At 41.1% G+C, this 72,089-nt stretch overlaps 1 protein-coding gene across 1 annotated transcript; it reads left to right on the forward strand.

The window, feature by feature from the left end:
* Positions 1–13,749: 13,749 nt before the first annotated feature.
* Positions 13,750–39,518, forward strand: hp (haptoglobin). Its single transcript, XM_034192073.1, has 4 exons — positions 13,750–13,854; positions 14,092–14,177; positions 33,078–33,361; positions 38,861–39,518. The coding sequence occupies exons 1-4, from the start codon at positions 13,850–13,852 to the stop codon at positions 39,422–39,424; spliced, it is 939 nt and encodes a 312-aa protein (XP_034047964.1). The 5' UTR covers positions 13,750–13,849; the 3' UTR covers positions 39,425–39,518.
* Positions 39,519–72,089: the final 32,571 nt, after the last annotated feature.

Below are 72,089 nucleotides of genomic sequence, written 5' to 3' on the forward strand. Positions count from 1 at the left end.
AAATCCTTCATGTTTTAATGGGAGCGTTTGTCACATTGAAATAATGGCCTAACACCTGCTTAGGGTTCACTAGAGGACACTTCCAATAGAAAACCATGTCTTAGGAATGAAATAAATAAAAAAGTTGAAGGAGGAGCGATGCCCGCGGGTCTCCAATAAATAGACGAGCGCGGTTGTCATATTCAGTCTCTCTAGAGGACTCAGTTTGTCTAAGCTTTGTGTCGAAGGCTTAAATAAACTTAAAAACTCTGTGCATTTTATCTTGCTTAAGGCTGAATTATTCTAAAGTGTTGTGTCATTTTCTAGCATATCACTTGCAATTAGTTTGTGTTATCTAAAAGACGACATCCTGAGAAGACTAAAGACGAGCCGCGACATTATCTATCGTCCACCTGGTCGTTACTGTGAGTTTCTCTGTGAATTTTCAGACCTTTTGTCTGACTTAGTGCTTAGCTCAGATAAGATAATTATAGTGGGCGATTTTAACATCCACACAGATGCTGAGAATGACAGCCTCAACACTGCATTTAATCTATTATTAGACTCTATTGGCTTTGCTCAAAAAGTAAATGAGTCCACCCACCACTTTAATCATATCTTAGATCTTGTTCTGACTTATGGTATGGAAATAGAAGACTTAACAGTATTCCCTGAAAACTCCCTTCTGTCTGATCATTTCTTAATAACATTTACATTTACTCTGATGGACTACCCAGCAGTGGGGAATAAGTTTCATTACACTAGAAGTCTTTCAGAAAGCGCTGTAACTAGGTTTAAGGATATGATTCCTTCTTTATGTTCTCTAATGCCATATACCAACACAGTGCAGAGTAGCTACCTAAACTCTGTAAGGGAGATAGAGTATCTCGTCAATAGTTTTACATCCTCATTGAAGACAACTTTGGATGCTGTAGCTCCTCTGAAAAAGAGAGCTTTAAATCAGAAGTGTCTGACTCCGTGGTATAACTCACAAACTCGTAGCTTAAAGCAGATAACCCATAAGTTGGAGAGGAAATGGCGTCTCACTAATTTAGAAGATCTTCACTTAGCCTGGAAAAAGAGTCTGTTGCTCTATAAAAAAGCCCTCCGTAAAGCTAGGACATCTTTCTACTCATCACTAATTGAAGAAAATAAGAACAACCCCAGGTTTCTTTTCAGCACTGTAGCCAGGCTGACAAAGAGTCAGAGCTCTATTGAGCTGAGTATTCCATTAACTTTAACTAGTAATGACTTCATGACTTTCTTTGCTAACAAAATTTTAACTATTAGAGAAAAAATTACTCATAACCATCCCAAAGACGTATCGTTATCTTTGGCTGCTTTCAGTGATGCCGGTATTTGGTTAGACTATTTCTCTCCGATTGTTCTGTCTGAGTTATTTTCATTAGTTACTTCATCCAAACCATCAACATGTTTATTAGACCCCATTCCTACCAGGCTGCTCAAGGAAGCCCTACCATTATTTAATGCTTCGATCTTAAATATGATCAATCTATCTTTGTTAGTTGGCTATGTACCACAGGCTTTTAAGGTGGCAGTAATTAAACCATTACTTAAAAAGCCATCACTTGACCCAGCTATCTTAGCTAATTATAGGCCAATCTCCAACCTTCCTTTTCTCTCAAAAATTCTTGAAAGGGTAGTTGTAAAACAGCTAACTGATCATCTGCAGAGGAATGGTCTATTTGAAGAGTTTCAGTCAGGTTTTAGAATTCATCATAGTACAGAAACAGCATTAGTGAAGGTTACAAATGATCTTCTTATGGCCTCGGACAGTGGACTCATCCGCTGTGCTTGTTCTGTTAGACCTCAGTGCTGCTTTTGATACTGTTGACCATAAAATTTTATTACAGAGATTAGAGCATGCCATAGGTATTAAAGGCACTGCGCTGCGGTGGTTTGAATCATATTTGTCTAATAGATTACAATTTGTTGATGTAAATGGGGAATCTTCTTCACAGACTAAAGTTAATTATGGAGTTCCACAAGGTTCTGTGCTAGGACCAATTTTATTCACTTTATACATGCTTCCCTTAGGCAGTATTATTAGACGGTATTGCTTAAATTTTCATTGTTACGCAGATGATACCCAGCTTTATCTATCCATGAAGCCAGAGGACACACACCAATTAGCTAAACTGCAGGATTGTCTTACAGACATAAAGACATGGATGACCTCTAATTTCCTGCTTTTAAACTCAGATAAACCTTAAGTTATTGTACTTGGCCCCACAAATCTTAGAAACATGGTGTCTAACCAGATCCTTACTCTGGATGGCATTACCCTGACCTCTAGTAATACTGTGAGAAATCTTGGAGTCATTTTTGATCAGGATATGTCATTCAAAGCGCATATTAAACAAATATGTAGGACTGCTTTTTTGCATTTACGCAATATCTCTAAAATCAGAAAGGTCTTGTCTCAGAGTGATGCTGAAAAACTAATTCATGCATTTATTTCCTCTAGGCTGGACTATTGTAATTCATTATTATCAGGTTGTCCTAAAAGTTCCCTAAAAAGCCTTCAGTTAATTCAAAATGCTGCAGCTAGAGTACTGACTGGGACTAGAAGGAGAGAGCATATCTCACCAATATTGGCCTCTCTTCATTGGCTTCCTGTTAATTCTAGAATAGAATTTAAAATTCTTCTTCTTACTTATAAGGTTTTGAATAATCAGGTCCCATCTTATCTTAGGGACCTCGTAGTACCATATCACCCCAATAGAGCGCTTCGCTCTCAGACTGCAGGCTTACTTGTAGTTCCTAGGGTTTGTAAGAGTAGAATGGGAGGCAGAGCCTTCAGCTTTCAGGCTCCTCTCCTGTGGAACCAGCTCCCAATTCAGATCAGGGAGACAGACACCCTCTCTACTTTTAAGATTAGGCTTAAAACTTTCCTTTTTGCTAAAGCTTATAGTTAGGGCTGGATCAGGTGACCCTGAACCATCCCTTAGTTATGCTGCTATAGACGTAGACTGCTGGGGGGTTCCCATGATGCACTGTTTCTTTCTCTTTTTGCTCTGTATGCACCACTCTGCATTTAATCATTAGTGATCGATCTCTGCTCCCTTTCACAGCATGTCTTTTTCCTGGTTCTCTCCCTCAGCCCCAACCAGTCCCAGCAGAAGACTGCCCCTCCCTGAGCCTGGTTCTGCTGGAGGTTTCTTCCTGTTAAAAGGGAGTTTTTCCTTCCCACTGTAGCCAAGTGCTTGCTCACAGGGGGTCGTTTTGACCGTTGGGGTTTTACATAATTATTGTATGGCCTTGCCTTACAATATAAAGCGCCTTGGGGCAACTGTTTGTTGTGATTTGGCGCTATATAAAAAAATTGATTGATTGATTGATTGATTAATGCGTAACTGTAGGTAAACTAATGTGTAGCAACAACTGTTAACAAAACACTGCATCATGACATGATGAGAAGTGATGCAGCTCAAGACACTTTTTGTTTCCTAAATGCTAACATTTTAAATTATGTGCAGTGTTTTAATGTCCATCCTGAATTTTTTTTAAATTAAAACAAATAAATTCCCATACAGCATTTATTTCAAGAACATATACTTTATGTGGTAGGGTAATGTTATTTACATATACAGCTGAAAATCAGAAAAAATTGGAACAATATGGAAAATGGACATGACAGTGATTCTTCTATTTACTTTAACTTCCATTTCACTGCAAGATATCTCATGCTTTGTGCAGAGACAAGTTCATTTCATTTCATTTGGTCATATACATCCATTCCTGCATTCCAAGCCTGCAACGAATTCCAAAAAAAGTTGGGAGCTAAAACTTTCACCACTTTTGAATGCTGCCATTCCCTTACAGCACTTAAAAGACGCACTGGTATTGATGATAAGTGCAATGAAGCATTTCAGATGTTTTGTCCCATTCTTCCTCCAAACATGTCTTAAAGTGTGCAGCAATAGGAGGTCGTTGTTGCATTTTGCACAAAGCCATCTATGACCATGAGTGAAGTAATGCTGACCTATGAAATGCAGAGACACAGACAGACACACATCACCCCATCCTGCTTATGCAGGGATGTGTGGAAAAAATCAGTGGATCCCACACGATCCCCAGCAGGGCCAAAACAGATTTAAATATAGCTGACATTAGCAGGAAACATGCGGCCCTAAATGATCATCGAACATCAGAAAACAGTATTGCTGTGTCTCTGAAATTCTCTGCATTTACCAGGGTTACCCATAGGATTAATGATTCAATCTGTCAGTGAGTCCACAAAATTTCCATAACTCAATTCAATTCAATTTATTTCATTTATATAGCGCCAAATCACAACAAAGCGGCCTCAAGGCGCTTCACACAAGTAAGGTCTAACCTTACCAACCCCTAGAGCAAGCACACAGGTGACAGCAGTGGCGGCTCCAGAGATTTATCTCTGCAGGTGCTATGGGGGAGCTTGGCATTTTTATGAGGCGCTATGGGCTTGTGTGTCGCGACGGCTCTCTGCTACACCTCTGCCACATTCACGGGCGTGCGTACACATAGCCACATTCTGATCTGCGACAGTCAGTAATGACACACAGAATGACCAACATCACACACACAAACCTAGGCTACTGTTCAGTAGTCAATAGTCAATCAATTTATATAGCGCCAAATCACAACAAACAGTTGCCCCAAGGCGCTTTATATTGTAAGGCAAGGCCATACAATAATTACGTAAAAACCCCAACGGTCAAAACGACCCCCTGTGAGCAAGCACTTGGCGACAGTGGGAAGGAAAAACTCCCTTTTAACAGGAAGAAACCTCCAGCAGAACCAGGCTCAGGGAGGGGCAGTCTTCTGCTGGGACTGGTTGGGGCTGAGGGAGAGAACCAGGAAAAAGACATGCTGTGAAGGGGAGCATAGATCAGTCACTAATGATTAAATGCAGAGTGGTGCATACAGAGCAAAAAGAGAAAGAAACACTCAGTGCATCATGGGAACCCCCCAGCAGTCTAAGTCTATAGCAGCATAACTAAGGGATGGTTCAGGGTCACCTGATCCAGCCCTAACTATAAGCTTTAGCAAAAAGGAAAGTTTTAAGCCTAATCTTAAAAGTAGAGAGGGTGTCTGTCTCCCTGATCTGAATTGGGAGCTGGTTCCACAGGAGAGGAGCCTGAAAGCTGAAGGCTCTGCCTCCCATTCTACTCTTACAAACCCTAGGAACTACAAGTAAGCCTGCAGTCTGAGAGCGAAGCGCTCTGTTGGGGTGATATGGTACTATGAGGTCCCTAAGATAAGATGGGACCTGATTATTCAAAACCTTATAAGTAAGAAGAAGAATTTTAAATTCTATTCTAGAATTAACAGGAAGCCAATGAAGAGAGGCCAATATGGGTGAGATATGCTCTCTCCTTCTAGTCCCCGTTAGTACTCTAGCTGCAGCATTTTGAATTAACTGAAGGCTTTTCAGGGAACTTTTAGGACAACCTGATAATAATGAATTACAATAGTCCAGCCTAGAGGAAATAAGTGCATGAATTAGTTTTTCAGCATCACTCTGAGACAAGACCTTTCTAATTTTAGAGATATTGCGTAAATGCAAAAAAGCAGTCCTACATATTTGTTTAATATGCGCTTTGAATGACATATCCTGATCAAAAATGACTCCAAGATTTCTCACAGTATTACTAGAGGTCAGGGTAATGCCATCCAGAGTAAGGATCTGGTTAGACACCATGTTTCTAAGATTTGTGGGGCCAAGTACAATAACTTCAGTTTTATCTGAGTTTAAAAGCAGGAAATTAGAGGTCATCCATGTCTTTATGTCTGTAAGACAATCCTGCAGTTTAGCTAATTGGTGTGTGTCCTCTGGCTTCATGGATAGATAAAGCTGGGTATCATCTGCGTAACAATGAAAATTTAAGCAATGCCGTCTAATAATACTGCCTAAGGGAAGCATGTATAAAGTGAATAAAATTGGTCCTAGCACAGAACCTTGTGGAACTCCATAATTAACCTTAGTCTGTGCAGAAGATTCCCCATTTACATGAACAAGTTGTAATCTATTAGATAAATATGATTCAAACCACCGCAGCGCAGTGCCTTTAATACCTATGGCATGCTCTAATCTCTGTAATAAAATTTTATGGTCAACAGTATCAAAAGCAGCACTGAGGTCTAACAGAACAAGCACAGAGATGAGTCCACTGTCTGAGGTCACAAGAAGATCATTTGTAACCTTCACTAATGCTGTTTCTGTACTATGATGAATTCTAAAACCTGACTGAAACTCTTCAAATAGACCATTCCTCTGCAGATGATCAGTTAGCTGTTTTACAACTACCCTTTCAAGAATTTTTGAGAGAAAAGGAAGGTTGGAGATTGGCAGTACAAATATTCACAGACCTACACATGTAGTCTATAGCATCAGGAGAAAAATGCTAATGGCAGGCAGAGGAGAAAATATTTCCCCTACGATTGATAGTTGTGGTTAAGAGCAAAAGCATCAATGCTTTGGTTGCTGTCCGAGGCCCGTGTTTTCTTAAGGTTAAATGCCAGGAGTGACACCGGGTCACTGGTTTGGCTGTGCCTTCTGCTATTCCTCAGGTAGTTCTTTAGAAGACACAGACTTTACTTCTTTCCAATTCCACTCATGAATATATGGGCAGCAAAAACTGAACCATTTCAGCAACTTGAAACTACACTCACGGCAGTATGATGTCATCATTGATGCTGAAAAACTCGTCCATGCCTTTGTCTCCTCTAGGCTTGACTACTGTAACTCCATGCTTTTTGGAATCTCTGGAAAAAACCTTCAAAGGCTCCAATACATTCAAAACAGTGCAGCTAGAATTCTGATTAGAGTACGTTTACAGGAACACATTACACCTATACTCCATAACCTTCACTGGCTCCCCATCACCTACAGAATCCATTTTAAGATGCTCTCATCGCCCACCAATGCATCCATGGCAATGCCCCCACATACCTCAAAGACCTCATCACTCCCCACACATCCTCCCGTTCTATCCGTTCATACAACACTAATCTTCTCCATCCCCCTCGCACCAAGCTTTACACCATGGGAGACAGGGCCTTCTGTTCAGCTGCACCTCATATTTTGAACTCCCTCCCTGACCACTAGTGGGCTCCACAAACTGTGGAAGCTTTTAAAAAGCCTCAAGACATACCTGTTTAGACAGGCCTATCGCAGGTCTCCATAATTTGAATCTCTTGCATCTTAGTATTTATATATTATTTTAATTTGATTTTATTCTATTCTGCTGACTGTTTTTAGCTTAAGATTTTCTGTTTTTATTTTATTTTCTGTTGTTATTATCCTTGGTTTTATTTATTTTTTTTCCTGTAGTACGTTGAGATTTTACTAATGAAAGGTGGATTATAAATTAAATTTATTATTATTATCATAACATTGTTGAACATGTCATTGAACATCACGTTACACTCATTTTGTGTAAAGCAATCAGTTCTGTTGATGAATGTTTATTTTCTTTCATGAGTGGAATATTTATCTAATCACATAAATCTGAAAAGGCCAGAAGTGTACTGTGGAAAACTGAAAGGATGATGCCATCGCCTTACCTCTGTAACATGTTTAACAGTGTCATTTAGCTTCTTTTTTTTTCTTCTTGCTGGTGGTGGGACAAAGCGCCGGCGTCCTGCAGCTCACTCTGAGAAACAAAACCAGAGCAGACAAACACTGAGGGACTTCTTAAAAACCCTTTTAAAAACACTTAACAAGTAACTTCCATCATAAGAAATGAACGCATTTCCAGATGTCAGCTTCCAAAACAAGGGTGTCATGTGGAAGAACAGTTTTCAGATGTGATGATGAATCCTGGCAACAGGTCAGATTAAAAGACTTTATTTAATCCATGTGCTACCTTCATTAAGGGCGTCTGGCCAGCTTTATTTAGATGTTCCAAGGTCAAGATATAAACGCTGGGGTGATCATGCTTTCGCGGTAGCTGGCCCCAGACTGTGGAATGAGCTACCTCTTGAGTTACGTACTACAGTATTCCTGACCTAGAACTTTTTAAATCTAAGTTAAAGACTTATTTATTTAAACTGGCTTTTAACACTTAGTGGGGAGGTGACATGTTCTGTTATTTTTATGTTCTTTTTATGTGTTGTTTTAAAATTTTATTTTATATGTGTTTTATTTTTGTAAATTTGTGTTTTTAATGTTAAGCACTTTGGACACCAGTCGGTGCTGTAAAGCACTTTATAAATAAATGTTGATTGATAAAGTTTTAGCTTTCGTTGCTACATTGATTAGCTCCACGTCGTCTTCTCCATTTTTTTTTTGTAGAAGCATTACAGCACTACATACAAGCCTGACATACCTACTACATCATTTTCATGTGGTTTCACTGGAAGAGTGCATGTCTCTGTGAGAACAGAGACATTTCTTGAATGGAACACTTTTTGAAAATGACAAAGAAAAAGATTGTATTGCAGACGTTCAGTTGTGGTGTAGACAAGGCCTTAAAAACATGAGATGAAATTAAATTAAAATAATAAATCGGTAATTATTTTCTTTGGGGTGCTATGGGGGTGCTATGACAAATCTAGGTGGAGCTCTAGTGCTCCCCTGGTGCCGCCCATGGGCGACAGTGGTAAGGAAAAACTCCCTCTGATGATTTGAGGAAGAAACCTCTAGCCACTAGCCCTAGACTCCACTAAATGACCCAGACTGTAGATAAATCTGATGCTGCGACCCGCTCCGTTTCCTAATGAAATGAATTTAAGAGTGATTCTTAGACTACGGGCACTTATTATGTCCTTTGATCATATTGTATGAAAAACAGAAAAAAGGGGAAATGTCACACTTTTATAGTTATCTTTACAATGAAAGTGTTTTAAGAAATTTGTTCTAGTAGTCTATGATAACTCAGCCACATGGGGTGTGCAGCCAGTACATTCTGAGTGCCGGTCCCAAGCCCGGATAAATGAGGAGGGTTGCGTCAGGAAGGGCATCCGGCGTAAAACAAGCCAACCCAACTATGCAGACTCAGAATCGAATTCCCATACCGGATCGGTCGCGGCCCGGGTTAACAACGTCCGCCACCGGTGCTATTGCCCAACAGGGTGCCAGTGGAAATTGGGCTACTGCTGGGCGAAGATGACGAAGAAGAGGAGGAAAACATTGCCATGAACAGCGGGAGGAGAAGAAAACTAGAAGGGTGGGAATGAGAGTGGGGACTTTGAATGTTGGTAGTATGACTGGTAAAGGGAGAGAGCAGGCTGATATGATGGGGAGGAGAAAGGTAGACATATTGTGTGTGCAAGAGACCAAGTGGAACGGAAGTAAGAGCAGGAGCATCGGCGGTGGGTACAAGTTGTTGTACCATGGTGAGGACAGGAAGAGAAATGGTGTTGGGGTCATTTTAAAGGAAGAGTATGTTAAAAGTGTGTTGGAGGTTAAGCGAGTGTCTGACAGGGTGATGAGTGTGAAGTTGGAAATTGAAGGGGTGATGATGAATATCATCAGTGCATATGCCCCACATGTAGGTTGTGAGATGAAGGAGAAAGAAGATTTCTGGAGTGTGTTAGATGAGGTGGTGGAGAGTGTGCCCAAGCATGAAAGAGTGGTGATAGGAGCAGACTTCAATGGGCATGTTGGTGAAGGGAACAGAGGTGATGAGGAAGTAATGGGTAGATATGGTATCAAGGATAGGAATGGGGAAGGACAGATGGTAGTTGATTTTGCAAAAAGGATGGAAATGGCTGTGGTGAATACCTACTTTAAGAAAAGGGAGGAGCACAGGGTAACATATAAGAGTGGAGGAAGGTGCACACAGGTGGACTACATTCTTTATAGGAGATGCAAGCTAAAAGAAATCACAGACTGTAAAGTGGTAGCAGGAGAGAGTGTCACTAGACAGCATAGGATGGTTGTTTGTAGGATGACTTTAGAGGTAAAGAAGAAGAAGAGAGTGAGAGCTCAACAAAGGATCAGATGGTGGAAGCTGAAGGAGGAAGACTGTTGTGTGAAATTTAGCGAGCAGGTGAGAGAAGCACTGGTTGGAGAGGAAGCAATTTTGGACAACTGGAAAAGTACTGCAGATGTGGTGAGGGAGACAGCTAGGACAGTACTGGGTATGACATCTGGACAGTGGAAGGAAGACACGGAGACTTGGTGGTGGAATGAAGAGGTCCAGGAAAGCATAAGGAGAAAGAGGTTGGCGAAAAAGTTTTGGGATAGTCGGAGAGATGAAGAAAGTAGAGGAGTGTGTGCTGAGAAGGTGGAGGGAATATTTTGAAGAGTTGATGAATAAAGAAAATGAGCGAGAGAAAAGGCTGGATGATGTGGTGAGAGTAAATCAGGAAGTACAAGAGATTAGCAAGGAAGAAGTGAGGGCTGCTATGAAGAGGATGAAGAGTGGAAAGACAGTTGGTCCAGATGACATTCCAGTGGAGGCATGGAAATGTCTAGGAGAGATGGCAGTAGAGTTTCTAACCAGATTGTTTAATAAAATCTTGGAAAGTGAGAGGATGCCTGAGGAGTGGAGACGAAGTGTGCTGGTTCCTATTTTCAAGAACAAGGGTGATGTGCAGAGCTGCAGTAACTACAGAGGCATAAAGCTGATCAGCCACAGCATGAAGTTATGGGAAAGAGTAGTAGAAGCTAGGCTTAGAAAACAGGTGAAGATCTGTGAGCAGCAATATGGTTTCATGCCGAGAAAGAGCACTACAGATGCAATGTTTGCTCTGAGAATACTGTTGGAGAAGTACCGAGAAGGACAGAAAGAGTTACATTGTGTGTTTGTGGACTTAGAAAAAGCTTATGATAGGGTGCCAAGAGAAGAGTTGTGGTATTGTATGAGGAAGTCTGGAGTGGCAGAGAAGTCTGTTAGGGTAGTGCAGGACATGTACAAGAATAGTGTGACAGCGGTGAGATGCGCAGTCGGAATGACAGACTCATTCAAGGTGGAGGTGGGATTACACCAAGGATCAGCTCTGAGTCCTTTCTTGTTTGCAGTGGTGATGGACAGGTTGACGGATGAGACCAGACAGGACTCCCCATGGACTATGATGTTTGCAGATGACATTGTGATCTGTAGTGAGAGTAGAGAGCAAGTTGAGTCTAGTCTGGAGAAGTGGAGATATGCTTTGGAGAGAAGGGGAATGAAAGTCAGTAGAAGCAAGAATGAGTACATGTGTGTGAATGAGAGGGAGCCCAGTGGAATAGTGCAGTTACAAGGAGTAGAAGTGGTGAAAGTAGATGAGTTTAAATATTTGGGGTCACCTGTTCAAAGTAATGGAGAGTGTGGTAGAGAGGTGAAGAAGAGAGTGCAGGCAGGGTGGAGTGGGTGGAGAAAGGTGGCAGGAGTGATTTGTGACCGAAGAATATCAGCAAGAATGAAGGGGAAAGTTTACAAGACAGTAGTGAGACCAGCTATGTTGTATGGTTTAGAGACGGTGGCACTAACAAAAAGACAGGAGGCAGAGCTGGAGGTGGCAGAGCTGAAGATGTTGAGATTCTCTTTGGGAGTGACAAGAATGGGATTAGGAATGAACATATCAGAGGGACAGCTCAGGTGGGACAGTTTGGAGACAAAGTCAGAGAGGCAAGATTGAGATGGTTTGGACATGTGCAGAGGGGGGACCCAGGGTATATAGGGAGAAGAACGCTGAGGATGGAGCCACCAGGCAGGAGGAGAAGAGGAAGGCCAAAGAGGAGGTTTATGGATGTGCTGAGGGAGGACATGCAGGTGGTTGGTGTGACAGAGGAAGATACAGAGGACAGGGTGAGATGGAAACGATTGATCTGCTGTGGCGACCCCTAACGGGAACAGCCGAAACACAAAGAAGAAATTCTAGTAGTCTATGATGACTTTTTCACCTTTTTTCAGCATCATTATATGCAAATATTGCCGTTTTGTGCTTGTCCCACACCCAGACTTTTGATCTTCAATGATAAAAATGAATGGTAAAAAAACATTTTTTCTAATGTTTTAAAATATCTCTGAATAAAATATCAGTAAAATAATCAAAACATAATTGGGGTATTCAATGTCATACAACTGTTGTGATTTTTTTTAAACAAAATGTAGTTGTCCCACACTATTGCCGTAATTTCCACCACACCACTGTAATGTCCCTTTAAACAGTTTGTATGAAAGATTGTTTGGGTAGTTTCTATGGAGATAAACAGAGACATCAGAGCACATGTATATAGCGCCAAATCACAACAAACAGTTGCCCCAAGGCGCTTTATATTGTAAGGAATGGTGTGGTGGAAATTACATTTACAAGGCCAATAGTGCCGTAGTTAAAGAATCACCCTTAAAAGGGTAGGAAGCATAGTACCATACTATGCCAGTATGCTAGCCATACTAAAGAGAAAATAAGTGCAACTGTTAAGACTGTTTTATTAATGCAGGGAGATCATTCCACAAAGCAGGTGCACGATAAGAGAAAGCTCTGTGACCCACAGACTTTTTATTCACCCTAGGGACACAAAGTAGTCCTGTATCCTGAGAATGCAAAGCCTGGGCCGGTACGTAAGGTTTAATTAGATCAGCTAAGTTGGGAGGTGCTAGTCCATGAATAATTTTATAGATTAATAGCAGAACCTTAAAATTAGATCTCACAGAGACAGGAAGCCAATGAAGAGATGCCAAAACGGGTGTAATGTGGCCAAACTTTCTGCTTCCTGTCAAAAGTCTGGCAGCAGCATTTTGAACCAATTGAAGACCCCATATTCTGGACTGCAGTAAACCAGAAAATGGAACATTGCAGTAGTCCAATCTAGAAGAAACAAATGCATGAATCAGGGTCTCAGCATCAGCCATAGACAGGATGGGATGAGTCTTCGATATATTTTGCAGGTGGAAGAAAGCAGTCCTCCGAATACCTCTAATGTGGAGGTCAAAGGACACCGTAGGATCAAAAATTACCCCAAGGTTCCTCACTTTGTCAGTGTGATGTATGTCACATGAGCCTGGGCTAAGCGTTAGCTGGTCAAATTGATGCTGATGTCTCACTGGATCAAGAACCATCATTTCAGTGTTGTCAGAATTTAAAAGTAAGAAATTGCTGGACATCCAGGTTGTCACTGATGCAAGGCAATCTTCTAAGGATTTTATGTGGATGAGATTACCAGCAGTTATCGGCATGTATAACTGAGTATCATCAGCATAGCAATGAAAGGTAATCCCAAAATGCAGCAATATGTGCCCAAGGGGTGCTATATAAAGGGAGAAAAGCAGGGGGGCTAAGACGGACCCCTGTGGAACCTGAAGTTACATGTCACTAAGGTTAGAGATAGTGTTATTCTATAAAACACAATTGACTGGTCAGGAATGATGTCAACCATGCAAGGGCACTCCCAGTAATCCTAAAATGATTCTCCAGCCTATGGAGTAGAATATGATGATCCAGCGTATCAAATGCAACTCATAAAAACTACTGGGTGATGATAGACACAGCTGAGGACCAGTGAACCTCCTATTTTGGACCATATTGATGTCTTTTAACATGCACAGTTACCAAAAGATTACAGTAAACAGGCCTATCAAGTTGCTTGTTTCTAACTGCAGGGTCCCAGTGAACACTAAAGGCCTCAATCGTTCATTTTTAGTGTTTTTGGTTTTTCTGTTAATGGGTAACTTTAGATACTAAGCAGATTTCCTTTTGTCCCAGAACAAACGTGTGATGCAAGAATAAGTTCAGTTTAGTGTGAGGAATTTCCCAACTGAATGAAATAGAGAATTTTCAAATGCTCCCCCCCCACACACACACAAACAGATTCCAGGAATTGACATTTCTGTACCTAGCAGAGGTTGTGACTGTATAAAAAGTCTCCTGGCTATAACACACCCAGAGGAGACATCAGAACCAGCAACCAGAGGAAAAATACTGTATTTACAACATGTGGTAAGTTTAAATTACCTTATTTTGTGCGTAATTATAAATCTCCTTAAAAATGTGTATTATCTAGAATGGAAGACAATTCCTCAGTTGATTATTATTACTGCAAACTATTCAACACTGCAAAAAAAAACAAAAAAAAACAAAAAACAACAATAGCATGGTAACATAAAGTAATGTGCAACTACCATCGTCTCTAGTGATTGTGTTTTTTTCTAATTTGTGTTTGTTGTTGATGTTTAGGCTTTTGCAAGTCGTGTTCCTGTTGGCCATGTGGGCCTGTCTCACAGATGTGGCTCAGACTGAAGGGAGCTTGTTACAATCTATAGGTATCACATACGCGCACACACACACACGTGCACAAACCAGACTTTAAACATGTTTTCATCTTGCGTTACCAATTCCATTCTTAAATACATGTAATCCACAACCTAATCCCAGTCCCACAAAGTTAATGTAATCTAGTTACTCTGTTACTATGTGATGATCTCAGTACCAAATGCAGATAAAGACAACAGGACATGTCATTAAAATGACTTTTTTTCCAGGTGTAGTCTGTCAGACAACAAACAGTGTCGATAAAAAATAATGATGAAATGGCCCACTGGACCTTTTTATTTAAATTTTTTTTCTTGCCTTTCATGTGAAACCGACTGACGTGACTAGGCAGTATCTGTACAGTGTTACTGCTGCTGAAACTCTGGAGAGACGCACGCATGCATGCCCCACCCCACACACACAGGAGGGTGCTGCTTGGATTTATCACACATGGCTCAAAGAGAGTGTCATTGCAAAATGGAATGCAGCAAAACAAATGTTTTATCTTGGTAATGTTATTTTTGGACCATTGGAAGCCAACATTTTACCTGTAAACAAAATGTGATGAATCACCCAGTCCTAAACTGTGGTTTCAGAAAAGAGAAACAATCTCAGTCTGCGTCATGGTGGCCTGTTGTCCTTGTGTGCAGGAAATGTTGCAATCCAGAAAAGAATCTTTATTTTTAATTTAAGTGTCATCTGATTACAGCTGTTATCTCTGTTAGTGTAATGGAACACAATTACATTATTGCTGAAACAGGAATGCATAATCCGGTTACACATAACCCATTATTGCACAGTCCTGGAAATGACAAACTCTGAGACACATACAGTTGTATGCAAAAGTTTGGGCACCTCTGATAATTTTCATGATTTTCCTTTATTAATCATTATACATCAGTAGTTAGTAGATTCTCCTTTTGCAGAAATAACAGCTTCTAAACACTTCCTATATAGCTTCCAATGAGAGTCTGGATTCCGGTTGAAGGTATTTTGGACCATTCTTCTTTACAAAACATCTCAGGTTTGTTGGTTTCTGAGCATGGACAGACCGCTTAAAATCACACTACAGATTTTCAATAATATTCAGGTCTGGGGACTGAGATGGCCATTCCAGAATGTTGTACTTGTTCCTCTGCATGAATGCCTTAGTAGATTTTGAGCAGTGTTTAGGGTTGTTGTCTTGTTGAAAGATCCAGCCCCGGCGCAACTTCAACTTTGTCACAGATTCATGAATCTGCTTATATTGACTGGAATCCAGGTGACCCTCAACTTTAACAAGATTCCCAGTACCTACACTGGCCACACAGCCTCACAGTGTGATGGAACCACCTCCGAATTTTACTGTATGTAGCAAGTGGTTATTTCAAAATGAAGCCAGCTTGTCCAAATGTGCTTTAGCATACCTCAAGCGACTCTGTTTGTGGTGTGTATGCAGAAAAGGTTTCGTCTGCATTACAGCATCTCCTTGTGCAAAGTGCGCTGTATAGTTGAACGATGCACAGAGACACTATCTGCAGCAAGATCATGTTGTAGGTCTTTGGAGCAGGTCTGTGGGTTGACTATGACTGTTCTCACTAGGGATGAGCGAGTACACCACTATCTGTATCCGTATCTGTATCTGTTCAACCATCTAAATTATCTGTATCCGTATCTGTGCTTGTAGTGGGCGGGGCCTAAATCAGAAGTGGGCGTGGTTTAACCCAAAATGGCTGGGGCTTAAATCAGTGAAAAACCAAATGATCCGCACAGCCACAGCGCTCCCAGTCAGAAAAAAAATTTATTTAACAAAAAGATAAATGTAACGTTTCAGATCATTTGGTTTTTCACTGTGATATGCTGCTGATCCTGCACGCCTCTTCAGGTGCTTTGGATGTGCGTGTCTCCATTGCATTATCTGGGGCTTAAATCAGTACATTATTTTAAGTCTGAAATTGATATGTATTGATCAGAAGTTGCTATATTTATTGTTTATTTGCAAACTATTTACAGAACAGTCTCAATATTGAGATTCAAATCAATGTTTTTGATCACAAAAATAAGAGAACTATTTACAGAACAAGTTTTTTTTTTATGAACTCAGAACATGAATGTTCTTAAGTGTATGAATGAATAATAGAACAGCCAAACATTCAGTGTAGTAGGAAATAATGAACTACTAAGTATCCATGAACAAGAGTCACACTCAACACAACTTTCTTTTTTTTTCCTTTTTTTTTTAATTTTCTCATCAAACTGTGATTTTCTTCAATTATTTATTTTTACTACCTAATGTTCTTGGCTTTTTTTTCCACACAAAGTTAAACAATATTGATTAAGGTGTGTGTGTGTGTGCAGTGATGCCGGTAACGCGTTACTCTAATCTGACCACTTTTTTTAGTAACGAGTAATCTAACGCGTTAATCTTTCCAAATCAGTAATCAGATTAAAGTTACTTCTCCATGTCACTGTGCGTTACTATTATTTTTCATTGTGGGTCGATAACAGCATTAAACTTGGTCTGTGGGCAGGAGGTCGGGGTTCGACTGAACTGCCCACTTTCAGTGAGCTGTGAGCTTTTAATCCGCGGTTTTTTGCAGCTGCTCGACTCGTCCTCACCTCTTAAAGCGCGGTGATCAGCACACCTGCACTGAGCTTTACAAAGACATTTTTATACTTTTTCCCCTCCTTTATTTAGAATTCTGATCTGAGCCGCTCTGTATCTGGTCGTTAAAAACAGCTGATCCTCCGCGACGCGTCAACAACTAACACTATTTTCCACTCAAATGCACCTAAACTCTCTTTCTGAGGACCACATGATGTGAAAACGCAATAAAACTTTCTTACCTGTAAATCTGGTCCTGTTTTCTGCATAAATAAATGTTATCCATTCTTTGTGCTCAAACGCCAAAGCAGGGGCGAATCCAGATGGAATGGGGGCGTGGGGCAGGGATGTGCCCCCCTCCCCCACAACACCCCTAGATTAAAGGTCCAGTTTTGAAGCCGTTTTTTACTACAACTAATATTGCTTAAAATAATAATAATTTCGACAAGTAAAATGTTTAGAGAGAATTTAAATGTTAGAAAAATGTTAGAATTTAATAGTTACCTTTATAAACAATGTAGGCTCGAAATTGCAAGTTTTACTGTTACAGTGCTGTCAACAGTTAAATATGAGGTCAAGAAAGACGTCTTTATTTTACTTTTTATAAAACAAGTATTTATTTTCATTGAAGTCAAGAAAGGGTGACTATAAAGTGAGTTTTGGCAAAACAGGTATCATTGTCATGTTGAGGTGGCAGAGGGTTGTTGTCGGCAGCTGGGAAAAGTAACTAAAAAAGTAACTAGTAATCTAACTTAGTTACTTTTACAATTGAGTAATCAGTAAAGTAACTAAGTTACTTTTTCAAAGTAACTGTGGCAACACTGTGTGTGTGTGTGTGTGTGTGTGTGTGTGTGTGTGTGTGTGTGTGTGTGTGTGTGTGTGTGTGTGTGTGTGTGTGTGTGTGTGTGTGTGTCTGTGCCTGTGTGTCTGTGTGTGCATGACTGTCTGTGTGTGCATGTGTGTGTGACTGTATGAGAGGGAGAGAGGTTGTTCGACTGACCAATTTATTTTTATGAACTGCAGTGAGAAAGTGTCATGCATGCAGCCATATTCAATAAAAATATTAATATAGGCTACTTTGTGTGTTAGTTATATGTGTGTATGTGTGTAAGTGGTCTGTAACACTGTTTATTTTTAATGATCTGTGTGAACTTGGTGATTCATGCAAACATCCAGTGATGGCAAACAGGGAAGTAATATGTCAGCCTTGTTCACTGTATTCTTCTCAAAAGCACCACGTTCAGCAGGAGCAAAGTTTTCCAACTGACTTTATACCACCAACAAAACGAAGAGCAAACAAATAGTTAAATAAATAAATAAACCCAACTGGAATGGAGGGAGTGGCTGACGCGACAGGAGCCGTTTTCAGCTCTGTCTTGTCAAAAGCACCGCATATGATACGAAACAAGTTCACCTAGTAATTTAAAATACAGTGGTCCCTCGTTTATCATGGGAGTTACGTTCTAAAAATAACCTGCGATAAGCGAAATCCGCGAAGTAGTCAGTGCTATTTTTTGCAATATCCTCTCTCGGTGGCCACGGAGCTCTGCGGCTGCGGTCAACATCCGCATCAAAACAGCGAGCGTAGTCTCTGGACCTGTTGCCAGATTTGGCACAGCTCCACACAGCAGACAGGAGGGCGGTGTGAGTGGCCCGCTGCTGCGTTTACCGAGCCCGCAGACTCAGTAAGCGCATCGGAGGCAGTGAGAGCAATCGCGGTGATGCCGACCGGTGCCCCGACCGGCCCGCCTGATAAGGACACAGAACACAATGCGCTGTAAAAAAAAAAAAAGCATGCAAAATTGCACTAAATAAAATCCGCGAAACTGTGAGGCTGCAAAAAGTGAACCGCGTTATAGTGAGGGACCACTGTATCAGACAAACCGAAAAAGAGGCGAGCTGAAGAAAACTTAGAGTACTGAGAGAGCAACGTGAGGCAGAATCCAGCGAAGCACAGAGAGAGATCCTGTGTGTGTGTGTGTGTGTGTGTGTGTGTGTGTGTGTGTGTGTGTGTGTGTGTGTGTGTGTGTGTGTGTGTGTGTGTGTGTGTGTGTGTGTGTGAGAGAGAGAAGCTGCAGAGAGACGTGTCTGTGTAGGGAGGGGCGGGCGCTGTGTGTGACTGGCCAATCACAGAGCGTGAAGACAGTCAGTTAGCCAATGAGAATTTTCTTTCAGCACAAGCACAGATATTGTGATGTGTTGGAGCGTTCTTTTGTTTTTCATGATTGCATCAGAATTTTGGCTCTCTGTTGGGACTGTTTACACAGAGACTGCTACCTGCTGCTTTGGACTTGAACTAACAGTCTTTTTCAAGACTTTTTTACTTTTTTACCTTTTTACTTTTTTTTTACTTTTACTTTTTTACTGTGCTCCAATGCCTAAGGAAGACCTCTAACGGTCGAAACATCGCGACGGAGCACTTTTATCAGCTAACTTTCATCAGCGTTGGCAAGCTAACTAGCTTGCTAACGCTTTCGTTTTTATTTTTTTTTATTTTTTTATTTTTTTTTATTTATTTTTTTTTTAGCACTGTTGTCGTGTGTTATCTGTGCTGCTCCACAGCGTGTTTAGTCAATTTTTATTTTATTTTAGCACCGTTGTCGTGCGTTCGCTGTTGTCGTGCGTTGCCTGTGCTGCTTCATGGCCTGTTTGGTGCCTTGATTGGGGCACTCCTTCTGCTGAATCACCTCTAAATTATTTACACATTATTCACTTTGTGTGTTTTTAGGAATCCGCTAGGTTGCGTAGCTACTAGCTCTTAGCCGATTTAGCATGGCGGCTTCTCCTGTCTCTCCCGTACTTTTCTGCTCTGGGTGTGAAATGTTTAGTTATTCCTCGGCCTCCTTTAGCAGTAACGGTACTTGTAATAAGTGCAGCTTATTCGTAGCTTTGGAGGCCAGGCTGGGCGAATTGGAGACTCGGCTCCGCACCGTGGAAAATTCTACAGCTAGCCAGGCCCCTGTAGTCGGTGCGGACCAAGGTAGCTTAGCCGCTGTTAGTTCCCCCCTGGCGGATCCCGGGCAGTCGGGAAAGCAGGCTGACTGGGTGACTGTGAGGAGGAAGCGTAGCCCTAAACAGAAGCCCCGTGTACACCGTCAACCCGTTCACATCTCTAACCGTTTTTCCCCACTCGACGATACACTCGCCGAGGATCAAACTCTGGTTATTGGCGACTCTGTTTTGAGAAATGTGAAGTTAGCGACACCAGCAACCATTGTCAATTGTCTTCCGGGGGCCAGAGCAGGCGACATCGAAGGACATTTGAAATTGCTGGCTAAGGCTAAGCGTAAATTTGGTAAGATTGTAATTCACGTCGGCAGTAATGACACTCGGTTACGCCAATCGGAGGTCACTAAAATTAACATTAAATCGGTGTGTAACTTTGCAAAAACAATGTCGGACTCTGTTGTTTTCTCTGGGCCCCTCCCCAATCAGACCGGGAGTGACATGTTTAGCTGCATGTTCTCCTTGAATTGCTGGCTGTCTGAGTGGTGTCCAAAAAATGAGGTGGGCTTCATTGATAATTGGCAAAGCTTCTGGGGAAAACCTGGTCTTGTTAGGAGAGACGGCATCCATCCCACTTTAGATGGAGCAGCTCTCATTTCTAGAAATCTGGCCAATTTTCTTGGATCCTCCAAACTGTGACTGTCTAGCGTTGGGACCAGGAGGCAGAGCTGTGGTCTTACACACCTCTCTGCAGCTTCTCTCCCCCTGCCATCCCCTCATTACCCCATCCCCGTAGAGACGGTGCCTGCTCCCAGACCACCAATAACCAGCAAAAATCTATTTAAGCATAAAAATTCAAAAAGAAAAAATAATATAGCACCTTCAATTGCACCACAGACTAAAACAGTTAAATGTGGTCTATTAAACATTAGGTCTCTCTCTTCTAAGTCCCTGTTGGTAAATGATATAATAATTGATCAACGTATTGATTTATTCTGCCTAACAGAAACCTGGTTACAGCAGGATGAATATGTTAGTTTAAATGAGTCAACACCCCCGAGTCACACTAACTGTCAGAATGCTCGTAGCACGGGCCGGGGCGGAGGATTAGCAGCAATCTTCCATTCCAGCTTATTAATTAATCAAAAACCTAGACAGAGCTTTAATTCATTTGAAAGCTTGTCTCTTAGTCTTGTCCATCCAAATTGGAAGTCCCAAAAACCAGTTTTATTTGTTATTATCTATCGTCCACCTGGTCGTTACTGTGAGTTTCTCTGTGAATTTTCAGACCTTTTGTCTGACTTAGTGCTTAGCTCAGATAAGATAATTATAGTGGGCGATTTTAACATCCACACAGATGCTGAGAATGACAGCCTCAACACTGCATTTAATCTATTATTAGACTCTATCGGCTTTGCTCAAAAAGTAAATGAGTCCACCCACCACTTTAATCATATCTTAGATCTTGTTCTGACTTATGGTATGGAAATAGAAGACTTAACAGTATTCCCTGAAAACTCCCTTCTGTCTGATCATTTTTTAATAACATTTACATTTACTCTGATGGACTACCCTGCAGTGGGGAATAAGTTTCATTACACTAGAAGTCTTTCAGAAAGCGCTGTAACTAGGTTTAAGGATATGATTCCTTCTTTATGTTCTCTAATGTCATATACCAACACAGAGCAGAGTAGCTACCTAAACTCTGTAAGGGAGTTAGAGTATCTCGTCAATAGTTTTACATCCTCTTTGAAGACAACTTTGGATGCTGTAGCTCCTCTGAAAAAGAGAGCTTTAAATCAGAAGTGTCTGACTCCGTGGTATAACTCACAAACTCGTAGCTTAAAGCAGATAACCCGTAAGTTGGAGAGGAAATGGCGTCTCACTAATTTAGAAGATCTTCACTTAGCCTGGAAAAAGAGTTTGTTGCTCTATAAAAAAGCCCTCCGTAAAGCTAGGACATCTTTCTACTCATCACTAATTGAAGAAAATAAGAATAACCCCAGGTTTCTTTTCAGCACTGTAGCCAGGCTGACAAAGAGTCAGAGCTCTATTGAGCTGAGTATTCCATTAACTTTAACTAGTAATGACTTCATGACTTTCTTTGCTAACAAAATTTTGACTATTAGAGAAAAAATTACTCATAAACATCCCAAAGATGTATCGTTATCTTTGGCTGCTTTCAGTGATGCCGGTATTTGGTTAGACTCTTTCTCTCCGATTGTTCTGTCTGAGTTATTTTCATTAGTTACTTCATCCAAACCATCAACATGTTTATTAGACCCCATTCCTGCCAGGCTGCTCAAGGAAGTCCTACCATTATTTAATGCTTCAATCTTAAATATGATCAATCTATCTTTGTTAGTTGGCTATGTACCACAGGCCTTTAAGGTGGCAGTAATTAAACCATTACTTAAAAAGCCATCACTTGACCCAGCTATCTTAGCTAATTATAGGCCAATCTCCAACCTTCCTTTTCTCTCAAAGATTCTTGAGAGGGTAGTTGTAAAACAGCTAACTGATCACCTGCAGAGGAATGGTCTATTTGAAGAGTTTCAGTCAGGTTTTAGAATTCATCATAGTACAGAAACAGCATTAGTGAAGGTTACAAATGATCTTCTTATGGCTTCGGACAGTGGACTTATCTCTGTGCTTGTTCTGTTGGACCTCAGTGCTGCTTTTGATACTGTTGACCATAAAATTTTATTACAGAGATTAGAGCATGTCATAGGTATTAAAGGCACTGCGCTGCGGTGGTTTGAATCATATTTGTCTAATAGATTACAGTTTGTTCATGTAAATGGGGAATCTTCTTCACAGACTAAAGTTAATTATTGAGTTCCACAAGGTTCTGTGCTAGGACCAATTTTATTCACTTTATACATGCTTCCCTTAGGCAGTATTATTAGACGGTATTGCTTAAATTTTCATTGTTACGCAGATGATACCCAGCTTTATCTATCCATGAAGCCAGAGGATACACACCAATTAGCTAAACTGTAGGATTGTCTTACAGACATAAAGACATGGATGACCTCTAATTTCCTGCTTTTAAACTCAGATAAAACTGAAGTTATTGTACTTGGCCCCACAAATCTTAGAAGCATGGTGTCTAACCAGATCGTTACTCTGGATGGCATTTCCCTGATCTCTAGTAATACTGTGAGAAATCTTGGAGTCATTTTTGATCAGGATATGTCATTCAAAGCGCATATTAAACAAATATGTAGGACTGCCTTTTTGCATTTACGCAATATCTCTAAAATCAGAAAGGTCTTGTCTCAGAGTGATGCTGAAAAACTAATTCATGCATTTATTTCCTCTAGGCTGGACTATTGTAATTCATTATTATCAGGTTGTCCTAAAAGTTCCCTAAAAAGCCTTCAGTTGGTTCAGAATGCTGCAGCTAGAGTACTGACGGGGACTAGCAGGAGAGAGCATATCTCACCCGTGTTGGCCTCTCTTCATTGGCTTCCTGTTAATTCTAGAATAGAATTTATAATTCTTCTTCTTACTTATAAGGTTTTGAATAATCAGGTCCCATCTTATCTTAGGGACCTCGTAGTACCATATTACCCCATTAGAGCGCTTCGCTCTCAGACTGCGGGCTTACTTGTAATTCCTAGGGTTTGTAAGAGTAGAATGGGAGGCAGAGCCTTCAGCTTTCAGGCTCCTCTCCTGTGGAACCAGCTCCCAATTCAGATCAGGGAGACAGATACCCTCTCTACTTTTAAGATTAGGCTTAAAACTTTCCTTTTCGCTAAGGCTTATAGTTAGGGCTGGATCGGGTGACCCTGGACCATCCCTTGGTTATGCTGCTTTAGACGTAGATTGTGGGGGGGTTCCCATGATGCACTGTTTCTTTCTCTTTTTGCTCCGTATGCATCACTCTGCATTTAATCATTAGTGATCGATCTCTGCCCCCCTTCACGGGATGTCTTTTTCCTGTTTTTTTCCCTCAGCCCCAACCAGTCTCAGCAGAAGACTGCCCCTCCCTGAGCCTGGTTCTGCTGGAGGTTTCTTCCTGTTAAAAGGGAGTTTTTCCTTCCCACTGTGGCCAAGTGCTTGCTCATAGGGGGTCGTTTTGACCGTTGGGGTTTTTCATAATTATTGTATGGCCTTGCCTTACAATATGGAGCGCCTTGGGGCAACTGTTTGTTGTGATTTGGCACTATATAAGAAAAAAGTTGATTGATTGATTGATTGATATTGATGAGTTTTATTCGGATCATGCTCGTGCTCATCAAAAATGCTTTATCCGTACTGGATACTTGTCTGAAACAAGTATCCGGCTCAACCCTAGTTCTCACCATCCTTCGCTTCAGCTTATCTGAGATTTTTCTTGGCCTGCCACGTCAGGCCTTAACTAGTACTGTGCCTGTGACCTTCCATTTCCTCACTATGTTCCTCACAGTGGAAACTGATAGCCTTCCCCTAAACCATGATGTTGAACGATCTTTCTTTTCAGGTCATTTGAGAGTTGTTTAGAGGCTCCCATGTTGCTACTCATTAGAAGAGATGCAATGAGGGGAAACATTTGTAAATGGCCACCTTAAATACGCTTTCCCATGATTGGATTCACCTGTGTAAGGAGGTCAAGGGTCAATGAGCTTACCAAACCAATTTTATGTTCCAGTAGTTAGTGCTAAATGTATTCAAATCAATACATATGACCAAATTTATGCACCTGCCCAATTTTCCAATCCAATCCAATCCAATCCAATCCAAACCAACTTTATTTATAGAGCACTTAAAGAACAACAAAGTTAACGAAGTGCTTTCCAAATAAGACATTAATAAAAATACAACACAGATAAAACAAAAATACAAGTAAAAAATGTGACCAACGTGACTAACACTGACTAGAACATGAACAATTTTTAAGCAAGACTTAATAACCTCTAATGAAGGAGCCAGCCTAACATCCAAAGGCAATTTTGTTTAAATAATTATTGCACACTTTCTGTAAATACTAGAAACTTCATTTCACTTCTTAAAAATCAGTGTGTTCATCTGCTATATGATATATTTAACTGAAATTTCTGATCCAGACAACCAATGATTTATAAAGGAAAATCCTGAAAATTATCAGGGGTGCCCAAACCTTTGCATACAACTGTACATACACACAAACATGCTCAGAAATACTGCTTTATTGTTTATTTATTTATTTACTTATTTATTACCTTTTTTAGGCTATACACATTGGATGTATATGTGACATATCTGAGCAATCCCAAAGGATTACTTTCATTTTTGGTTTATAGAATATTAATTTTGACAGATATCGCACAAGTGGCCAATTGGCAAAAATGCTTTGGAAGCATTGACTAAAAGTAAAATTCCATATCTTGCATAAATACATTATTGTGTATTTTAAGTTATTCAATATACAGCGGGTAAAATAAGTATTGATCACATCACCATTTTTCTCAGTAAATATATTTCTAAAGGTGCTTGACATTAAAATTTTCACCAGATGTCGGTGACAACATTATGATCATTATCAGGATCTTTTTTACTCCTTGGGAAAGAGATCTTAATCTCAATGGGATAAACCTTGTTAAATAAAGGTTTTAAAAAAGTAATTCAGTTAAAAAAGTAATCCACACATGCAAAAAACCCCAAAACAAATATGAACAGAAATTAAGTTATGTGTAATAAAATGGAATGGCATTGGGGGAAAAGTATTGAACACACTAACATTTAATACTTTGTACAAAAGCCTTTGTTGGTAATTGCAGCTTCAAGATGCCTCCTGTATGGAGAAACTAGTCACACGCAATTCTCTGATGTGATTTTGGCCAATTCTTCCACACAGTCAGTCTTCAAATCTTGGTTCTGTGGACCTCCTCCATGAACTTTGATCTTTATTTTTTCAATAGATTTTCTGTTGAATTCAAATCAAATCAAATCAAATTTTTTTTTTTATATAGCGCCAAATCACAACAAACAGTTGCCCCAAGGCGCTTTATATTGTAAGGCAAGGCCATACAATAATGATGTAAAACCCCAACGGTCAAAACGACCCCCTGTGAGCAAGCACTTGGCTACAGTGGGAAGGAAAAACTCCCTTTTAACAGGAAGAAACCTCCAGCAGAACCAGGCTCAGGGAGGGGCAGTCTTCTGCTGGGACTGGTTGGGGCTGAGGGAGAGAACCAGGAAAAAGATATGCTGTGGAGGGGAGCAGAGATCGATCACTAATGATTAAATGCAGAGTGGTGCATACAGAGCAAAAAGAGAAAGAAACAGTGCATCATGGGAACCCCCCAGCAGTCTACGTCTATAGCAGCATAACTAAGGGATGGTTCAGGGTCACCTGATCCAGCCCTAACTATAAGCTTTAGCAAAAAGGAAAGTTTTAAGCCTAATCTTAAAAGTAGAGAGGGTGTCTGTCTCCCTGATCTGAATTGGGAGCTGGTTCCACAGGAGAGGAGCCTGAAAGCTGAAGGCTCTGCCTCCCATTCTACTCTTACAAACCCTAGGAACTACAAGTAAGCCTGCAGTCTGAGAGCGAAGCGCTCTATTGGGGTGATATGGTACTACGAGGTCCCTAAGATAAGATGGGACCTGATTATTCAAAACCTTATAAGTAAGAAGAAGAATTTTAAATTCTATTCTAGAATTAACAGGAAGCCAATGAAGAGAGGCCAATATGGGTGAGATATGCTCTCTCCTTCTAGTCCCCGTCAGCACTCTAGCTGCAGCATTTTGAATTAACTGAAGGCTTTTTAGGGAACTTTTAGGACAACCTGATAATAATGAATTACAATAGTCCAGCCTAGAGGAAATAAATGCATGAATTAGTTTTTCAGCATCACTCTGAGACAAGACCGTTCTGATTTTAGAGATATTGCGTAAATGCAAAAAAGCAGTCCTACATATTTGTTTAATATGCGCTTTGAATGACATATCCTGATCAAAAATGACTCCAAGATTCTCACAGTATTACTAGAGGTCAGGGTAATGCCATCCAGAGTAAGGATCTGGTTAGACACCATGTTTCTAAGATTTGTGGGGCCAAGTACAATAACTTCAGTTTTATCTGAGTTTAAAAGCAGGAAATTAGAGGTCATCCATGTCTTTATGTCTGTAAGACAATCCTGCAGTTTAGCTAATTGGTGTGTGTCCTCTGGCTTCATGGATAGATAAAGCTGGGTATCATCTGCGTAACAATGAAAATTTAAGCAATACCGTCTAATAATACTGCCTAAGGGAAGCATATATAAAGTGAATAAAATTGGTCCTAGCACAGAACCTTGTGGAACTCCATAATTAACTTTAGTCTGTGAAGAAGATTCCCCATTTACATGAACAAATTGTAATCTATTAGACAAATATGATTCAAACCACCGCAGCGCAGTGCCTTTAATACCTATGGCATGCTCTAATCTCTGTAATAAAATTTTATGGTCAACAGTATCAAAAGCAGCACTGAGGTCTAACAGAACAAGCACAGAGATGAGTCCACTGTCCGAGGCCATAAGAAGATCATTTGTAACCTTCACTAATGCTGTTTCTGTACTATGATGAATTCTAAAACCTGACTGAAACTCTTCAAATAGACCATTCCTCTGCAGATGATCAGTTAGCTGTTTTACAACTACCCTTTCAAGAATTTTTGAGAGAAAAGGAAGGTTGGAGATTGGCCTATAATTAACTAAGATAGCTGGGTCAAGTGATGGCTTTTTAAGTAATGGTTTAATTACTGCCACCTTAAAAGCCTGTGGTACATAGCCAACTAACAAAGATAGATTGATCATATTTAAGATCGAAGCATTAAATAATGGTAGGGCTTCCTTGAGCAGCCTGGTAGGAATGGGGTCTAATAAACATGTTGATGGTTTGGATGAAGTAACTAATGAAAATAACTCAGACAGAACAATCGGAGAGAAAGAGTCTAACCAAATACCGGCATCACTGAAAGCAGCCAAAGATAACGATACGTCTTTGGGATGGTTATGAGTAATTTTTTCTCTAATAGTTAAAATTTTGTTAGCAAAGAAAGTCATGAACTCATTACTAGTTAAAGATAATGGAATACTCAGCTCAATAGAGCTCTGACTCTTTGTCAGCCTGGCTACAGCGCTGAAAAGAAACCTGGGGTTGTTCTTATTTTCTTCAATTAGTGATGAGTAGAAAGATGTCCTAGCTTTACGGAGGGCTTTTTTATAGAGCAACAGACTCTTTTTCCAGGCTAAGTGAAGATCTTCTAAATTAGTGAGATGCCATTTCCTCTCCAACTTACGGGTTATCTGCTTTAAGCTACGAGTTTGAGAGTTATACCATGGAGTCAGACACTTCTGATTTAAAGCTCTCTTTTTCAGAGGAGCTACAGCATTCAAAGTTGTCTTCAATGAGGATGTAAAACTATTGACGAGATACTCTATCTCCCTTCCAGAGTTTAGGTAGCTACTCTGCACTGTGTTGTTATATGGCATTAGAGAACATAAAGAAGGAATCATATCCTTAAACCTAGTTACAGCGCTTTCTGAAAGACTTCTAGTGTAATGAAACTTATTCCCTACTGCTGGGTAGTCCATCAGAGTAAATGTAAATGTTATTAAAAAATGATCAGACAGAAGGGAGTTTTCAGGGAATACTGTTAAGTCTTCTATTTCCATACCATAAGTCAGAACAAGATCTAAGATATGATTAAAGTGGTGGGTGGACTCATTTACTTTTTGAGCAAAGCCAATAGAGTCTAATAATAGATTAAATGCAGTGTTGAGGCTGTCATTCTCAGCATCTGTGTGGATGTTAAAATCGCCCACTATAATTATCTTATCTGAGCTAAGCACTAAGTCAGACAAAAGGTCTGAAAATTCACAGAGAAACTCACAGTAACGACCAGGTGGACGATAGATAATAACAAATAAAACTGGTTTTTGGGACTTCCAATTTGGATGGACAAGACTAAGAGACAAGCTTTCAAATGAATTAAAGCTCTGTCTGGGTTTTTGATTAATTAATAAGCTGGAATGGAAGATTGCTGCTAATCCACCGCCCCGGCCCGTGCTACGAGCATTCTGACAGTTAGTGTGACTCGGGGGTGTTGACTCATTTAAACTAACATATTCATCCTGCTGTAACCAGGTTTCTGTTAGGCAGAATAAATCAATATGTTGATCAATTATTATATCATTTACCAACAGGGACTTAGAAGAGAGAGACCTAATGTTTAATAGACCACATTTAACTGTTTTAGTCTGTGGTGCAGTTGAAGGTGCTATATTATTTTTTCTTTTTGAATTTTATGCTTAAATAGATTTTTGCTGGTTATTGGTGGTTTGGGAGCAGGCACCGTCTCTGCGGGGATGGGGTAATGAGGGGATGGCAGGGGGAGAGAAGCTGCAGAGAGGTGTGTAAGACTACAACTCTGCTTCCTGGTCCCAACCCTGGATAGTCACGGTTTGGAGGATTTAAGAAAATTAGCCAGATTTCTAGAAATGAGAGCTGCTCCATCCAAAGTGGGATGGATGCCGTCTCTCCTAACAAGACCAGGTTTTCCCCAGAAGCTTTGCCAATTATCTATGAAGCCCACCTCATTTTTTGGACACCACTCAGACAGCCAGCAATTCAAGGAGAACATGCGGCTAAACATGTCACTCCCGGTCTGATTGGGGAGGGGCCCAGAGAAAACTACAGAGTCCGACATTGTTTTTGCAAAGTTACACACCGATTTAATGTTAATTTTAGTGACCTCCGATTGGCGTAACCGGGTGTCATTACTGCCGACGTGAATTACAATCTTACCAAATTTACGCTTAGCCTTAACCAGCAGTTTCAAATTTCCTTCAATGTCGCCTGCTCTGGCCCCCGGAAGACAATTGACTATGGTTGCTGGTGTCGCTAACTTCACATTTCTCAAAACAGAGTCGCCAATAACCAGAGTTTGATCCTCGGCGGGTGTGTCGTCGAGTGGGGAAAAACGGTTAGAAATGTGAACGGGTTGGCGGTGTACACGGGGCTTCTGTTTAGGGCTACGCTTCCTCCTCACAGTCACCCAGTCGGTCTGCTTTCCCGGCTGCTCGGGATCTGCCAGAGGGAAACTAACGGCGGCTAAGCTACCTTGGTCCGCACCGACTACAGGGGCCTGGCTAGCTGTAGAATTTTCCACGGTGCGGAGCCGAGTCTCCAATTCGCCCAGCCTGGCCTCCAAAGCTACGAATAAGCTACACTTATTACAAGTACCATTACTGCTAAAGGAGGCCGAGGAATAACTAAACATTTCACACCCAGAGCAGAAAAGTGCGGGAGAGACAGGAGAAGCCGCCATGCTAAATCGGCTAAGAGCTAGTAGCTACGCTAAGCTAGCGGATTCCTAAAAACACGCAAAGTGAATAATGTGTAAATAATTTAGAGGTGATTCAGCAGAATGAGTGCTTTAGTTAAGGCACGTAAAGATTACACTGGGAAACAAATCGTAATCTAGATAACTAGATCAATCTAACTGCGCAGATTAAACAGCTAACAGATACAGAAAAACACCGCTGTGCTCCGGAACAGGAAGTGATACAATACCGCAGTGAGAGCCAACCACCAGTAGAATTACCACCAGTAATTCAAGTCATGTGATTGGCTGGGTCCATTGTAGCAGCTTTATGATCATTCTCTGAAACCATCTGAGTTTCTTGGCAGAAATCTTGCGAGGAGCACCTGCTCGTGCCTGGTTTATGGTGAAATGATGTTCTTTCTGCATCCAGATTATGGCCCCAACAGTGCTCACTGGAACATTCAGAAGTTTAGAAATGCTTCTGTAACCAATGGCATCCATATGTTTTGCAACAATAAGGTTGCAAAAAGCTTGAGAGAGTTCATGACCCTTTTAAAGTTCTCCGTCAGGTCTTTATGCAATTTACAGCAGGAACAGTAGCTTTTTCTGGATTAATTTGTTCCTCAACAAGCTTCACCTCCAAACCAACAGTACGGTACATACAATTTCCTTCCATGAATTGCGGGACATTTGAACATCTTTTTTTTTTTGACTCCGTGTTGTAAAGTTGGTCATATTTGCAGACTTTTTGCTAAACATATTTGATCCATGATCGAAATGTAATCAGCATGTGCACTACAAACACTATTAAAATATGACGGGAGAGGAAGGAGTGAAACTGGAAAGGTGACAGATCACAGCCTTTTGTGGTCTTCGTCATTTAGCAGGTGAGTGAGTTTGCAGTCATGCAGAGGGCTCTGATCTAAAGCGGTTTGGTTTGTCACACCCAGGGTTATCTGTGTGAAACTTAACACCATATTACAGTGGAATTATTATTTTAATGATTATTTTGTTAATAACTGCCAGCCTTCAATTACAGCCTTCCTGGTTTAGATGCATGGTTTGAAGAAAATAAATGCCCGGTCTTTTAATCAAGGAACTACGGTACCCAAATCGTCCTCAAATTGACGAGTGTCAGTGCTGAATTTCATTTCATACCTTTATTACTGGACATGCCCAGACTGCTCTGTCCAATAAATGTGAGGGGCTTTTAATGAAAATACATTGTGATTGGACAGGACGTTTTGTCTGATGTGAGCGAAAATCCATTATACAAAATACGTTATATACAGTGTTTATTACATGGAAAACCATACACAAACATTGGGACGTTTGCTTTTGTCCAGTGAGTGTGAATATCCGGTTTATACAGTGACGGTTTAGGCAAATTTTACTATTGAATTATTGATTTGTTCACAAAACAGCTTCCTTTTTCTGTTCTTTCAGTCTCTGCAAAGTATTAAGCATATTAGTCATCCTGGAATTTGTCACATTGCGTTCTGCACTGATTTTGCTGACTCAACAAGGTAATGGAAATCACTGTTGTAAAATCAACCCTGTCACCATGTTGGATTATCCATAATAATCCATGTTTTAAAGAGGTTTTTGTCACCATGAACAGAATATTTTGTAACTACCTCCCAAAGCCTTTGAGAACACATAAAGAAGGAAATGAAGACACAGCAAATGAAATGTTGGTTGTGTTTCAATCAATCAATCAATTTTTTTTTATATAGCGCCAAATCACAACAAACAGTTGCCCCAAGGCGCTTTATATTGTAAGGCAAGGCCATACAATAATTATGTAAAACCCCAACGGTCAAAACGACCCCCTGTGAGCAAGCACCTGGCTACAGTGGGAAGGAAAAACTCCCTTTTAACAGGAAGAAACCTCCAGCAGAACCAGGCTCAGGGAGGGGCAGTCTTCTGCTGGGACTGGTTGGGGCTGAGGGAGAGAACCAGGAAAAAGACATGCTGTGGAGGGGAGCAGAGATCAATCACTAATGATTAAATGCAGAGTGGTGCATACAGAGCAAAAGAGAAAGAAACAGTGCATCGTGGGAACCCCCCAGCAGTCTACGTCTATAGCAGCATAACTAAGGGATGGTTCAGGGTCACCTGATCCAGCCCTAACTATAAGCTTTAGCAAAAAGGAAAGTTTTAAGCCTAATCTTAAAAGTAGAGAGGGTGTCTGTCTCCCTGATCTGAATTGGGAGCTGGTTCCACAGGAGAGGAGCCTGAAAGCTGAAGGCTCTGCCTCCCATTCTACTCTTACAAACCCTAGGAACTACAAGTAAGCCTGCAGTCTGAGAGCGAAGCGCTCTATTGGGGTGATATGGTACTACGAGGTCCCTAAGATAAGATGGGACCTGATTATTCAAAACCTTATAAGTAAGAAGAAGAATTTTAAATTCTATTCTAGAGTTAACAGGAAGCCAATGAAGAGAGGCCAATATGGGTGAGATATGCTCCCGTTAGTACTCTAGCTACAGCATTTTGAATTAACTGAAGGCTTTTTAGGGAACTTTTAGGACAACCTGATAATAATGAATTACAATAGTCCAGCCTAGAGGAAATAAATGCATGAATTAGTTTTTCAGCATCACTCTGAGACAAGACCTTTCTAATTTTAGAGATATTGCGTAAATGCAAAAAAGCAGTCCTACATATTTGTTTAATATGCGCTTTGAATGACGTATCCTGATCAAAAATGACTCCAAGATTTCTCACAGTATTACTAGAGGTCAGGGTAATGCCATCCAGAGTAAGGATCTGATTAGACACCATGTTTCTAAGATTTGTGGGGCCAAGTACAATAACTTCAGTTTTATCTGAGTTTAAAAGCAGGAAATTAGAGGTCATCCATGTCCTTATGTCTGTAAGACAATCCTGCAGTTTAGCTAATTGGTGTGTGTCCTCTGGCTTCATGGATAGATAAAGCTGGGTATCATCTGCATAACAATGAAAATTTAAACAATACCGTCTAATAATACTGCCTAAGGGAAGCATGTATAAAGTGAATAAAATTGGTCCTAGCACAGAACCTTGTGGAACTCCATAATTAACTTTAGTCTGTGAAGAAGATTCCCCATGTTTGTGTCTAAGCTTCCAGCATGGCAGCACAACGCTCCAGGCGAATGGTCGGTGGTATCTTGGCACCCCACGTCCCTTGGCAGGTCATGGTCCTCCTGTCTGATAGTGTGCTGGATGGTGGCCACACAGGAGGAACGCTCATCGCTGACCGCTGGGTTTTGACAGCTGGCAGAAATCTGTTTGCCAAGAAACGTCGGCAGGACAATCTGGGGAAAAGTCCTGCCATTCCTAAAGTGTACGTGGGAATTACAGAACAGGCAGAAATGAACACAACTACAGAGGCTGAAGTAGACAAGGTGAATAAGAAAAACATCCTGTATTGTGTTGTGTATAAGATTTGTCAAAATGGGATTGGAGTTCAAATTTAAGTAAAGAGGACATTTCTTTTTGTGCTTACAAATACACATTTCAAGGGACTGGCAACAAAAAGCAATTCAGCAATTTGTTGTCAAGCAGCCCAAGTTTGATTCAACATATAGAATTCACTTATAGTAATATGTACTGTATTTTCCAAAGTATATGTAGCAGGTTTTTTAATGACTTTGGGAGGTCCTGCGACTTTTACTCTTAAATATGGTAAATGCTACTACTACTGCTACATATAATAATAATAATAATAATAATAATAATAATAATAATAATAATAATAATAATAATAATAATAATAATAATACAGCCCCAATTCCAATGAAGTTGGAACGTTGTGTAAAATGTAAATAAAAACAGAATACAATGATTTGCAAATCCTCTTCAACCTATATTCAGTTGAATACACCACAAAGACAAGATATTTAGAAGAAGAAACTTTATTTATATAGCACCTTTCACAGATAAAAATCACAAAGTGCATCACAAAAGGTAAACAAAATACACAACCATGTTAAAAAAAAAAAAACAGTGATTAAGAGAGCAATCAACTAAAAGCTTGACTAAATGTCTTTAGCTGCCTTTTAAAAGAATCCATAGTGACGATCACACGAAGGGACAGAAGTAGCGTATCCAAACGTTAGGAGCCACAGCTTTAAATGATAAGTCTCCTCTGGTTTTAAAGCGGGTTCTCAGAACTGTGAGGAGGTTCTGCTCCAAGGATCGAAGGAGCTTAACATATGCAACACATAAGTGGGGGCCTGACCATGCAAAGCTCTAAAAGTCAAAACCAAAATTTTAAAATCGATACGAAATTTGATGGGAAGCCATTGCAGGGAGGATAGAATGGGGTAATGTGAGTCCGTCTGCTAGATCTTGTTAAAAGTCTTGCTGCCGCATTTTGGACCATTTGAAGACGATTTAAGGCACATTTGTTAAAACAAGTAAAAACCGAGTTGCAATAATCTAAACGAGAAGAAATAAAAGCATGAATCACAACTTCCAGATCAGAGTTAGACAGAATTGGCCTCAACTTGGCAATATTTCTCAAGTGGTAAAAACAGTTTTTGACCAAGAGTCTAAAATGGCTATCAAGAGACAATGACTAATCAAACCAAACACCAAGATTTCTGATGCTCGACTGAACAGAGGAGCCCAGAGAACCGAGGTGGTTCACAATCAAAGGAATTTTCAGCTCTGGAGCAATAATCAGAGTCTCAGTCTTTTTACAATTCAACTGAAGACAGTTTTTAGTGAGCCAGGACTTTACACTTGCAAGACAATCCATTAGCTAGAAGGAAAGGTGATGTAACACAGTGGTAAACATACCACTGTCACAGTTTTTTTTTTTAATGTGTTGCAGGCATCCATTTCAAAATGAGCAAATATTTGTACAAAAACAATAACATTTTTCAGTTTGAACATTAAATATCTTGTCTTTGTGGTGTATTCAGTTGAATATAGGTTGAAGAGGATTTGCAAATCATTGTATTCTGTTTTTATTTACATTTTACACAACGTCCCAGCTTCATTGGAATTGGGGTTGTAATAATAATAATAATAATATAATGCGGATCTGGCTGTATCTGCTGTGGCGACCCTGAACAAAACCGGAAGCAGCCAAATGAACAACAACAACATAAAAGTTCAGCAAATCACTATATGGCACAACACAATATGCTTATTTATATACTGGCTGTCAAACAAGTTTGTCTTAATTTTTCCATGTTTTCTCTCTTGTATGTGTAAAAAGCCACACAAAAGTGAAATATGCAGTAACAGAATAATCGACTGACATGTAATTGGACTTTTCAGAAATTAAAGCAGGCTTTTTAAAAGGTAAAAAAGTGGTCACACACATGACTAGTTCAGAGGTTTTAGATATTTAACAGCTTTTCATATTTTTAAATATTATACACACATTAAATGTACCTACAATATTTGTGTAGTAGTACATATCATTCTTCTTCTTCTTATCATCATTATTATTATTAAGATCAGACAGGATTACACAGAACCTTGTGAATATTGAAGAAACAATGTTACACTTCAGTTTTTAACTAGTCTAAGCAAAAAGCTGTACTACTTGTACAACCCCTGGCAAAATTATGGAATCACCGGCCTCAGAGGATGTTCATTCAGTTGTTTAATTTTGTAGAAAAAAAGCAGATCACAGACATGACACAAAACTAAAGTCATTTCAAATGGCAACTTTCTGGCTTTAAGAAACACTATAAGAAATCAAGAAAAAAAGATTGTGGCAGTCAGTAACGGTTACTTTTTTAGACCAAGCAGAGGAAAAAAATATGGACTCACTCAATTCTGAGGAATAAATTATGGAATCACCCTGTAAATTTTCATCCCCAAAACTAACACCTGCATCAAATCACATCTGCTTGTTAGTCTGCATCTAAAAAGGAGTGATCACACCTTGGAGAGCTGTTGCACCAAGTGGACTGACATGAATCATGGCTCCAACACGAGAGATGTCAGTTGAAACAAAGGAGAGGATTATCAAACTCTTAAAAGAGGGTAAATCATCACGCAATGTTGCAAAAGATGTTGGTTGTTCACAGTCAGCTGTGTCTAAACTCTAGACCAAATACAAACAACATGGGAAGGTTGTTAAAGGCAAACATACTGGTAGACCAAGGAAGACATCAAAGCGTCAAGACACAAAACTTAAAGCAATATGTCTCAAAAATTGAAAATGCACAACAAAACAAATGAGGAACGAATGGGAGGAAACTGGAGTCAACGTCTGTGACCGAACTGTAAGAAACCGCCTAAAGGATATGGGATTTACATACAGAAAAGCTAAATGAAAGCCATCATTAACACCTAAACAGAAAAAAACAAGGTTACAATGGGCTAAAGAAAAGCAATCTTGGACTGTGGATGACTGGATGAAAGTCATATTCAGTGATGAATCTCGAATCTGCATTGGGCAAGGTGATGATGCTGGAACTTTTGCTTGATGCCGTTCCAATGAGATTTATAAAGATGACTGCCTGAAGACAACATGTAAATTTCCACAGTCATTGATGATATGGGGCTGCATGTCATGTAAAGGCACTGGGGAGATGGCTGTCATTACATCATCAATAAATGCACAAATTTACGTTGATATTTTGGACACTTTTCTGATGTTTAAGGATGATGAAATCATTTTTCAAGAAGATAATGCATCTTGCCATAGAGCAAAAACTGTGAAAATATTCCTTGCAAAAAGACACATAGGGTCAATGTCATGGCATAGGGTTAATGTCAACAAGCAGATGTGATTTGATGCAGGTGTTAGTTTTGGGGATGGAAATTTACAGGGTGATTCCATAATTTATTCCTCAGAATTGAGTGAGTCCATATTTTTTTCCTCTGCTTGGTCTAAACAAGTAACCGTTACTGACTGCCACAATTTTTTTTTTTTCCTGATTTCTTATAGTGTTTCTTAAAGCCAGAAAGTTTCCATTTGAAATTAGTTTTGTGTCATGTCTGTGATCTGCTTTTTTTCTACAAAATTAAACAACAGAATGAACATCCTCCGAGGCCGGTGATTCCATAATTTTTGCCAAGGGTTGTAGTCACGCCCCTGAATGTACCGGACAGAATGCAGACTGCACATACAGGATGGTTACGGGGACAAAGGAACATTATTCAGATTCATTACTTTCTAAAAGTTTGTCCAAACTGTGGATAATATATATATTTTTTCATCCCAGAATATTTACATGCCTTGTTTTGTTGATAAATGAGCAGAGTTCAATCCCAAGATGGCAAATTTCTGACAGCAAAATTTATATTTTTAGCTAAATACAGGCCAAGTTCTATAATTCTAATCCAATTACATTTTTTTCCACGAATCTGATTGGTTAATTGTATAATATCTGTAGAACGGAATAAATGTTAGACCAGTGGCCAAAGATGTATTACTCCACGCCCTGACCGGTGTTCTGACAAGATGTGATTACTGTTGAATGTCATTCCCGTCCTCTGCGTGCAACAGCGTATGCGCGCACAACAGTGCTTGCGCACGCAACTGCGCATGCGCAGTATTGTCGGGATGTGGAACTTTTGAGAAACACAATGTCGTCAGAACACCGCCTGCACACTCTGCTAGCTGTTAGCGCTGTTACCTCAGAGTGAGAGAAAGTCGCGTGCCGCCGCTGAAATGGGTGAATTTAAGATGCCGTACAAAAGTATTGATGTGGATTCTGATACAGAATTACCATTTCACATTTGATGGATTTGATGGATTTCCATATTTGATGGATTACTCCACACCCTGACCTGAAAAATAAACCATGCAAATGATGGAATTGGATTAGAATGGAATAACTCCCTTGTGTCTGATTACGTGTTGGACGTTCATGCTGTTATATACGGCCGATAAATCTGCTTTTTACTGGCTCCGCTATGTGTCGCCAGTAAAGCCTATTTTCGACTGTATATCCCAGCATGAACATCTGACACATCATCAGACACAACAGGGTTATTCCCTAAATGTTGCCTTTATTGTGAAGCACATTCAATTATCATATCAACAGCAGGAATTCAACACTTTACTGCCGACAGAAGGCAGACTGTAAGAAACTGTGGCCGAATGACCAAAACGTACAACAAACAATGGGAATAACAGACAATTTTCACAAACCAGTGACCCGAAGTCACGACACACTACATCTGTTTATCAGGAGAGACCCTGAATCTCCCAGTGTAGAGTCTGTCACTGCACATTACCCATTTAAAGTAACCAAAGTCTTTCAAACACATCTTCTTTGAACACATAGTGATGTGTTTGATACAACCGCAACAAAACAAAACTGCATTTTTAAAGCAGCCCTGGTTTAAACCGTCATAACACGTTTGAAAGGAATTCATGCTCATATCACATAGGGGAAAGCAACTCAATTCACCTGGCAAAATCACGCACTCCTCTTCAACCGCGTACTCCAATCAAGGGTCGCGGGGGGCTGGTGCCTATCCCAGCAGTCATAGGGCGTGAGGCGTGGTATACCCTGGACAGGACGCCACTCTGTCGCAGGGCCACATATAAACAAACACATTCACACACGCACACACACTTACACCATTTAAAATTTTCAGTTCACCCAATCTGTATGTCTTTGGATGTGGGAGGAAGCCGGAGCACCCGGAGGGAACCCACACAAACATGGGAAGAACATGCAAACTCCACACAGAAAGGCCACAGGTGGGAATCGATCCCATGACCTTCTTGCTGTGAGGCAACAGTGCAAACCATTAAGTCACCGTGTTGCCATCTGGCAACATAAAAATCAGTATTACTGTAGATGCAGCATACCAGTGAACCACAGTAAGATGCATTTTAGGGATTGTTGTAGTGTAAAATACATGTCCATATGCACAAGGAGAGCAATGAACATGTTTTTCATTACGTTTTCACCCTGCAGGTTTTCCTCCACCCTGGCTTTCAAAACAAATCTGACTGGGATAATGACCTGGCTCTGATCCAGCTGAAGGAGCCTGTGATTGTAGGGGAGAGAGTGACCCCTCTCCCTTTGCCAGAGAGAGGCCAGGACCTGGCTGACACTGAGGGAACATTAGGAGCCATCAGCGGCTGGGGCTTCGGAGCATACTTCACCTCTGCTAAATCACTCAAACACCTGGTGGTTCCTGTGGTCAGTCAGGCCTCCTGCACGAAAGAATTTGAACACCTGTGCCCAACAGCACCAGTTGTGGACAACAACACTTTCTGCACAGGGTCGACCATATACAGTGAAAATGTCTGCATTGGCGATGCAGGAGGTGCTTTTGCAGTCAAAGATCCTAACACTGGCACCGTGTACGCAGCTGGGATCTTGTCGTATGACCAGCCCTGCCGGGTTCACAAGTTTGCAGTTTTTATGAAGTTATCGTCATACCTGTCGTGGATCCACAGCGTCATCAGGGGTGATACAGAGAGTTCGTTTGCTGTGCGTTCAAATGCCATGGCTCAGATGTTAAAGTCGCTGTAACTCTTCAGCCTCCATTCTGTTGAATTTGATAAAGAAACCACTTAGCTATTTGATGAATAGAAACACAGATTATGAAATCATTGCTACACTAGAATTAAAAAAAAAAAGAAAAACGAAAATGCTTGAAATTTTCAAAGGTCAATGCCACATTTCATCATGCTTACTCATCAGTAAAATGTTGGGGGTGGAATAAAAGTGAATGGCATAGATGTTGATGTTGTGGTTTGTATTTATTTCTGACCAAGGTTTCTTACATTTATTTTTGTTGATGCCTGTAGGACTTCAAAGATATTTTAGTCTTGCCATTGTGTCCACTACAGAAATCATGACCTGTCTCAACTACAAGCACTTGTCTCCACACATGAAAAGCAGGATGGTGGCAGCTGCCAGTGCAAGAAAAAATCAAACTGCAAGCCTTTCTAAGGACCGTTCAAGTGTTCTGCGTAATATGAAGGAATAAAGGCAGAGGGTGGAAAAGCAGGTGCTTATACACTGTAGCCAAATGGAACAATGACATCACCAAACCTACCAATAGTTACGTACAGTGGTGGGCACAGCTAACCAAAAAGTTTGCCTTGATAACCGCTAATCCACTAACTGAAAAGTTAACTTTTATAGCGCTAAACCAATAAACTGCAAAAAAGTTTGCGAAAGTTACAGCTAATTGCTAACTTTTTGTACTCGTTCAGTACACTGTCAGCTAATGAAAAGCCAGTTAACTATTAACTATTAACTATTGCAAAACATGCAACAACAGAAACATGCAACAGATAACATGTACGATTTTGACCGTTAAGTTTATTCACTATGCCAGCAAAAAAATGTTAGCAGACTGAAAGTTAGTGGAACTAAATTTAGCACAAAGCTAAGTGGTCCACTGATGATTAACTGAAACGCTAACCCGCTAACAAAAAAGTTAGCTTCGCTAATAGGCGGTTAGCAGAACTGTGCCCACCACTGGTTACATATACACTGTTGTTTTGTGAGAGTGTGTGTGTGTGTGTGTGCGTGTGTGTGTGCGCGCGCACGTGCATGCATACGTGTGTGCATGTGTGCACAAGCCATTGCTTGTCTCTGGATTCTGAAGCATTAATGATAGATGACAGACTTATCTTGGATAGGACGCCAGTCTGCTGCAAGCTATTTACAAGAGTAGAGGTTGGCTAAACGGGTGAACGTCATAGACTCATTGAATCAGGAATTTTATCTGTTGTGGCTCCACCTTCCACAACTCTGGCCACGAGATCCTCCCTCTCCATCACCTGTTCCCACCTGGTCCATGCCCCTTGCTGCTGCATCCAGACCGGTCTGCTTTCATGAGTTTCCTCCAACCCAGCTTGGATTTCGTCCTGCACCAACCACCATCTTTCCTTTCCCATGGCCTTGCTGTACTACGGTGTTGGGCTGTTCCCAAGGCCTGCCCAACCTGCTGTGACTGTCCCCACGAGCTCTCTGTGGCGCAGGCACACTTCAGCCTGTTCACTTGCTTCCAAAGCCTTCCATTTCCTACCCGTCTTCACCTGCCCGCTGATTAGGCTTTGATGTCTATAGAGTCTCTGTACATGAATTCCTCAGACAGGCTTCTGAAGCAGAGTTGCAGTTTGTTCTTGCTCGTGCATAGGGTGATGCTGCTGAGGCTGCAACTCAGACCCAACCACCTGTGTAGGAAATGGCTGACCTGTCTCTCAAAACCTTCTACGGTGTTGAGTGGGACATCACACGAGCTGCAGCCAGAGGGGTCGTGACTTAGAGTTCTTCAAAAAGAAAATAGGTAACATTAGGTCAAATATATCCCAGCATGCCTTAGTTCCGCCACTGCACCCTGTTACTGATAAGGTTACCGTCACTGATACCTCACCTAGATTTGCTGAATTTGATATTATTTCACTGGGTGTACTGATGAAACTTGTAACTTCTGCTTAATGCACAATATGTCTTTTCAACTCTATACCAATGAAACTGTTTAAGGACCTGTGGCCTACACTTGGGCCTACTGTATTAGAAATTATTAATCTGTTACTAACCTTAGGATGTGTTCCTTAATGTTTTAAATCCGCAGTGATTAAACCATTACTTAAGAAATCTAAACTTGATCCCAGTCTACTGAAAAATTATAGGCCGATATCAAACCTATCATTTTGTTCTAACATTCTTGAAAAATTGGTTTCACAGCAGGTTATGGACCAGCTTAATGAGAATAACCTCTTTGAACGCATCATTCCACAGAGACAGCTCTTAAGCCCCGTTTACACATAGACGGTAAGAGCTCCCGGAAGCGTCCTGGAAGAGTTTTTGGCCGTCTTAAGATCACACTACATCTGTTTATCAGGAGAGACCCTGAATCTCCCGGTGTCCAGTCTGTCACTGCACATTACCTATTTAAAGTAACCAAAGTCTTTCAAACACATCTTCTTTGAACACATAGTGATGTGTTTGATACAACCGCAACAAAACAAAACTGCATTTTTAAAGCAGCCCTGATTTAAACCGTCATAATACGTTTGAAAGGAATTCATGCTCACATCACATAGGGGAAAGCAACTCAATTCACCTGGCAAAATCACGCACTCATCTTCAACCGCGTACTCCAATCAAGGGTTGCAGGGGGCTGGTGCCTATCCCAGCAGTCATAGGGCGTGAGGCGTGGTATACCCTGGACAGGACGCCAGTCTGTCGCAGGGCCACATATAAACAAACACATTCACACACGCACACACACGCACACCATTTAAAGTTTTCAGTTCACCCAATTTGTATGTCTTTGGATGTGGGAGGAAGCTGGAGCACCCGGAGGGAACCCACACAAACATGGGAAGAACACGCAAACTCCACACAGAAAGGCCACAGGTGGGAATCGATCCCATGACCTTCTTGCTGTGAGGCAACAGTGCAAACCATTAAGTCACCGTGTTGCCATCTGGCAACATAAAAATCAGTATTACTGTAGATGCAGCATACCATTGAACCACAGTAAGATGCATTTTAGGGATTGTTGTAGTGTAAAATACATGTCCATATGCACAAGGAGAGCAATGAACATGTTTTCATTACGTTTTCACCCTGCAGGTTTTCCTCCACCCTGGCTTTCAAAACAAATCTGACTGGGATAATGACCTGAGTCTGATCCAGCTGAAGGAGCCTGTGATTGTATCACACACCATTGTTAATGCTGGCACTAGGGGGCGTGGCTTAGTTCCAGCTTTACCGGGAATTGTCGAAAAAATTATTCAACATGTCGAATAATTCCGGGAGCACTCCCGGAGAATTCGCGTGACAACGGAGACAACGTGAACAACGGTGTTTGATACTTTTTAATCGCCGTTTCATCCTGCCCCTCCCTGTAGTGCCGCAGTTTACACCGCCGTAATTGGCGGCCGGCATTGTATCCCTAACCAACGGCGTGTAAAACGGTGAAAGAGCCCACATCGGCGTCCTCAAGGGCGTTTTAACCGGCGACAGAGGCAGACAAAACAGCGGCGCTAGCAGACAGTATGCCGTTCTAAATGCCACCTCCCGGTTAACGGCGTTTCAAACAGCCAATAGGCGGCGGTCAATATAAAAACTCTAGCGTGCATGCAGGCCTCTCACTCGCGGCCAGCTCCAGATATTTTTGCAGAGAAGCTCCAGTATGCCTCCTAAAAGAAAATTGGCAGCGGCAAGGACTTACCAAGAGGTCTGGTTCAGAAGCAGAGGAGAGGTCTGTGGTGGAGACGAGTAACACGTTGAGGAGGGGGAAAAGGAGAGGAAAAGAAAAGGCTGAGAGATGAGCTCCCTCCCCCTGCAGTGACAGCTGCTTCAGCCTGTTATACTCTGGGGGCGGTGCCTATATGCAAAAGTTCCTGGAGCAACACAGGATTTGCCTGGATAAATCCAGCGGTACACAGGGCATTATCGGCGGCAGCAGAACACCGCCGTTCTCACACGCGTCTTAACCTGCGATTGTAAAGGATAGAACTGGGTATTAACCCCCATTGCCTGACGTGTGCTGGATGCTATGGCGTCAAAACGCCGCTTTATTCGGCGGATTTAGCAGCGTTTTTTATGCGCGTATTTGCAGCTAGTACAGCGCTCAAAATGCCGGTGAAATGCTCCGCCCCTTTCCATCGCAAAAACAGCTGGAAGTACTGCAAACTTCGGTCTACGTACTACCCTCCAACAAAACCGTCTATGTGTAACCTGGGCTTTAGGAAAGCGGTAAATGATCTCTTGCTTGCAGTGGATTCAGACACCACCACGGTTCTGTTACTGTTAGATCTTAGTGCTGTGTTTGATACGGTCCATGATCGATAGGCTAGAGAATCATTTTGGGATTGCTGGGAATGCATGTGCATGGTTGACATCCTACCTAATCAGTTGCTCTTACTGTGTCCTGTACGTTAATGTTATCTCTAACCTCGTTGCCAAGAAATACAGGGTTTGACAGGGGTCTGTCAGGGGTCTGGCCCCCTGCTTTTCTCCCTTTATATAGCACCCCTTCAGCATATACTGCAATGTTATAGGTAGGGCTGGGCAAGTTAACGTGTTATTGTTGCGTTAACGCATTAATTAATGCCAACAATTTTTTAATTGCACGTTAACACAGTTTTTTGTTTTGTTTTGTTTTGTTTTTGTAAGAGTTTGTTGCTCACAGGCTTTTGTTTTGCATGTCTGCTGCTGACTGCTGCCGCTGACATGGAGAAGGGCACGGAACTTTTACATAGTCACTTTCATTTGGTGTAGTCGACAGAACAACAGAAGTTATTTGCAGCCACTGCAAAGCTGCATTTTCTTATCAGCGGAGTACTTTGAGTCTTAAATATCACCTAAATGCAACACAAACATAGCTGATGCCAGCAAATCATTCAATGAAACAAACTGCAGTGTGATGCTTCGGTAGACTACGTTAGATGCAGTGTGTGGGACAACAATAGATAAACAAAGGCAAGAGAAGCTCACAAATGCGACAGCGAAATGGATTGCTACAGACTGCAGGCCGATTGGTGTTGTGGAAGACGTCTGGCTGAGAGACATTCTGAGAATCGCAACAAATTGTGGCCCTTGGAACCAAAAAGAACAATTTTACTCTCATCAGTCCACAAAATATTCCTCCATTTCTCTTTAGGCCAGTTGATGTGTTCTTTGGCAAATTGTAACCTCTTCTGCACATGTCTTTTATTTAACAGAGGGACTTTGCGGGGGATTCTTGCAAATAAATTAGCTTCACACAGGTGTCTTCTAACTGTCACAGCACTTACAGGTAACTCCAGACTGTCTTTGATCATCCTGGAGCTGATCAATGGGTGAGCCTTTGCCATTCTGGTTATTCTTCTATCCATTTTGATGGTTGTTTTCCATTTTCTTCCATGCGTCTCTGGTTTTTTTGTCCATTTTAAAGCATTGGAGATCATTGTAGATGAACAGCCTATAATTTCTTGCACCTGCGTATAAGTTTTCCCCTCTCCAATCAACTTTTTAATCAAACTACGCTGTTCTTCTGAACAATGTTTTGAATGTCCCATTTTCCTCAGGCTTTCAAAGTGAAAAGCATGTTCAACACGTGCTGGCTTCATCCTTACATAGGGGACACCTGATTCACACCTGTTTGTTCCACAAAATTGACGAAAAAAACAAACCTAATGCTGACCCTTCAGTCCTTTAAAATTTTAGGCCGATTTCAAAACTGCCTTTTATTTCAAAGTTTGAGAAAAAGTGGTGGCCAAACAGCTAAATGAGGTTTTAACTGAACATAATATTTTGGATAAATTCCAATCTGTGTTCCATCACTTGCACTCTATGGAAACTGCCCTTCTCAGAGTTTCAAACAATATGTTGCGAACATTGTGCCACCTGTTCGCAAACACTGCGTGTCATTGTGCACAGGGCCTCACACAGTTTACGCGCTGTTTATGATGTTTACTCATTGGCACGCAAGATTGCGTGCCAGTGTGGGTATCAAATTTGTGCAAGTGTCATGGTGGCTTTTCAAGCGTACCATCTAATGACACGCACTGGCATGACGAACTGCATGCCAGTGCGGGGATCAAATTCGTGCAAATGCCAAAGACGGCTTGAACCTGAGAAGGCCAGCACCCAAAAATACCTGCAAGATGAACAAATCAATTCCATGAAGAGCTGGAAGCCCAGAAGACTGAAGCTGAAAAAGACAGCAAGAACAGGAAGCCCAATTCTGCAAACAACTGGAAGCCCAAGAGGCCAGTGCCATAATAGAGTGGGAAGAATGAGAGGTCCATAAAGAGCTGGAAGGAGAAAGCATCAAATACGGGGAATTCCTAGTTTTATGGTTTTGGTGGAGTTTGTGTTGTTCAGCAAAGTGTCTGATAAACTAATCGACAGGTCTGCTGGATGAAATGAGTCAGGACTGTTTGCTGTAATATTTGTAAATGAATACAAACATGCTCAATGTGCACTCTATTTGTGTTTGTGTGCAGCGTCAGATTATTGTTGCTGTAGAGGTGCAGCCTGTTTTTCAGAAAAAGGTGTGCGTGCCTGTGTGTGATTCTGACTAATGTGCTTGCATCATTCTCGGTTGCTTCCAGCTGCAACAAGAAGTGCTGTAGTGTGTGTGAACCCAAGAGGTTGGACAGAAAGACACAGTATTCATGCCTCAAGTACAAGAAATACAAATGCAACACACACAGTGAAACTCTGCCCCTCGTGTGTTGTGCAGGCTGAAGTGAAAACGACTCCAGTAAATTTAGGAAGATATTCACAGATTCCAAGTTCACGGCTCAATAAATCTTAAGAAAAACATTGTAGAAAAGCAAACAACACTAGTTTCTAACCTCAGGAAGGTAGACGAGCTACAACCTTATTTTTATCCATATGAGCCGTCATCTGAGCTGGAAAAATAATACTGATCTGAACGAGCAGACGGCAGAAAAACTGAAGTGTAGGGATCGTCTACAAAGTGCAAAAACAAGACACCAGAAAAATATTCAATAAATTCATTGTAAAAAGGTGTGGTGTCACCAGATTCACCACATCAGTGGTCTCCTGCTGGTTATACTACAGAACTCAGTTTGGAAAAAAGTAATTTAAAAAAATCGTTTATGTCCAGGATAAACAGAGTGGTGGTTTTTCTGTCAGACAAGCGTTTCTCTGCTCAGCTTGTTGAAAGTGGCATTTATCTAAATGATTCTTACCTGCAGCCTTCCACTCTCTATGCTCCGTCCACTGATTCATCGTCTTCGGTGTTAGTGTGTTCGTTTTGAACAAGGCTCTCGGGCGGAAGCTGCAGAGGTTTGGTAAGTTTGCTTCCTGGGTGACTCTTCTGGTAAATCTGTGAAAGTTGCTGATTATTTTCACGACACAGAAAAAAGCAGGAAAGAAGCGGTACAGACTATGGAAACACATCACTGCTTTCGGGAAGGAAACTCTGTCCATGCAGGGAAGAGGTCTCAGAGGTTGTAAAGCCACCAGATAAAATATGAGTGTGTCTCACTGGGTGTTCTGTCTTCTCTTTCTGTCTTTCTCTCTGTTCTCTCTCCACTTAGTCCACATGCAGAATTTGAAGGTGGGCTCTTTGAACATGAACAGTGGTAGGGACCCCCCAGTGGAGGGCCTTGGTCTCTGAGCTGTTTGAACAGAATCAAATTAAATCAAATCTATTTTATTTATATAGCGCCAAATCACAACAAACAGTTGCCCCAAGGCGCTTTATAGTGCAAGGCAAAAGCCATACAATAATTACAGAAAAACCCCAACGGTCAAAACGACCCCCTGTGAGCAAGCACTTGGCGACAGTGGGAAGGAAAAACTCCCTTCTAACAGGAAGAAACCTCCAGCAGAACCAGGCTCAGGGAGGAGCAGTCTTCTGCTGGGACTGAGGGGAGAGAACCAGGAAAAAGACATGCTGTGAAGGGGAGCAGAGATCAATCACTAATGATTAAATGCAGAGTGGTGCATACAGAGCAAAAAGAGAAAGAAACACTCAGTGCATCATGGGAACCCCCCAGCAGTCTAAGTCTATAGCAGCATAACTAAGGGATGGTTCAGGGTCACCTGATCCAGCCCTAACTATAAGCTTTAGCAAAAAGGAAAGTTTTAAGCCTAATCTTAAAAGTAGAGAGGGTGTCTGTCTCCCTGATCTGAATTGGGATCTGGTTCCACAGGAGAGGAGCCTGAAAGCTGAAGGCTCTGCCTCCCATTCTACTCTTACAAACGCTAAGAACTACAAGTAAGCCTGCAGTCTGAGAGCGAAGCGCTCTATTGGGGTGATATGGTACTATGAGGTCCCTAAGATAAGATGGGACCTGATTATTCAAAACCTTATAGGTAAGAAGAAGAATTTTAAATTCTATTCTAGAATTAACAGGAAGCCAATGAAGAGAGGCCAATATGGGTGAAATATGCTCTCTCCTTTTAGTCCCCGTCAGTAGTCTAGCTGCAGCATTTTGAATTAACTGAAGGCTTTTCAGGGAACTTTTAGGACAACCTGATAATAATGAATTACAATAGTCCAGCCTAGAGGAAATAAATGCATGAATTAGTTTTTCAGCATCACTCTGAGATGGAAGAAGGGGTTACATGTGTTGTTCCTGCAGGAGACTCATTCTGACAGCGATAATGAAGTGGACTGGGCTCGGTGGTGGAGGGGTCAGTTCTTGGTCAGGGCTCAAGTTGACGGGTTGACATTTGTGTTCACAAATATCTATGCACATAGTGAGGGCTCGGAGCGGGTGGGGTTGTTCTGATGGGTGAGGGACATTTCTATCTTTTGCTTGCCTCTACTGGTGGTTGGCTCTCACTGCGGTATTGTATCACTTCCTGTTCCGGAGCACAGCGGTGTTTTTCTGTATCTGTTAGCTGTTTAATCTGCGCAGTTAGATTGATCTAGTTATCTAGATTACGATTTGTTTCCCAGTGTAATCTTTACGTGCCTTAACTAAAGCACTCCTTCTGCTGAATCACCTCTAAATTATTTACACATTATTCACTTTGCGTGTTTTTAGGAATCCGCTAGCTTAGCGTAGCTACTAGCTCTTAGCCGATTTAGCATGGCGGCTTCTCCTGTCTCTCCCGCACTTTTCTGCTCTGGGTGTGAAATGTTTAGTTATTCCTCGGCCTCCTTTAGCAGTAACGGTACTTGTAATAAGTGTAGCTTATTCATAGCTTTGGAGGCCAGGCTGGGCGAATTGGAGACTCAGCTCCGCACCGTGGAAAATTCTACAGCTAGCCAGGCCCCTGTAGTCGGTGCGGACCAAGGTAGCTTAGCCTCCGTTAGTTACCCCCTGGCAGATCCCGAGCAGCCGGGAAAGCAGGCTGACTGGGTGACTGTGAGGAGGAAGCGTAGCCCTAAACAGAAGCCCCGTGTACAACGCCAACCCGTTCACATCTCTAACCGTTTTTCCCCACTCAACGACACACCCGCCGAGGATCAAACTCTGGTTATTGGCGACTCTGTTTTGCGAAATGTGAAGTTAGCGACACCAGCAACCATAGTCAATTGTCTTCCGGGGGCCAGAGCAGGCGACATTGAAGGAAATTTGAAACTGCTGGCTAAGGCTAAGCGTAAATTTGGTAAGATTGTAATTCACGTCGGCAGTAATGACACCCGGTTACGCCAATCGGAGGTCACTAAAATTAACATTAAATCGGTGTGTAACTTTGCAAAAACAATGTCGGACTCTGTAGTTTTCTCTGGGCCCCTCCCCAATCAGACCGGGAGTGACATGTTTAGCCGCATGTTCTCCTTGAATTGCTGGCTGTCTGAGTGGTGTCCAAAAAATGAGGTGGGCTTCATAGATAATTGGCAAAGCTTCTGGGGAAAACCTGGTCTTGTTAGGAGAGACGGCATCCATCCCACTTTGGATGGAGCAGCTCTCATTTCTAGAAATCTGGCCAATTTTCTTAAATCCTCCAAACCGTGACTATCCAGGATTGGGACCAGGAAGCAGAGTTGTAGTCTTACACACCTCTCTGCAGCTTCTCTCCCCCTGCCATCCCCTCATTACCCCATCCCTGTAGAGACGGTGCCTGCTCCCAGACTACCAATAACCAGCAAAAATCTATTTAAGCATAAAAATTCAAAAAGAAAAAATGAATATGTTAGTTTAAATGAGTCAACACCCCCGAGTCACACTAACTGTCAGAATGCTCGTAGCACGGGCCGGGGCGGAGGATTAGCAGCAATCTTCCATTCCAGCTTATTAATTAATCAAAAACCCAGACAGAGCTTTAATTCATTTGAAAGCTTGACTCTTAGTCTTGTCCATCCAAATTGGAAGTCCCAAAAACCAGTTTTATTTGTTATTATCTATCGTCCACCTGGTCGTTACTGTGAGTTTCTCTGTGAATTTTCAGACCTTTTGTCTGACTTAGTGCTTAGCTCAGATAAGATAATTATAGTGGGCGATTTTAACATCCACACAGATGCTGAGAATGACAGCCTCAACACTGCATTTAATCTATTATTAGACTCTATTGGCTTTGCTCAAAAAGTAAATGAGTCCACCCACCACTTTAATCATATCTTAGATCTTGTTCTGACTTATGGTATGGAAATAGAAGACTTAACAGTATTCCCTGAAAACTCCCTTCTGTCTGATCATTTCTTAATAACATTTACATTTACTCTGATGGACTACCCAGCAGTGGGGAATAAGTTTCATTACACTAGAAGTCTTTCAGGACGCGCTGTAACTAGGTTTAAGGATATGATTCCTTCTTTATGTTCTCTAATGCCATATACCAACACAGTGCAGAGTAGCTACCTAAACTCTGTAAGGGAGATAGAGTATCTCGTCAATAGTTTTACATCCTCATTGAAGACAACTTTGGATGCTGTAGCTCCTCTAAAAAAGAGAGCTTTAAATCAGAAGTGCCTGACTCCGTGGTATAACTCACAAACTCGTAGCTTAAAGCAGATAACCCGTAAGTTGGAGAGGAAATGGCATCTCACTAATTTAGAAGATCTTCACTTAGCCTGGAAAAAGAGTCTGTTGCTCTATAAAAAAGCCCTCCGTAAAGCTAGGACATCTTTCTACTCATCACTAATTGAAGAAAATAAGAACAACCCCACGTTTCTTTTCAGCACTGTAGCCAGGCTGACAAAGAGTCAGAGCTCTATTGAGCTGAGTATTCCATTAACTTTAACTAGTAATGACTTCATGACTTTCTTTGCTAACAAAATTTTAACTATTAGAGAAAAAATTACTCATAACCATCCCAAAGACGTATCGTTATCTTTGGCTGCTTTCAGTGATGCCTGTATTTGGTTAGACTCTTTCTCTCCGATTGTTCTGTCTGAGTTATTTTCATTAGTTACTTCATCCAAACCATCAACATGTTTATTAGACCCCATTCCTACCAGGCTGCTCAAGGAAGCCCTACCATTATTTAATGCTTCGATCTTAAATATGATCAATCTATCTTTGTTAGTTGGCTATGTACCACAGGCTTTTAAGGTGGCAGTAATTAAACCATTACTTAAAAAGCCATCACTTGACCCAGCTATCTTAGCTAATTATAGGCCAATCTCCAACCTTCCTTTTCTCTCAAAAATTCTTGAAAGGGTAGTTGTAAAACAGCTAACTGATCATCTGCAGAGGAATGGTCTATTTGAAGAGTTTCAGTCAGGTTTTAGAATTCATCATAGTACAGAAACAGCATTAGTGAAGGTTACAAATGATCTTCTTATGGCCTCGGACAGTGGACTCATCTCTGTGCTTGTTCTGTTAGACCTCAGTGCTGCTTTTGATACTGTTGACCATAAAATTTTATTACAGAGATTAGAGCATGCCACAGGTATTAAAGGCACTGCGCTGCGGTGGTTTGAATCATATTTGTCTAATAGATTACAATTTGTTCATGTAAATGGGGAATCTTCTTCACAGACTAAAGTTAATTATGGAGTTCCACAAGGTTCTGTGCTAGGACCAATTTTATTCACTTTATACATGCTTCCCTTAGGCAGTATTATTAGACGGTATTGCTTAAATTTTCATTGTTACGCAGATGATACCCAGCTTTATCTATCCATGAAGCCAGAGGACACACACCAATTAGCTAAACTGCAGGATTGTCTTACAGACATAAAGACATGAATGACCTCTAATTTCCTGCTTTTAAACTCAGATAAAACTGAAGTTATTGTACTTGGCCCCACAAATCTTAGAAACATGGTGTCTAACCAGATCCTTACTCTGGATGGCATTACCCTGACCTCTAGTAATACTGTGAGAAATCTTGGAGTCATTTTTGATCAGGATATGTCATTCAAAGGGCATATTAAACAAATATGTAGGACTGCTTTTTTGCATTTACGCAATATCTCTAAAATCAGAAAGGTCTTGTCTCAGAGTGATGCTGAAAAACTAATTCATGCATTTATTTCCTCTGACCCTGAACCATCCCTTAGTTATGCTGCTATAGACGTAGACTGCTGGGGGGTTCCCATGATGCACTGTTTCTTTCTCTTTTTGCTCTGTATGCACCACTCTGCATTTAATCATTAGTGATCGATCTCTGCTCCCCTCCACAGCATGTCTTTTTCCTGGTTCTCTCCCTCAGCCCCAACCAGTCCCAGCAGAAGACTGCCCCTCCCTGAGCCTGGTTCTGCTGGAGGTTTCTTCCTGTTAAAAGGGAGTTTTTCCTTCCCACTGTAGCCAAGTGCTTGCTCACAGGGGGTCGTTTTGACCGTTGGGGTTTTACATAATTATTGTATGGCCTTGCCTTACAATATAAAGTGCCTTGGGGCAACTGTTTGTTGTGATTTGGCGCTATATAAAAAAAATTGATTGATTGATTGATTGATTGATTGATTTTAGTTCAACAGGATCTTGGTGACTGTTTGGTGTTGGGGGGTGACTGTAATATCACTGTAGATATATGTCACTGGATAGGGTGGGTGAGGAGCCACACTTGCAGTCGTCTTCGTCACTGGCTGGATTTTTACATGAGGTGGATTTGTTGGACACGTGGAGGGTCAGATATCCACAGGACAGACCGCACACATGCATGGTTCAGGTTTCAGATGGGATGATGTCCGCAGCCAGGTTTGACTGGATCGAGATATCAAAATCATTCAGGAACAGATTACTCAGGAGTTTCATTCAGCCAGTTGGTTTTTCTGATTATCATCGCCACAGAAATTTTCCACTCACGCTCTCAGAGGTTCAACAGCTACTGGAAATTCAACAAATGTGTGAAGGACAGGGCTTTTTGTGATTTATTTGAATCTTTCTGGGGATTCTGGAGGAGTAGGAAGGGGACTTTTGAGACAGTGAGTCAGCGGTGGGAGGCTGGTAAAACTCAAAGGGTTAAGGCAGCAATGGAGACACTAGAAAGGGGCATTAATATACAGTGAGGAAAATAAGTATTTCAACACCCTGCGATTTTGCAAGTTCTCCCACTTAGAAATCATGGAGGGGTCTGAAATTTTCATCTTAGGTGCATGTCCACTGTGAGAGACATAATCCAAAAAAAATCCGGAAATCACAATGTATGATTTTTTTAAAAAATTTATTTGCATGTAACTGCTGCAAATAGGTATTTCAACACCTGCCAATCAGCAGAAATTCTGGCCCACAAAGACCTGTTAGTCCGCCTCTAAAAGGTCCACCTCCACTCCACTTATTATTCCAAATTAGAAGCACCTATTTCAGGTCGTTAGCTGCATAAAGACACCTGTCCACTCCACACAATCAGTAAGACCCCAACTACTAACATGGCTAAGACAAAAGAACTGTCCAAAGACACCAGAGACAAAACTGTAGACCTCCACAAGGCTGGAAAGGGCTACGGGGCAATTGCCAAGCTGCTTGGTGAAAAAAGATCAACTGTTGGAGCAATTATTAAAAAATGGAAGAAGCTAAACATTTAATGTGAGGTAACATTGAGCCACCGTACTGCCCTTGGTCGAGTCATGTCTGGCAGTATGCACTGATATAGCACTTTGTCTCATTCACAACACCACAGAATTGTCTTGGTCCCTGCATGGCAACCATCAAGACAGACAACCACTCCATCCCTACATCTGTAAAATTACCATCTATCTGCTGCAGCTGGGTGAAGCATGGGTGTCACCTTGGCCTTCTCCAGCCACTGGGGTCCTCAACAGAAATGCAACACGTCCAAAATGTCAAAGCTGGTGCTCCCTCACAACGCAAGTGACACTCAGCTTAGTCTCCCTTGTTGCCTTAAAAACAGTAAATTGAATTGAACACACACATAAAGACCATTTTTCTCTACCATATACACGGGGGGGTCACTGAGTGGATTGATGAGTAGAAAAACATTCTGAAGCATATGTTCTTGCCTTCAGAGTCACCAGATTTAAACCTTTTTGAGCGCTTAGATTTTGGACGTGTTGGACATCTCTCTCCACCACCATCACCAAATCCTAAATGAGGTAATATCGGTTTTCTATCCCTCCTGTAGAGTTTCAGAGACTTCTAGAATCAATACAATGGCATACTGAAGCTGCTAACTTAAAGAATTGTATTTTCTGTTCCAGTCAGCTGCTGTGTGCTCAGCTGCCAGATTGTGTACTCAGTCCTCCTGTGTAACTGAGAGACGGCAGGTTTCGTAGCTGTGCCCCCCCCACACACACACACATTCAATGTAACTACTGCGGGTTGCAGAAGGAAGTGATATCAGCGATAAGGTGAACTCTACCACCCACTCGACCATTTTAACATGCTTTCAAAACAGAATTTACTTTGTGTTAATCATAGACAGGCTTTATTCATTAAAGATGTGCTAACATAGTCTTTAATAATAGTTCCCATAACCACATTCAGCTGTCAAAACAGCTCAAACTGAAAGGGCTCTTCCTGTGAGACACACGGTCAGTTTGATGAGATGAAGACCACAGTGTATACCAGACAAACCAGTTCAACACTGCCTGGAACTGTTAGTATAATGTCATAGTTACAGTTATTATATCTGACAATTGTGTCAAAACTCCTTTTTACCGGCTGCGCTTACGCGTCACCAGTAAAGCTCTATTTGCGAAAGTATAACTAGCATGAAAGTCCTCAAATCATCAGACACAACAGGGTTATTCCCTAATTGCATGGACTGTAACAACTATTGGGGTATCACACTAATCTTTGTCCCAAGGAAGGTGCCTGCAAGGATTATTCTTAATCCACCTTATTCCTGGGGGCGCTGCTGTAGAAGTGATTATGGGTGCGACTTCCTGTTAGACACCGGACGTAGCAGTGAACCATTGTTTTGTAGCGATTTTCATTTCCCGGACTGGTTTATTGTTTTCTTTTCTAAATGATCTTCAGCTCCCGTAGCATTTAAAAAATGTCCTTGTGCACCTCAGGAACATGTTGCACTGTTCGCAGTTGCACTAACAACCAGACGATGTTAAATCTGCAGCTACAACAGTAATGTTTTTAACATTCAACCGGACTGAGAGAGTTTCCACCGCCAACCATGATATGAGGAGCCCAGAAGGATGTGGCTAAAAAACTTAACTTGAAAAGACCACCTAAAACATTATACGTGTGCTCTTTTCACCTTGTTGACAAAAAAGCCCACAGAGGAACATCTTAGTTTGTGGCTGGGATGTGACAGACCACCGGAGAAGCTACAGGATTGACAGCAGTGTCACAAGAATAACAGGTATGATTTTGTGTGTCTGGAGGATAAATCACTGTAGTATTAATCATTGGTCAGTATGAACCTAAAAATGCCATAATTTCATTACAGACATAAAATATTCAACAATACAGCACAGAGATGAGTCCACTGTCTGAGGCCATAAGAAGATCATTTGTAACCTTCACTAATGCTGTTTCTGTACTATGATGAATTCTAAAACCTGACTGAAACTCTTCAAATAGACCATTCCTCTGCAGATGATCAGTTAGCTGTTTTACAACTACCCTTTCAAGAATTTTTGAGAGAAAAGGAAGGTTGGAGATTGGCCTATAATTAGTTAAGTTAGCTGGGTCAAGTGATGGCTTTTTAAGTAATGGTTTAATTACTGCCACCTTAAAAGCCTGTGGTACATAGCCAACTAATAAAGATAGATTGATCATATTTAAGATCGAAGCATTAAATAATGGTAGGGCTTCCTTGAGCAGCCTGGTAGGAATGGGGTCTAATAGACATGTTGATGGTTTGGATGAAGTAACTAATGAAAATAACTCAGACAGAACAATCTGACAGAAAAAGTCTAACCAAATACCGGCATCACTGAAAGCAGCCAAAGATAACGATACGTCTTTGGGATGGTTATGAGTAATTTTTTCTCTAATAGTTAAAATTTTATTAGCAAAGAAAGTCATGAAGTCATTACTAGTTAAAGTTAAAGGAATACTCGGCTCAATAGAGCTCTGACTCTTTGTCAGCCTGGCTACAGTGCTGAAAAGAAACCTGGGGTTGTTCTTATTTTCTTCAATTAGTGATGAGTAGTAAGATGTCCTAGCTTTACGGAGGGCTTTTTTTATAGAGCAACAGACTCTTTTTCCAGGCTAAGTGAAGATCTTCTAAATTAGTGAGACGCCATTTCCTCTCCAATTTACGGGTTATCTGCTTTAAGCTGTGAGTTTGTGAGTTATACCACGGAGTCAGGCACTTCTGATTTAAAGCTCTCTTTTTCAGAGGAGCTACAGCATCCAAAGTTGTCTTCAATGAGGATGTAAAACTATTGACGAGATACTCTATCTCACTTACAGAGTTTAGGTAGCTACTCTGCACTGTGTTGGTATATGGCATTAGAGAACATAAAGAAGGAATCATATCCTTAAACCTAGTTACAGCGCTTTCTGAAAGACTTCTAGTGTAATGAAACTTATTCCCCACTGCTGGGTAGTCCATCAGAGTAAATGTAAATGTTATTAAGAAATGATCAGACAGAAGGGAGTTTTCAGGGAATACTGTTAAGTCTTCAATTTCCATACCATAAGTCAGAACAAGATCTAAGATATGATTAAAGTGGTGGGTGGACTCATTTACATTTTGAGCAAAGCCAATTGAGTCTAATAATAGATTAAATGCAGTGTTGAGGCTGTCATTCTCAGCATCTGTGTGGATGTTAAAATCGCCCACTATAATTATCTTATCTGAGCTAAGCACTAAGTCAGACAAAAGGTCTGAAAATTCACAGAGAAACTCAGAGTAACGACCAGGTGGACGATAGATAACAACAAATAAAACTGGTTTTTGGGACTTCTAATTTGGATGGACAAGACTAAGAGTCAAGCTTTCAAATGAATTAAAGCTCTGTCTGTGTTTTTGATTAATTAATAAGCTGGAATGGAAGATTGCTGCTAATCCTCCTCTTCGGCCCGTCCTACGAGCATTCTGACAGTTAGTGTGACTCGGGGGTGTTGACTCATTTAAAGTAACATATTCATCCTGCTGTAACCAGGTTTCTGTAAGGCAGAATAAATCAATATGTTGATCAATTATTATATCATTTACTAACAGGGACTTAGAAGAGAGAGACCTAATGTTTAATAGACCACATTTAATTGTTTTAGTCTGTGGTGCAGTTGAAGGTGCTATATTATTTTTTCTTTTTGAATTTTTATGCTTAAATAGATTTTTGCTGGTTATTCCTTCGTGTGAACACATGAAGGATCTCACTCTGTGGTTGCCTCATGAAACAATTAAAGCAACACTGCCAAAAGTTTTTAAAGAGCATGTTGTTAACACAACCTGTGCAATTGACTCCACAGAGACACTTTTCAAAAAGCAAAAAACCTGGACTCAAGAAGTGAGTCATACAGTCACTATTATACAAATAACACAGTTAAGTATTTAGGGGCTGTTTACCCCTCTGGAATAATCATGTTTATTTCTGACAGTTATGGTGGAAAATGTGACATGTACAGAACACAGATAATGTTTGTTTTTTTATTTGGAACATATTGAGATTGTATTGAAAACACTGTTTTCCTTGTAACAGTAAAAAACAACTGAATGTGTCTTATTTCCATCCTTCTTTATTTACCTTCATACAGTGTTCTTTTGTTGTCTGTAACACACATTACACCTGTTAAGTGATGACTGTATTTTTAAGAGATTCAGATATTTGGGGCAAAGCAGAACCTTCTTTGCAACAAATTCATCCACTGATGTTGGAAGCGGGTGTCCAGATAACCAGCTGCACTCACATCACTGTCAACTGGACCTGGAGGAATGTAAAAATATGGCTTAGAGTTTATTTTAATGAAGGCTCACATGTATTCTGTCACATTAGTTCATACATTATAATTAACTAAAGTTACCCACCTGGAGATCTGCCCTGACCTGCGCTGCATGAACACCTGCGGTTTGTATTCACCTGATGCTGAAACTCAAACTCAGGCTCGGTGATGTGGGATTTAAGGCTTCTGCTGGCCTCTACGTCTACCTTAAGGTATGTAAGTTGTGTCCCAAGACCTCTTTTAACAGGACCGACCTTATTACTGTGCAGGTCCTGATACGCCTCAGAGCTTTTCAGATTGTTTGCCTCCCCGTCTGGAGCGAGAGCTAAGTAGCTAAAATGCTACCGTATGTTATCTTAGGCCACATCTTCATGCCGTCTTCCCACCTCTCTATGTTTGTAAACAGCGGGATTGTAGTGTTGTCTCGTTTGAGCCTGGACAGCTGCTGTTTACGTCTCTAAGCCTCGTAGAAAGTGGATTCACGCGAACAGTTAACATGTAAACGAATGCTGGTTCCAGTTCATACCGGAAGTCTCACCCATAATTCACGCAAAGCCTCATGGAGGCTCGGAATAAGGTGGATAGGATTCAGTTCCAGCTACTTGATACTCAGTGAATGGAACAGTCTTGCTTCACCCCAAGTAGTCAACCATCAACCACCTTCTAGCCCTGCAGTGAATCATAGAAAGCAAGCTTGAATCTCGACAATGCTTCATCGCAGCCTATGTGGATTATCACAAAGCATTTCATTCAGTTGACTGAACTGCTCTCTGAAACACCCTCAGAATTTGTGAGACCCCCCAAAAATTACCCAACAGCAAAACCACCCTGGTCGTTGTAGAGATCTGGGGATAGACCAGTTATTTGCCTGGGTTGCTGCCAACCAAGACTCAAGGCAGATTCTGTGGTGTTGTGGATGTGACGTAGCGCAGTGACAGTGTATGCGCCCTTCTGTTGTGGAACGTGAATCAATGTACCTCTTTCAGATCAGTATTTACGAGTAGTTTGTCACACATGTAGATGCTGCCATCTTGTGGTCATACGTAGTAATGTAGTACTTTTGCATATATAAGTTGCAAAGAAATATAAGTTGCAGGACTAGCAAAATAAGTAAAAAATGTGATTTGTAGACTGGAAAATATTTGTTTTGAAGTAAACATGTTCTTCAAACTGTTGGAGTTGGAATAACTTACCAAGTTTTAGTTTTGATCTCTGCTGAGGCTGAAGAGCACACTCGGGGCTTCAATAACTTGGAAAGATCAAGTTTCTATTTAATCCATTTGAAAAAAACATGACCTTAAAATGACTATAAATTCCTGTCATGACCTTTAACCAAGATAAACAGGTCAGGAAAATTGTTCTTCTGAATAGATCAACTTAACAAAATGTAAAGAATCACAGTTGAGTAGAGTCTGAAAGTAGCTTTGTATGTTGGGAATCATTTGTCACCAAAACCCAGATTAAACAAGGAGTCCAAAAATCTGTGTGGGGGTAGTTTAAATCTGCATGAACATTTTACATTTCAGTTAGTACCAAACATTGAGTGAGGCCGAAGGAATGTCACTTCTGATTTGTTTCCTCATCAGATCAGTGTTCGCCTCATCCACCTTAAGGACCCCTAGAACCAAAGGTCACATGATGTGATCAAAAATGGCGTTGGGGAACAATTGATTTGGTCGCGGCAAAAAAAAAGAAAAGAAAAAGATTTAGACGCAGGACGTCACTTCCAGGTTGCTTCTGCGTGAGATCAGTCACTGGTGTTGCTAAACACGTTGATAAAACCTCACAGACTGAGTGCACGGATGTGTGACCGAGTCAACAGACTGAAAGTGCGTCTCAGATTTCAAAGTAAGTAGTGGGTAGTGTCCAAAATATTTGAATTTAAGCAAAAAAAAACAAAAAAAAAAACTGGCTTTTAATACCTAGTGGTGCTGTTACATGTTTTGTTTTTACATGTTGTTTTAACTTCATTGTTTGTCTGTTTTGTATACTTAAAATGGCGGTGGGGGCGCTGGTTAGGGCTGAAGGGTTTTAGCCATGCTAATGCTTCCCAGAACCATTTCACTGAAAAAAAAGTCTGAGGACCTAAATGACATGGTTGGATGGTGAGGAGCTATAAACATATTCTTTACTAGTAAGTCCCTTCGGCTGCTCCCTTGTTTGCACTTGGGGTCACCACAGCAAATCTAAGGTGGATCTGCATGTTGAATTGGCACAAGTTTTATGCCGGATGCCCTTCCTGACGCAACTCTACATTACATGGAGAAAGGTGGCAGGGGTGGGATTTGAACCAGGAGCCGTCCGCATGGAAACCAAGTGCACTAACCACTTGGCCACCACCCCTGCAGTGAAACATATTCTTTACTGATGTTGAAAATTACGTGTTCTCGATATTCTACTTAGCAATGATATTTTTATGAATACCTTTAATAAACCCATATGTATGTACCATAATAGTTTATCGTTAACAAATCGTGTCAGTCTATTCATCTCATCTTTGAATCTGATGTTTTATTTTCTTCCCTCTTAGGGTGGAATAATGGTCACAAAGCACTATCTTCAAATGAGGATTTATCAGTGTAACAAACTACATTAGACTTTGACCAGTATCAATAATCAGCTTTATATTATGTTTAATTTACTGTGAGCAGCATGTTTTAAACAGTATTTAGCACATTTGCTGTTCCACACAATGATAGAAACTGGAGTGAAAACAAAACCTTTGTTAGAACCTGTGCAGTGTCGGGACACAAAAGAAAAGCCCAGGCCACTGTTGACAGGCTAAATTAAAATCTTTACCATTTGAGGCTCTGTTCATTGTTAAGATTACACTTGCATAACTATCAGTTTCTCTGCATGCATTAGCAACCTAAAGCTCTTTATTAATCAAACAGCTGTTCATGGTCAGTCACGCAAGCGGTTTGTTCATCCAAGATTCATTCATACATCAGACAACCTCACAGGATGCAAATCACCAGGGGCCTCATGTACAAAGACTTGTGTGAATTTTCTACTGAAACATGGCGTATGCTAAAACCCAGAAATTGTCGTACTGCCCAAAAACTTAAGATGTATCAAAGTGTGTATACGCATGGATCCAACATTCCTTTTGTACATCCCAATCAACACAGAATTGAGCGGACATGCAGAAGTGCCAAACTCCTTTCTGTCCATGCCCCCCTTTAAATATGCAAATTAATCTAAATAGCCCTGGACCTGACATTCCCCTCTCTGTCTGATCATTCAACATGAACAAAGGAAAGAAAAGAAATTTTACAGATTGTGAGTGAGAGATACTCGTAAATAAAGCAGAGACGTGCAGGGATATTGTATTTGGTACCCTATCAACCGGGATAAATATGAAACAAAAAAGGTGTGTGTGTGTGTGTGTGTGTGTGTGTGTGTGTGTGTGTGTGTGTGTGTGTGTGTGTGTGTGTGTGTGTGTGTGTGTGTGTGTGTGTGTGTGTGTGTGTGTGTGTGTGTGTGTGTGTGTGTGCATTAAAAACCGACATCATTGTGTAAAGGATCTTACCGTGTGGGCTCAGGAACACTTCAGAAAACCATTGTCAATTAACACAGTTCATCACTACATCTACAAGTGCAAGTTAAAACTTTGCCATGCAAAGTGAAAGCCATACATCAACAACATCCAGAAATGCTGCTGCCTTCTCTGGGCCCGAGTTCATTTGAAATGGACAGACGCAAAGTGGAAAAGTGTGCTGTGATCTAATGTGTACACATTTCAAATTGTAGAAGCTTGTTCTACAAAAGAAATTGATAACAAACCCAATTTTTCCCAATGCCTCTGCTGCACAACAAATGCTGGCCTACAAATGCATGTGCTTGTCAATCTTACTTATACTGGGCTGTTAAAATGTCTCCTGTGGATTTAAAAATGACAATATCATTATATTCAATCCTTGATGGCATGTGAATGACACGTGTATTCTTTCATCACAAATGCTGAACAATATAATGATAATATTATGTGAAAATCACTAGAGAGCTACTGCTTTTGACACCAGAGCACAGGCCTCACTGGCCAGTGGCCACGCACATGCTGCCACAGTGACTCAACAGCAGCAGCCACAGCATAGACGTGGTCAGTCAAACTGCATTGTTCCCTGATATATTTATATATCTATATCTGTGCATGTACTTGTTCTACTGTGTTGGTTTGTGTGGACAAGTTCCAATCTTGTGGTAATGGTTTAGTAGTACATATAATATATTATACTTAGTAGCATTACATTAGATTTGTGTTGTCTCTTGTCTGCTGATTCTCTTTATATACACTGTTAGGTTGCCAGTGTCCCTTGTTACTAGATTAATTTGTATATAATCTTGAAAGTGTTATGTAGTAAGATAATATAGTTGAATCTCTGTTCTCTAGCATTTTGGTTTAGTTGCATTCATCACTTCAATTGTGGGGTGACTTCCTCTTGTTAGCACTTTCTCTTGTTGCATACTTCAGTGGTGATCAAAACATTTTGACTGTTTCAGTACTTATTTGGGTAACAATCTCTGTTGTCTTGAATTGAAAAATGGAGGCCTTAGGCAGCATGAAACAAGATTCTTCAGTGAATGGTGATGTCTGCATCGTCAGGACTGCACTAAATAAAATCTTGTTCAGGGTAGTGACAAAGGAAGGGCTACATTGCAGGATAGTACAAGAGTCTGTCACAAGCTCAAAGATATGGAGAACAAACTCACAACTGAGAGGATATTGAGTTCTGATGAGACGTCTTAGGGGTGAAGGGGTAAACGATACAGCATACCAACAGCAATTTTTGAACTCGGCGGGTTGTCTGCTTTTAACAGAAAATGCCTTGGGCACTTTATACAAGCTTCTTCTCTGAAAATGGGACCTTACTAGTATGGGAGGCAGACACTCTAACCAGAAGGCTAATCTCTGCGTCGTATCTTTATGCATTTTTCTGGATTATGCTTTTTTTCTTGATTTATCCCTCAATGAGCTCTTCTTTCTACAATCATCTACTGTACCTCCAAACCAAAGGTAAGGTGTACAATTTCCTCCATGAATTGCATGTCATTTGAGCATCATTTTCTGACTTCATGTTGTGAAGTTTGTCATATTTGTGGACTTTTATGACAAACGTATTTGATCCAAATCAGCGTGCACACTGCAAAAACCTTTAAAATATAACAGGAGATGAAAAGTGACAAATCACAGCCTTTGTGCCTTTAATTTAGCAGGTCCATGTCAGACTGCAGGTCCATGTCAGACTGCGGGTCCTGAGTCTGAGCACAGTTTGAAAAAAAATAAATGGCTGGTTTTTAATCATGGAAATACGATACCCACTTGTGTCGGGTATCAGTGGTGAACTTAATTTTGTACCTCTGTTACTGGACACGCTGATCCAGACTGCTCTGCCTGGTACATGCAAGGGGTTTTTAATGAAAATGCATTGCCTTTTATCTGTTTCATTATTGAACAAGTGTCATTGATAAGATCAATTAAATGGCATTCACTGTCACTGTGTATTTGTAGGTATATAAAGAAGGCACACATTGTACAACCACTCTGTGTATATTATGTGTCCATGAAATGTGAAGTGACAGAACAGATTCACACAGCTGTGGAGAAAGCTTACATGACCACTAAAACTGACTGCACCATGACACCTGCTCCTATAAGCATGCTTCAGACTCCCTTTTAGCAAGTCCTGGGTGGAATTCTTGATAGAAAAGTCAAGGTGACTTTTTTATTTTCAAAAACCTAGTTAGTGTGATTTGGTTGGTCTTGAGACATTCTGAGACTTCCCTGCATACTTACGACATTGTTGGATGTCATAGCCAGCCTGTACACGGGTACTATGAGTGCTGTACGGAGCAGGGAATCTCTGAATTTTTCTGATTCCTTCTCTATTCAGTGCTTGCATGGACTGGGTGTTGGGTAGGGTTATGGAGACCAGCAGCTTTGGTGCCTTTGTAGTTAAGTAAAAGTTTACTGACCTTGACTTCATGGACAATGCTGTGATCTTTGTAGAATGAATGGATATCCTGATGGGAGAACTTGAGAAGATTAGTAATGAATCGGAGTGTCTGGGTTTGTGATTGTCCTGGATCAATGAGTACTTGGACTTGGCCATCAGAGCATGTGTATGTAGTCAAAGTGATAAACCTGCAGAGATCTCATCTCTGGGTCCCTGGCCTGTCAGATCAAGAGATACCTGGCAAAGTTTATGGAGTCATGGGGTTTTTGGTGATGTCGATACCTTTGCAGGAGAATACAAGTCTAAGTCTTGAAGATTCTGGCGCTGCACTATTATATAACTGGGAGATTTGGACATAGCACCCTCAAGATACTATCTCACTGGGCGTAACTGTTGGAGAGCAGTTGGAGATGCGAATTAGTGACCCAACACGCAAACAAGCGAGAATTCCACAGTCAGTATCTCACTGAAGTGGCCACTCACTCGTGAAACAATGACACATTTGTGCACAAAGTGTTCAGAGCTTATTATCCTGGTACTTTCCATGTGAATAGACTGCGGCATAGACTGTACCCAGTAATGGCAAAATCAAATCAAATAAATAAAAAAACAATAATAAACAAGAGAAATCAGAGATTTCTAACATCTGCCAATCTGGATCTAGATCACCACCAAAATTCAGTTGAGACTTCCATGCCCGACTAACTATGTGCAGTGCAAATTTGGTGGGAATCTGTGAAGTAGTTTTGACGTAATCCTTCAAAGCCTATATAAAGTGAAATCTCAATCCAAAATCCAGATCCAGATCACCTCCAAAATTCACTGGCGTCTTCCATGCCCTAATATATGTGTGCTGCAAATCTGGTGAGAATATGTGATGTAATTTAAAATTTAAGTGTCGAAAGACCAGTACTTAAAAAATAGGATGTCCATTTCAAATGAACTCGGGCACAGAGAAGACGGAAGGGACGTCCCTGAAAAAGACGTTGCTTGGATGGCAGCATGTGTTGCTCCAAAACCTGGATGTACCTTTCAGCATTGATGGTGCCATCACAGATGTGTAAGTTGCCCATGCCATGGGCACTAACACACCCCCATACCATCACAGATGCTGGCTCTTGAACTTTGCACTGGTAACAATCTGGATGGTGTTTATCCTCTTTTGTCCGGAGGAACGACATCCACAATTTCCAAATGTGGGCATTCAATGTTGATTGTAGAAAATTCTCAAGATTCTCCAGATTCTCTGTATCTTCTGATTATATTATGGACTGTAGATGATGGAATCCCTAAACTCCTTGCAATTGAACATTGAGAAACATTTGTCTTAAACTGTTGGACTATTTTTTCACACAGTTGTTCACAAAGTGATGATCTTCACACCATCTTTGCTTCTGAACTGCTGAACCTTTTGGGGATGCTCCTTTTATACCCAATCATGACACTCACCTGTTTCCAATTAACCTGTTCACCTGTGGAATGTTCCAAACAGGTGTTCTTTGAGCATTCATCAACTTTCCCAGTCTTTTGTTGCCCCTTTCCCAGCTTTTTAAAATGTGTTGCAGGCATCCATTTCAAAATGAGCAAATATTTGCACAAAAACTACAAAGTCTATCAGTTTGAACATTAAATATCTTGTCTTTGTGGTGTATTCAATTGAAAATAGGTTGAAGAAGATTTGTAAATCATTGTATTCTGTTTTTATTTACATTTCACACAACGTCCCAACTTCATTGGAATTGGGGTTGTATGAAAACAGAAGGTGGCCATGTTGTTTCATGCATATTTGAGATGAAGGAGAGAAGCTCCAGCTTGCAAATAAGAAACTATGAACTCAGCAGTTCAAATAACACAAAAATAAGAGTTTCCATTGCCTTTCTTGAGCAAAAACACGCAAACATTGGGAAAACGTGAACAACCGGTGGCCATTTTGTGTTATGCAATTTAGGCAGTGAAGGATTAGAGATACAGCATACTAATTGTTAAGGATTTTATATATATATATATATATATGTTATCACTGTTAAACATTTGTACCTTCGTCTTCTTTCTTATGAAAACGGTGTTGTGCTGTTTGCACCTAACCCCGAGAATGTATGTGTTATTCAACCTTGTTTTAGCATGCTGGGGTCAATCTGAACTGGGAATGAAGAGCTGGATGTACTTATTATTATTATTATACAACTTGTTTTTGTAGCCGCTAACGACTGGGAGTGAAGCATGACGGGGTCAGTCATGAACTGGGAGTAATAGACCTGAAGGTTGTTTTTGACTGTTGTGACGTGATGCTTAGTGTGAAGACCAGGACACTCCAGGCAGATGCACAACAGCTGATAACTGCAACAGACGAACGAGATGTGTTGACCTCCGACGATAAGAGTAAAAGAAAGAAACTGTTTGTCCTTACAGCTGCGCTTATTGACGTATGTGTTTATGTTACGGGAAGAAACTTGTCTCGCGTTGTCCCCCCCCCCCCCCCCTTAGGACAAGTTTTATGATGTAATGAGGGCATCTCTAATAAAAAGAGCGGGAGCACAGGCCAGACTTTAGTGTAGCCTTGGTGTACAGCCTGGCCGCACTCCGCGCGTGATTAATTTGCCTTTCTGTCTCACTGGTGTTTCTTGACTCTGTTTGTCTTATCAAAGGTTTTAAGAATGTTTGGAGGAGAAAATACCCAACATTGACTGGGGGCTCGTCCGGGATCTCAACAATACCGGAGGTGTCCAGCGGAGGTCGTCAAGTCCAGACGTAAATCCTTGGCCAAGGTCCGATCGATTGATCGTGTCTGCAATTGTCGACCACCGTTGGCATCGTCTGGTTGACGAGATTTTCCCGAAGAAGACAGACAGGAAGTCGAGTCAGTGAGTAAAATTTCTTTGTAAACAGTACTGAGTGAGTGGTGATCAGATCACATAAAACAGTTAAATTCCGCAAGCGATGATACAGAATCGTCTGTTAATGCAAAGCAGTTAAACTCTGTAAGGAGGGTGCGGACTCCTCTGTTTATATACGCGTACCGGTAGGGGATAAAAGTGATCACATAAAACAGTTAAACTCCGTAAGCGATGATACAGAATCGTCTGTTAATGAAACACAGTTAAACTCTGTAAGGAGGGCGGACTCCTCTACGGTTGCGAGGGACGCACGTAGTTAAATTCCGGAAGGAGGATACGGACTCCTCTGTTTTAATACGTAAAGGAAATCCCGGGTAGAAATACGTGCACTGTAAAAAAGCAGTTAAATCTGGCAGGGACGACGGAGTCCCCTAATGCAGGACATTAGTTAAATTTCACGGGAGGGAGAGCTCCCCTGGGCTAAGAATACGCGTACGATTATTAAAAGTGTTTCTATGTGTAAATAGTGTTTTGTGTAAGTGTAAATAACTGTGTGAAAGTGTAATACTTTGGACAACGTTAGTGACAACCGTGCGTGTGGAAGCAGAGGCAAGTGATTCCGCTTCCTACGGGGAGGTGAAAGGAATCAACCACACGACGGCAAATTAATTGTCACGTCCAAAGAAAGTGTGAAAACTTCAGATTTAGAACACCCTAGGTGTGCCCCCGTCTGAAGTCCAAATTATAACAAGAGATAATAAAAATGGGGGGTAAGACGTCTAAAAATAAGGAAAATTTATCAACTGACGACTGGAAATTTATGGAAGCAAAAAAAAATCCAAAAGCAACAAAGAAATTGGAGACCTGGATAAATAAACATGACTTTGACGGACGACTGAACCTGATCAGTATACAGAAGCTAAAGAAGGAGTTAGAACAGCAACATAAAGGTGATGAGAAAAAGATGCAGAAAGTAGGGGCAGATTTAGTGGCATTTTGGGAGGAGGAAGCAGAGAACAGACAGAAGGGAGCAGAGAAGCGACGATTAGAGAAAGCAAGGAAAAAGAAAGCTGTAGGTAAGGCAGAAGAAGATGTGATAATTCAGCACAGAGAACCAGAACAGCCTCAGCAACCACCGCCGGCTGGATCGTCGGTGACAACAACACCTTTATCTCCTCTACCAGAGGATGACGATGTACCGCCACCACAGTATGATTTGGCAGTAAAACCTAAGGTAAAAAGTGAAAAACCAGAAAAACCACAAACACGCAGTCAAGCGAAAGTGCCTACAGCCCCTCCCATGGTGGAACACAGTGACCAGGGAGGTGCCTATCCTATGATAGAAGTACCAAATCCTCGTGCAGGAACAGCAGGACAGCGATCAACCATGCTCGTATATCGAACATGGAATGCTGATGATATCAAAGCAGCAGTCGACATGATACCATCGCCACATGTCGACATTGAGGGATTTATGCAGGATATAGAAAACATTAGAAGTTCTTACCACCTTAGTGGACCTGAAGTCCAACAGGTGTGGATGAAAGCATGTGGCCCTAAATGGAGTCAGATACGCGGAGACTGGAATCCTGCAGACCAGGATGGCGTACCATTGCCACATGATGATCCAGTCTTGAAAACAAGAGTGGAAGCTATGATTACACGTGCAAAAGGTGTGTTAGGACCAAAGATAAATTATACTGAAATTACCAGGACAACTCAGAAAGAAGGAGAACCATGGACAGAGTTTAGATGCAGATTTGAGAGTGTATTTAGAGTCCATAGTGGCATATTGCCAGGAACACCAGTGTATGAAAACAAATTGAAAAATATTTCACCTGTGAAGCTGACAATGACCGATTTGATTCATGATGGCAACTCAACAGCTGTCATAACAGTAACAGGTGCCACTGAAGATGTTTTAAAATTGAGATTCACAGGTATGCCATTACATGTGTCACTTTGTAAACCATATTTGACAGAATGGCAAGAATTGGGACTGACAGTCATAACAGCTTTGTCAGCCACTGATTGGAGCAGAGTTGGACCACGAACGGAGTTCAGTCCATCAACTAAATTGTATAAAGTGCCAGTTAATGTCTCATTGGTGCTGACAGCTGGAACACACATTGATGTGTCCACTTCACAATCCTGAGTGTTTCAGTTGAGTCCTGAAGAAGATGATCTTCTCTCTTCGGTACCATCAGGATTGTGGACAACAGGTCCTTCAGACGTAGGACTGATAAAAAATGCACAACCTGTAGTTATAAGACCAAAAACAGAATACAGACCATGTGTAAGACAGTATCCATTGAAACCTGATGCAATTGAAGGAATCAGGCCAGTAATAGAGAATTTATTAACAGCAGGAGTAATAGTGCCATGTCCAGATTCACCATGTAACACACCCATATTTCCTGTAAAAAAGGCTCCGCCCTCAGTGGGGTGGAGAATGATTCAAGATCTGCAGGCAGTAAATGCTGCTGTGATTAAAAGAGCACCATGTGTCCCAGATCCACACACCTTGTTAAATTCGCTGAGACCAAATTCTAATAGTTTCTCAGTAACTGACATAAGTAATGCATTTTTCTCTGTGCCAGTACACCCAGATAGTCAATTCTGGTTTGCTTTTACCTTTAAAGGACAACGATATACATTTACCAGATTACCGCAGGGTTACGCAGAGAGTCCAACTATTTATTCTCAAGTCATGTCAGCATGTTTAGCCAATTTTGTTCCACCGGCAGATAGCCAACTATTAGTGTATGTCGATGACATTTTGATTGCCTCTGACACACGAGAAAACTGCATAACTGACACAGTAGCATTATTATGTTTCTTATTTGATAATGGCCACAAAGTGAGTAAAAACAAAGTTCAGTTGTGTAGGGATAAAGTAAAATATTTAGGACATGAATTATCAGCCACAGGGCGCACGATCCTGTCTGACAGGAAGGAAGCAATTTTACACACTCCAAAACCACAAACCAAAAAGCAGATGATGTCATTTCTCGGACTGACTAATTACTGCAGGGCATGGATTCCCTGTTATGCAGAATTGACTAGTCCACTTTCTGATTTGATGTACAAGGATGATATTTCAATGTCAACCGTGTTGGAATGGAACAAAGATGCTGAGGAAGCTTTTGTAAAAGTAAAACAAACATTAGTGTCATCCACAGTTTTGGCACTACCAGATTATAGTAAACCATTCATTCAAACAGCTGATTGTAAGAATAAGTTCATGACTAGTGTTTTGGTTCAAGTGTATGGCTCAAAATTAAGGCCAGTTGCCTACTACTCATCTAAATTGGATGCAGTGGCAAGTGCTCTACCATCATGTGTACAGGCTGTTGTTGCAGCCTCTATGGCTGTTCAAAGTAGCAGTAATGTTGTTCTATTCCATCAGTTGACACTGAAAGTTCCACATGCAGTTTCTGCACTTCTGTTGCAGACAAACATGAGCCTTTTGTCCCCAGCAAGACATCTTTCGTGCATGTCCTTGCTATTATCACAACCACACCTTACGGTAGAGCGCTGTACAACATTGAATCCATCCACATTGATACCTTTACCTGAGGATGGTGAGCCGCACAATTGTCTTGATGTAGCTACGGTCTGTACGAAAGCACGCCCAGACCTCCAGGACACACCCATCCCAAACAGTACAATTGTGTATGTGGATGGTTCTTCCACTAAAAACGCTTATGGACAAACACAATCTGGATATGCTGTTGTCACAAATTCAGAAGTATTGGATTCTGCTTCATTGCCATCCTCATTTTCAGCACAAGCAGCTGAATTAGTTGCAGCTTGCTATCTGTTTAAAGGTACGGCTGTAACAATTTATACAGACAGCCAGTACGCTTTTAGCACAGTGCATGTGTTTGCAAAACTGTGGGAAGAGCGTGGAATGGTGACATCATCTGGAAAGCCAGTGACTCATGCCACACTCCTAACTGCACTACTGAAGGCTGTGAAATTGCCTAAACAAATTGCTATATGCAAATGTGCGGCTCACACCAAGGGCTCTGACAGTATTTCAAAAGGAAATGATTTTGCTGACAGAGCAGCAAAAGAGGCAGCAGCAGCTTCTTCTATTTTTGTTGTACAGGAAACCACTCCGGATTTGCATTTAGGTCATACACTGCTTGCTGACATCCAACAGCAGGCAACTGAAAGAAAAACAGATGTGGATAAATAAAGGAGCTACGTATGCAAATGAGTTGTACGTATGCCCACAAAAGAAACCCATATTGCCAAAAAATATGTTTAAATGGGCAGCTATTATGAGCCATGGCGTGACGCATGTCTCATCAGGGGGTATGATATCGCAATTGCAATCTATTTTTTGTCTTTATGGGTTCGATGCATATGCAAAACAGCATTGTAGAGCATGCATGACATGTGCAAAACACAATTCACAAGGCAATTTGAGACCCCAAAGAGGCAAATTTCCAACACTACAATATCCCTTTCAAGTGATTCACATGGATTATATACAGCTGAGTAAACATGAAGGGAAGGAATTTTGTTTAGTCGTAATTGATGCCTTCTCAAAATGGGTAGAATTGTTCCCTACAGAACATGCAGATGCACTTACAGTGGCTAAGGCATTGTGCAAAGACATCATTCCACGATTTGGAATACCAGAAACAGTTTATTCAGATAATGGAGCGCATTTTGTTAATACAATAGTGCAATACGTAGGAGAAGCGCTACAGGTCAATCTCAAAAATCATTGTGCTTATCAACCACACAGTGCCGGATTAGTGGAAAGGACAAAGGGCACAATAAAAATAAGATTAAGGAAATGTATAGAAGAGACAAAACGAACCTGGATTGAATGTTGGACCTAGTAAAATTGTATATGAGAATAACACCAACACCATCAGGGTTAACACCATTTGAGATACTTTATGGACGACCATATCGTCTACCAATTTTGACATGGATACTAAAACAGCAGATGAGGAACAAACATTAGCAAATTTTATGAAAAAGACATTAACACAGAAAGAGATAACTTAAACACATTTACTGCCGAATAATTTTGATCTTCCACAGGACGGCCTTCCAGTAGTCTAGCCAGGAGACTGGGTGTTCATCAGAGTGATTAAGAGGAAGAACTGGTCCAGTCCTCGTTGGGAAGGTCTATACCAAGTGCTGTTAACAACACCAACTGCAGTAAAGATAGCGGAGAGATCAACGTGGATACATCACTGTAAGATACAGCGTGTGTTGGCGGCCTCCACAGTGTAAGGGGAAGTCTGGCTACAAAGGGAGTCTATTTAATTAGCAATAGATTGTCTCAATGCCAGTGAAGCAGGGAGATCCTTGCACTATTAGGTGAGGTGGTTAACAACACTGTATCCTAGCAATCATGACTGAACTACAGCAGACCCCGGAGCGGCGTGCTCAGCGCCGCCGCTGCCGGACTGTTGGTAGGGCAGCCGGTTGCGTTGTGATCTTAGTGTGTTTCGTGCTCCTCGGATTCCTGGCCTGGTGGTTGACCCAAGAATTGCAGCTCACTGTGGACCGAGCCAGAGAACAACGCAAGCAACGTCAGAAGAGGTTTATTCATAATGTGAACGAGACAGATGGACACCCTCATATATACCATACTAATATGTGGTACAGATATGTTCATTGATTGGCTATGGAATTACGTTACTAATTGTTATGTTTGTTCGCAAATACCTATATCCTCAACACACCCAGCTCTGACGGCTAAACCGTACCCTGCTAGGGTGACAGAATGTCT

The sequence above is a fragment of the Thalassophryne amazonica genome, chromosome 2 (assembly GCF_902500255.1).
Source record: "Thalassophryne amazonica chromosome 2, fThaAma1.1, whole genome shotgun sequence".
In the NCBI taxonomy this organism is placed as follows: Eukaryota; Metazoa; Chordata; class Actinopteri; order Batrachoidiformes; family Batrachoididae; genus Thalassophryne; species Thalassophryne amazonica.

Bases quoted from the DNA above. Each gene is read 5' to 3' on its own strand.
- hp (XM_034192073.1), top strand. The intron at 14,178-33,077 runs GTATCACATACG...TTTGTGTCTAAG, and splicing joins GAGCTTGTTACAATCTATAG to CTTCCAGCATGGCAGCACAA. The intron at 33,362-38,860 runs GTGAATAAGAAA...TTCACCCTGCAG, and splicing joins CAGAGGCTGAAGTAGACAAG to GTTTTCCTCCACCCTGGCTT.